This window comes from Staurois parvus, unplaced genomic scaffold, assembly GCF_062004578.1.
Source record: "Staurois parvus isolate SC_StPar_1 unplaced genomic scaffold, SC_StPar_1.0 ptg000155l, whole genome shotgun sequence".
In the NCBI taxonomy this organism is placed as follows: domain Eukaryota; kingdom Metazoa; phylum Chordata; class Amphibia; order Anura; family Ranidae; genus Staurois; species Staurois parvus.
In genome coordinates, this window is record NW_028317951.1 from 14,292,324 (window position 1) to 14,353,271 (window position 60,948).

General features: G+C 42.2%; 1 protein-coding gene and 1 non-coding gene across 2 annotated transcripts; both read left to right on the forward strand.

Annotated features, from left to right (window-relative positions):
- The first annotated feature begins 24,786 nt into the window (after positions 1-24,786).
- TRNAV-AAC (transfer RNA valine (anticodon AAC)) lies at positions 24,787-24,859 on the forward strand. Its single transcript has one exon. It is a non-coding gene; the product is annotated as a tRNA-Val (tRNA).
- Positions 24,860-25,043: 184 nt separating this feature from the next.
- MYNN (myoneurin) lies at positions 25,044-59,231 on the forward strand. The gene is made up of 8 exons (XM_089675473.1): positions 25,044-25,152; positions 29,474-29,764; positions 33,904-34,673; positions 41,880-42,039; positions 42,992-43,170; positions 45,643-45,726; positions 47,746-47,832; positions 55,955-59,231. The coding sequence occupies exons 1-8, from the start codon at positions 25,118-25,120 to the stop codon at positions 56,215-56,217; spliced, it is 1,869 nt and encodes a 622-aa protein (XP_089531599.1). The 5' UTR covers positions 25,044-25,117; the 3' UTR covers positions 56,218-59,231.
- Positions 59,232-60,948: the final 1,717 nt, after the last annotated feature.

A 60,948-nucleotide genomic window follows, 5' to 3' on the forward strand; every position in this document is an offset into this window, starting at 1 on the left:
TCATATTACTATCCTCTGTTCCCACATCTCATTTCTTTACCCCTCTGCTCCACCCCACAACCTGTACATCTCCCCCTCACTGCTATCATCTCCCTACTACTGCTCTCTTCACCTCCCCAAAATGTCTCTTCCACTCCTCCTTCTCATTTTCCTCTCCTCTGTTCCCAAAATCCATTCATTATATCCCTCTGCCCCTCCCAAACATTTGTATATCGTGTCCTCACTGCTTCCCTCACCCCTCTATGGCACCCACCACCTCCTCCTATTACTCCGCTCTCCCACTGACCCCAACACCTCCACTAGGAGTTTCTCACGCTCCTGCACATCCCGCTCCCATGCCACCTTTCTCACCCTTCTCCTCCTCCTAGCCGCAGGGGACATCTCCCCGAATCCTGGCCCTCCACCTCCCTCACCCGCTCAACACCTTCCCGCCTCCACATCCTACTGCAACCCCCACAACTTAGTATCTGTCCCCCTGCTCCCTAAAATCTCCCCCCCGTTTTCATGTGCACTCCTGAACGCCCGTTCGGTGTGCAACAAGCTTACCGCCATCCACGACCTCTTTGTTTCCCGCTCCCTCAACCTCCTAGCGATCACGGAAACCTGGATCCAGCCCACTGATTCTACCTCCCCTGCTGCACTCTCCTATGGAGGTCTCACCTGGACCCACTCACCCAGGCCTAACGGTCGTAAAGGTGGTGGGGTTGGTCTGCTCCTGTCACCGCAGAGCCCCTTCCGAGTCCTCCCAAACCCCCCCTCCCTATCCTTCTCCTCCTTCGAGGCCCACTGCCTCCGACTATTCTCCCCAACCCCCCTGAAGATTGCTGTGATATACCGGCCTCCTGGATCCATACCACGCTTCCTGGATGACTTCTCCTCCTGGCTACCCTTCTTCCTCTCCTCTGAGCTACCCACCATCATTCTTGGGGATTTCAACATCCCTGTCAACCTCGACAACCCGGACACAGCCCGTCTCCTCCACCTAACCTCCTCCTTTGCACTTGCACAGTGCATACAATCCACCACCCACTCCGACGGAAATATCCTGGACCTTGTCTTCTCCAACCGCTGCGCTCCCCACAACCTCACTAACACCCCCTTCCCTCTCTCTGACCACAACCTGATCACCTTCTCTATCTCCTCGTCCTCCAACGCCTACCCCTCCAAATGTCACACTACTACCAGCCGTAACCTCCGCAACCTTAACCCTGCCTCCCTCCACTCTGCAGCTGATCAACTCCACGACCGCATCCTCCCCCTGTCCTGCCCCGACTTGGCTTTGACCGCATACAACAATGCGCTCTCAACAGCCCTTGACTCACTAGCGCCTTTAACCACACGCAACATCAGACCCCGACCGCTCCAGCCCTGGCAGACTGATCACACCAAAACCCTCAAACGACACAGTCGTGCCCTGGAGCGACTATGGCGCAAAACCAAATCCCAACAAGCCTTCACCCGCTACAAATCTGCCTTCCGCACCTACACCTCCTCCCTCCATGCTGCCAAACAGGCCTACTTCTTGACCCTCATCAAGGCCCTCTCCTCCAATCCTCGCCGACTCTTCTCTGCCTTCAACTCTCTACTCTCTCCACCCCCACCTCCACCCAGCACCTCACTCACTGCCCTTGAGATTGCCAATCACTTCAAAAACAAAATTGACACAATTCGCAAGGACATTGCCGCAACTCACACGCCCTCTCAACCCGTCCCCTCTCACACAGCTACCCCCTTATCCCCCCTCCCCCTCGACATAACCCGCAGGGACTTCGTCGCTGCTCAAACTCTCTCCAACCCCCTTCACCCTCACTCAGCTACCCCCTCATCACCCCTCTCCCACGGCCCCACCACTGCTCTGACCTCCTCTTCCACCCCACCCTACATTCCTCATACTGAAGCTCCCCCAACACTCCACACCTTTGACCTTACTACCATCGAGGAAGTCTCCAAGATCCTCTCTGATGCCCGCCTCACCACCTGCCCCCTCGACCCTATCCCCTCACAACTCCTACGACCTTCCTCCTCCTCCATCCTACGCTCCCTCACCCACATCTTCAATCTCTCCCTCTCCTCAGGCACTTTCCCCTCCCCTCTGAAACATGCACACATCACCCCCATACTTAAAAAGCCCTCCCTGGATCCCAATGACCCGAACAACCTCAGACCCATCTCCCTGCTCCCATTTACATCTAAACTCCTCGAGCGCCTAGTCTACACCCGCCTATGCTCTCACCTCAACGACAACAACCTCCTCGATCCCCTACAGTCCGGCTTCCGTCCCCTACACTCCACCGAAACTGCCTTACTCAAACTCTCCAACGACCTGCTAACCGCCAAAGCTAATGGTCACTATTCAGTGCTCCTACTCCTTGACCTCTCTGCGGCCTTCGACACAGTCGACCACCCCCTTCTCCTCAAAAAACTACACTCCCTCGGCCTCAGAGATTCTGCTCTCTCCTGGCTCTCATCCTACCTGTCACAACGCTCCTTCAGCGTTACCTATAATGCTACCACCTCCCCCTCACTCCCCCTCTCTGTTGGGGTCCCTCAAGGCTCTGTCCTCGGGCCCCTTCTCTTCTCCATCTATACCTCCTCCCTTGGCCAACTCATACACTCTCACGGCTTCAACTACCACCTCTATGCCGACGACACACAAATGTATCTCTCAACCCCCCACCTCACCCCCTTGGTCTCAGCCCGAATCACACACCTACTGAGCGACATATCAGACTGGATGTCGCTCCACTTCCTTAAATTGAACCTCTCCAAAACCGAGTTTCTTGTCTTCCCCCCAGCCCGGACACCACCCCCCATTGATTTCTCCATCACATCCAACAAAGCTACCATCAAACCCGCCCTGCAGGCCAGAGTACTGGGTGTCATTCTGGACTCCAACCTATCCTTCCAGCCCCAAGTCCAATCTTTAACAAACTCGTGCAGACTCCACCTCCGCAACATCGCCAAAATCCGCACGTTCCTAACCCCAGAAACCACTAAACAGCTCATCCACTCCCTCATCATATCACGACTCGACTACTGCAACTCCCTCCTCACTGGCCTGCCTCGCCGCTGGCTATCCCCTCTTCAGTCCATCCTGAACACGGCTGCCAGACTCATTCACCTTTCCAACCGCACTGTCTCCGCCACCCCCCTCTGCCAATCCCTCCACTGGCTTCCGATTGCGCAACGGATCAAATTCAAAATCCTAACGCTGACGTACAAAGCTGTCCACCATACTGCCCCGAACTACATCACTGACCTAATATCCAAGTACCGCCCAGCACGCACACTCCGCTCCTCACAAGACCTCCTTCTCTCTAGTTCCCTGGTCTCCTCCTCCCATGCCCGCCTCCAGGACTTCTCCAGGTGTCACCCATCCTCTGGAACTCCCTGCCCCAACCCATCAGATTATCACCTACTCTCCTCTCCTTTAGGCGCACCCTGAAAACCCATCTCTTCAGGGAAGCCTACCCCACCCCCTGCTAACTTGCCGACCTCCTCCACTCTTCCTACCACTCCATCCCCCACAGCTATCTCCTCCTGTGCCACCACCCCCTCCCTCCTAGATTGTAAGCTCGAAAGAGCAGGGCCCTCGATCCCCTCATGTTTTGCATTGTATTGGTATTGTTCTGTCACATGTTCTGTCTCCCTTTTGTAATGTACAGCGCTGAGCGAACTATTGGCGCTTTATAAATACTGTATAATAATAATAATAAATAATAATTAGATTCCAAACTCTCCACCATGGCAAAGACCAAAGAGCTATCCAAGGATGTCAGGGACAAGATTATAGAGCTACACAAGGCTGGACTGGGCTACCAAACGATCGCCAAGCAGCTTGGTGAGAAGGTGACAACAGTTGGTGCAATCATTCGCAAATGGAAGAAGCACGCACCAACTGTCAGTCTCCCCAGGTCTGGTGCACCATGCAAGATCTCACCTCATGGAGTGTCAATGATCATGAGAACAGTGAGGAATCATCCCAGAACTAAACATGATTATCTTGTCAATGATCTCCAAGCAGCTGGGACCACAGTCACCAAGAAAGCAATTGGTAACACATTACGCCGACAAGGAAATCCTGCAGTGCCTGCAAGGTCCCTCTGCTTAAGAAAGCACATGTCCAGGCCCGTCTGAAGTTTGCCACTAAACATCTGAATGAGGCAGAGGAGGACTGGTTGAAAGTGTTGTGGTCAGATGAGACCAAAATCAAGCTCTTTAGCATCAACTCAACTCGCCGTGTTTGGAGGAGGAGGAATGCTGCCTATGACCCCAAGAACACCATCCCAACTGTCAAACATGGTGGTGGAAACATTCTGCTTTGGGGGTGTTTTTCTGCACCGCATCAAAGGGACAATGGACGGAGCAATGTACCGTAAAATCTTGGGTGATAACCTTCTTCCATCAGCCAGGGCATTGAAAATGGGTTCTTTCACTGTAATAAGTGTAAGGTATGTAGAACAGTGAAATCTGAATCCAGAATAAAGAGAAAATCTTTTAAATCCACTTCTTCTAACAAAGAATATAATATCAATTCTTTGATAACCTATAATTCTACACATGTTGTGTACGTTTTACAATGTCCGTGTCACCTTCAATATGTTGGTAGAACGAGCAGATGTTTAAAAACTAGAATAGGAGAACATATAGTAAATATAAAAAAGTGTTTTGAGAAACATAGTGTTTCTAGGAACTTTAAGCTTGTACATAATTGTGATCCTAGGTTGTTAACCTTTTATGGGATAGATATGGCAAAGCCCCATTGGAGAAGAACTGATTTGATTAAAGAGATTTCAAGAAAAGAAACATACTGGATTTATGAATTAAACTCTTTAAAACCTGATGGGTTAAATATTGATATAGATTTGAATTGTTTTCTCACAAATTTTTAATGTGTGAAATTTGTTTGTTGTATATTTTTCCTATTTTTTAAATGTTATCTTGGAGTTGGAGTATGCATATATATATATATATATATATATACACACACATACAGTATATATATATTTTTAAAAGATATATATTTTTGTATATTTGGTTTTTATATATTTTTGTATTATTATTTTGTGCAGAACCCTTCCTTATTGGAAGGGTATGGTCCTTTAAGGGGATTAAAGAGTACTGCTTTAGAGCAGCAGAATGGCACTATGTATTTGACATATTTTTTGGTTTTTATTTTGTGAGGAGCCCTTCTCTATTATTTATTATAGGGTATTATTCACTACTGCTATGTATATATATCTGATACTGTCCTTGCTTCCATTTGTTTTGCCATATGTTTAGAGTATGTCGAGTGTGGCGACCTGTCATTGGCGTTGGCATATACGCAATTGCGGATTACTGACAGCTGTTGCGACTCAAAGGTATTGCATATTTAATGAGGGTAGGACGTCTCACACTCATCCGCTCCGTGAGGACGTCGAATGATGAAACGCGTAGGGCGGGGCTTGAGTGGTGTGACGTCAGCACGTTCCTAGTATCGCTACAGCGCATATGTATTGGCATCTGACTTGGCTGATTATGTTGGTGTCGGTTGGACACCATTTTTTGTAAGTGTGTTTTAGTATTAATAAAGCAACATTTTTAAGAGGTACTGCACCATGAGCTTCTGTTTTTGTATATTCTGAGTGGCCATTCCAATACCCCTTGGATAGGATGGGATATGTATGAAGTGGATCTACAGAGTCACAGAGTCTCCTGCAGAGTATTGCTCCAGGATTAGAGGAAATAGTTTTGTCCAAGCTGTGGTTCAACTGTCTACAGATCGTTGCTACCAGAGCAAAAAAGCGCTTATGCTGGTTTATAATATAATCAGCATATTGCTCTGGTGAGTTTATTCAGTCTATTTTCACTTGGTGGATTTCGTTACATTTTGTTCATCTTCACTACAATAATTTTTTGGGCCTTTATATGATTGTTTTAACTTTGTTATGATATGTTTTGGGATTAATATGATTTAGTTATATTTTATATTTTTTTTTCACAGACATTTTTGTGTTTACATTTGTTACTAGCGCAGTCTGTTATTTTTATATCAACTACAGGAAACATCTGACCTCTGTGATTGCCAACAAGGGATTTGCCACCAATTACTAAGTCATGTTTTGTGAAGGGAATCAAATACTTATTTCCCTCATGAACATGCAAATCAGTGCATAATTTGTTAGACATGCATTTCTTTTTAATTTTGTGTTGTTATTCTGTCTCTCAATCTTACAATACACCTACCATTTGATTTTTAGACTGATCATTTCTTTGTGAGTGGGCAAACATTCAAAATCAGCAGGGGATCAAATACTTATTTCCTTCACTGCATACCAGCACTGCAGTATTACTTGGTGACGTGGTGAGTTCCATAAGTGCAGTACAAGCTGGTGTGGTGGCGAGCACAAATAGTGTCCCGCAGCCACCAAGAATTCGCACACAGAGCCATAGAGCCCCTAGTATCCTTCTGGATGTGCTTGCAAATCCCAATTAGCAGCCCACAAATTCTGCAGCACCCGTACTTCCCCCATTCACTGCTCAACTTGGATTTCAGGTGGAAATGACAAATTTAAATACTCCCCTTGATTTTTTGGAGCTGTTTTTCACCGAAGATCTGTATGCATTGATTGTGGATTAAAGCAATTTATATGAACAGTTTATCGCCACCAACCCAAATTCAAACCTTGCCAGACCATTCGCATGGAAACCCATTACGGGTTCCGAATTTAACTTTTTTTTGGGGGGGGCCTAACCCTCAACATGGGAATTACTAAAAAAATGAATTGCAGTTGTATTTGTCCACAGACCCGATTCATCATATGCCCCATGTTCTCTGCTGCCATGGCCAGGCATAGATATGAGAATATAATGCGTTTATGCATTTCAAATGACAATACACTGTCGTCCCCGAGGGTGACCCTGAATTTGACTGGCTCCACAAAATTCGCCCCCTCGTAAAATCACCTTAACCAAAAACCTGCAGATGTCTATACTCCCCAGCAAAACATCTGCATTGATGAGTCCCCCATTAATTTTTCTGACCACTTCGCATTCAAACAATTTCTCCCCTGCAAGCGTGCCAGATATGGGGTCAAAATGTACAAGTCCTGTGAGAGGGCAACAGGCTATACATACAAGTTTCATATTTACGAGGGAAAAGATAGTCATGTGGAGCCCCCTGGATGCCCAGACTACATGGGGAGCAGTGGCAAGATAGTTTGGTACTTGGTGTAATCCTTTTTCCATATGGGGTACCACTTATACATGGACAATTTTTATCCAAGCGTGCCACTATCTACAATCTTGGAATTGGCATGTGTGGCACCGTGCGACCTAATTGCCGGGGCTTCCCCCAATGGCTTTTAAATATCATCTTAGAAAGGGGGAAAAGCCTGCTTAAGAAATGAGGAAGTGGAAGGACAAACTGGATGTTTAAGTCCTGTCTTCCATTCACGCAGACACGACCATCCAAATTGCCACGGCAGCTGGTGTTGTTGAGAAGCCCCTCTGTGTCCACGACTATAACCTTAACATGGGAGGGGTGGACTGCAAGGACCAGATGAATGAAGCCGTACTTAGTTTCCCGAAAAGCCAGACTCTGGTACAAAAAAAAGTGTCTGTTTATTTTAGTTGGCTTTATATAATGCTTTTGTGCTTTACAAAACTGTGAATCCTTACTAAAATTCCAGGAAGAGATCATCACGGCCCTTTTGTATCTAGATGATGCTATGGCTCAAATTTCCAACCCAGATGCAGTTAGCCAGCTGCATGAAAGGCATTTTCCCGATGCCATTCCTGGTACCCAAACCCAAAGGAAACCCCAAAAAAGATGTAGTGTCTATAGCAGACATGGAATTAGGAATGACACCTGCATCTGATCACACTGATCTTTGTGAGATTAGATGATGTAAGGGCAGAGGCGATATCTAGAGCCTAATAGACCCCAGATTTCTAAAACAAATACCTGTCAATGCCCATTGCAGTCACATTCCCTGGGATAGCATTAAAAGTGAGTTTAAAAGAAAAATAAAACAACACCCTTGCCCCCCCCCCCCCGCCAGTATGTAGACAGCGGTTGCACCATTCATGTGAGGTATTGCCGTGAATGTCAGATCAAGGGCATGAATTCTAGCACTAGACCTCCTCTGTAAATATAAAATGGTAGCTTTTAAAGCATTGCCTATGGATATTAAAAATGTATGCAGTTTGTCACCATTGCATGAGGCATGTGCAGTTTTAAAGCATGTCATGTTTAGTAGCCATTTACTCGGCCTACCATCTTCTTTTATATGTTACCAAATAATTGGCCAATATATTGTGTTTTTGTGCATGAAAAGTGAAAAAAAAGTTGTTTTTTTTAATTTGCATTTGCAAAAATCACTGCACGAGTGCTATGTGACAAAAAATTGCAGCAGCCACCATTTTATTCACTAGAGTGTCTGCTTTAAAAAAATATATAATGTTTGGGGTTCAAAGTAATTTCCTAGCAAAAAAAATATTGATTTTGTCATGTGAACAAAAAGTGTCATAAATGGCTTGGTTTTAGGTGGTTAGAGTGAGAGATTTGTGGCATAAACTTCTAATGCTGGGCATAAAATGCCCCCCTCCAAATGACCCCCTTTTGGAAAGTAGACACCCCAAACAATTTGCCGAGAGGCATGTTGAGGCAATAGAAGTTTTTGCAAAATAAAAAAAAAAAAAAAGATGCTATAACTTTCACACAAAGCAATCAATATACACTTATCCACCTCCTAGGCCTAATTATTACTATAGACCTGAACCGAGATATGATGAGAGGAGTCCCAGAGTCCAGTATGCTACATGGGCACCTCCCAGGTTTGAAGGGAGAAGCCCCATTCCCATGTATAATAGGTATGAGCCCCTTTCGGAATGATTATGCCCCTTCATATGATCAGCCATCCAGGGTTTTTTTATATGGGGACTGGATAGAAAGGAGTCCAGGAAGGGAGGAATGGGGAAGAAGCCCAAACAGAGGAGGGGATGTAGAGCAGGCCGTAGAGTTTCAGACATATTTTAAGCCATTTAGTTATCACTTTGTTTATTTGTGATGTCACTTTTTCCCGTTTAAGGGATGCATGTACATTGTCTCACCATTTTCTCCAGTGTGTGATGTTTATTTCTCGTTTACACACACACATTTTTTTTTTTTTTTTGCACATTAATCACAATATTGTCCTTTTTTGATGTGTATATTTCTTTTTGTTAGAATTTATTTATATTTATGCACTAATTATGGTATTTAGGCACAACACCATTTTTTTTTTAGTGTTTGCAATTTATTCAGGTATATAGCCAGGTAATAGCAGCTTCCTGATCTTCATATTTATCTTTATTCTGATTAGTGCAGGTGGTTTACATACTACACTTATTTTTTTTTTTTCTTTTAACCAAAGACATGTAGCAGAATACATTTTGACCTAAATTTATGACTAACGCAGAGTTTACTATATATTTGTTATAGGCAAAAGTAAAAAAATATCTTTCAAAATTTTCAGTCTTTGTTTATAGTGCAAAAAATAAAAAACGCACAGATCAAATACCACCAAAGGACAGCTCTATTTGGGTGAAAAAGGATGTACATTTCATTTGGGTACAGCATTGCATGACCACGCAATTACCAGTAAATCCTCTGGAGGGCAAGTGGTTAATATTGCTCTTTAGCATTAAAATACCTGCTACCCACCAAACTGAAGTGTTTACAAATTATTTTATTTTTTTTGCTTTGGTAAATGCAAGTGCAGTGTCCAACCCCCTGTGGCATTTGTTTGACAATCTATTGCCTATTGGTCTACAAAAGGGCAATTACTGTTTTTAATATGCTTGGACTTCAAAAGGAGTTCAGATTTGGCAGCTGAACTTCTGGAATGTTCCACAAACAGAAAATGACCTTGTCCCTGTGAAGAACCAAAAGAGACAGGGCCATCAGCTCAGATACAGATCTAGCCATGGGGGTTATCATATTTCAGCTTGTGGGTCAGAGAAAAGAAGGGAATAATTATAACTTGAAAAAGTCCTTTGAAGAACTGACAGGGAAAAATCCTGTGAAAGCAATAGGAAGAGCCCAAAGTGACCACCTAGGCAAAGATCTTGATGATAGAGTGGGACACATTGATTTCTGAAATAGGATGGTCAACAGAAAGACCAGACTCTTGCTTGTACTAACGGCCAAACGCTAGTCCACACTGGCCTACAGAAAAAGAGCGTTCATCCCACGAAGAATCTCCTAGGATGAAAGCCTTTAATTTATACAACCTACAGAACACCTTCCAAGGCTTGTGTGACTTCAGCATTGTAGGAGTGACAGATTAAACAATCCCCCTGTACCTCAGAACCTAGTCTTCAACAGTCATGCACCAAACGCCAAGAATTTCAAGATGTTGATTGAGGTAGGAGTATTCCAAGGACCATGTCCTCTGTACTGAAGGGGTGCCCAGGATTCCTTCCTAGCTCTGAAGGCCGGCATCCATTGTGGTAATCTTCCAAAAGAGTGAAAGAAACAATTTGCCAATCTGTTGTTCAGTTTTTAGTTTCAGTTCATTGCAAAGACAAGGCTTAAGAACAGGGGTCTCCAAACTTTCTAAACAAAAAAAGGACCAGTTTACGATCCTTCAGACTAAAGGGCTAAACTATTGGGAGTAAAAAAAAAAGGTCACGACTTGTGTGGAATAAACAATGCCCCATCTTTGCCAGTGGGAGGAATAGAGCTCCATAATTAGTGTAATTGAGCCCCATTGTTGGTATCTGAAAGAAATTGTGCCCTATTTTTGGTGTCACTGGGAGGAATTGTGACCACCATTGGGACTTATTCTGCCCCTTTGTTGGTGTCAGAGGGGGGAATTATGCCCCACTGTTGCTATCAGTGGAGAAAAATAGTGCCCTAAGGGCCGAATAAAAGTAAGTAAAAGGGCCACATCTGGCCCCCAAGCTTGGAGACCACTGGCTTAGAAAATCATTAGAGTAATTTATTAAAAGGCAAAAACAGACAGTTCATTTGCAACTGAATTGTACTTTAGCTTAGTGAATGTGATGAAATTCACTTTGCAAATTACCCAACATGCAAGAAAAAATAAATTTATAGTCTCACGATTGTGCATAGCCTCTGCTGCCTTCCAACATCCATTCACTAAGCCAAGGGAAAAATTCCCTTGCAAAGTGAACAGTCTATTAAATTGCCTTCTTACACATCATAAGACTGGAAAAACATCCTCCGTACTGCATTTATCTGCTGTAAAATTGTGTTGGATCCAACTTCTGTACCTTAGTGAAGGATTAAGCTGCCTATAAATTATGCCAGGTAAGCAAGTAGCTGCACTTTCAACATAGATGGAGTCTAAAGAGGTATGTCTTTGCATTTGAAACAGGAGCACAGACAATGGGTCAGAACCAATGACAACTTCTGCAGCTTTAGGATTTATTCAAAGTACTGCAGTTTTCTGTTTAGCCAAACACCTTGCTAAACGCTCAAGGTGCAGAAGAGGCTGAAGGGAAGAGTCAAAAATGGAAAGAGCCAAAAATGGAAAGAAAAAAAGGTCTAACGGCAAAAAAAAATAAAAAAATTTTTGCAGGGAAGAACACAAATTCTACCTTGTAGCTCTGAGCTACCACCTCTTGTATCCAAGTACTGGAGATGCAAAGTGTCTGCAAAGCCATGATATCCCCTTCCACCTTGGAGAGGTGGGGTGCATCTTCATGTCTAGGAGGGCTTCTTTCAGAGTTTGTACCCTTTGGCAGAAACAATTGAGTACTGACGTTATACTTTTTTTATTTGCACTAACATACAATTTTGAGGACAAGCTTTGTCCCCTTCTTTAAGGTCCAAGCAGTACTATTACAAAGTTTTAGCAGAATGTTAGAAGAGATGTGGGGAATGAGGAAAAAAAAAAAAAAAGCAGAAAGAAACACAAGCCTAGGGTTAGCCTAGAGATAAGACACAGTAAAGCAAAAGCAAAGACTGGGAGGGGGAGTGGGAGAACAATCACAGAGGGAGTCATAAAAATGTTGGATAATGATTGAGGAATCCCATGTCCAAATTAAGGCCGTTATCTCGTGTCAAATAGAATTATCATTCTTAGTTCAAAAGTTTTTCTTTCCTGAATGGATTTGAAATTTCCTTTAAGAACTAAAACATTGACGTCTTCCATTGTGTGATCTGGTTGTGTGAAATGGTGTCCCACAGATGTGCAAAAGTCATCTTCTTTATGTTCCTTGATGGTATGTCTGTGCAAATTCATCCTTGTTTGCAACTTCTGTCCTGTTTCACCAACATAAGATCCTTTGCTACATTTTCTGCACTGGATAAGGTACACAACATTACTAGAAGTGCAGCTGTATGATCCGGAGATATTGAAGATCCCTTTTGAGTGTCTGACACTTTTTGATGGATTGATTTGGTTGCAGTTTGCAGCATTTTTTATTGTAGGGTTTGCTTCCATCATTTGTGACCTCATAATCAGAAGGAAGTTTCCTACCGATTAGTTTATTTCTGAGGTTGGGGAGTTGTTTGAAGGCCAGTATTGGGAGCTGTTGGAATATTTCTTTCAGAGTTCCATCCTCTTTTATGATGGGTTGTAAATCTTAAATTATTTTTTTTATTCCTTCTAGTGCTGGGTTGTATGTGGTTACTAGAGGTACATGGTTATTTGTTTTTTTCTCTTTGTACTAAAGCAGATTTCCCCTTTGGGTTCTCAAGGCTTTGGCATAGAGGCTTTAGAGGGCATCTACATGGAAGCAGACTTAGGGGTGTGAAAAACACTACCAGGATGAGAGAGAGGGCACTTATTATACAGGATTTATATAGCGCCAATAGTTTGCTAAGCGCTTTACAATATAATGGGAGACAATACAGCAACAATACAAGAAGGTTAGGAGGGCCCTGCTCCTTGGATCTTACAATCTAAGAGGGAGGGGCTAGTGGTACAAAAAAGGTAATAACTGTGGGGGATGGACTGGTAGGAGGAATAGAAGATTCCATTATTAGCTGAAGGCAGATTAGGCTTCTCTGAAGAGATCGGTTTTCAGAGATTGCTTAAAAGTGAGTAGAGTCGGCGATAGTCTAAGTTGGGGTAGAGGGTTCCAGAGGATGGGGGAGGCTCTGGAGACAAGCATGGGAGGAGGGGACAAGGGAGCTAGAGAGTAGGAGGTCGTGCAAGGAGCGGAGAGTATGGTTTGGGCAATATTTGGAGACAAGATGGTGATGTAATTTGGGACAGAGTTATAAATGGCTTTATAGGTTGTTTTGAACTTTATTCATTGGGTAATGGAAAGCCAGTGGACGGATTGGCAGAGAGGGATGGCAGATGTGGAAAGGTTAGTAAGGTGGATGAGTCTTACAGCAGCGTTCAAAATAGACTGAAGAGGGGATAGCCTGAAATTAGGTAGGCCAATAAGGAGGGAGTTACAATAATCAAGGCGAGAGATAACCAGGAAGTGAATAAGTTTCTTAGTAGTTTCAGAGGTTAAGAACAGGTGTATCTTGGAAATGTTGCGGAGGTGAAGTCTACAAGATTTGGACAGCAATTGGATTTGGGGCTGAAAGGACAGATGGAAGTCCAGGATTACACCTAGTACCCTGGCATGAGGGAAGGGACTGATGGTTGTATTATTGATCTTGATGGAGAAGTCAGGGGAGGGGGCACGGGCTGGAGGGAATAGTATGAGCTCCGTTTTGGAAAGATTGAGTTTGAGGAAGGAGTGACATCCATGCTGATATGTCACTTAGTAGGTTAGTAATGCGAGAAGACTCAAGGGGTGAGATGAGGAGTAGAAAGGTAGATTTGTGTTTCATCAGCATAGAGATGGTACTTAAAAGCCATGGGAGTTTATCAAGTGATCAAGGGAGGAGGTGTAGATGGAAAAGAGAAGGGGTCAAAAAGGACAGAAGCTTGAGAGACCCCTATAGAAAGAGGGAGTGAAGAGGAGGAGACAGTTATAGGTAACGCTGAAGGAGCGCTGTGATAGGTAGGAGAAGAACCAGCAGAGAGCAGTGTCTCAGAGGCCAAGAGAGGAGGTTTTTTTTTTTCAGGAGGGTATGGTCAACAGTATCAAGAGCTGCAGAGAGGTCAAGTAGTAAGAGTACAGAGCAGTGGCCATTGGTTTTAGCAGTTAGAAAATCATTAGTGAGTTTTAGTAGGGCAGTTTCAGAAGAGTGGAGTGAGCGAAAGTCAGACTGTAGAGGGTCCAAAAGGTTGTTGTCAGTGAGGTAGGAGCTCAGGCGATTGTAAACTAAGCGTTCTAAGAGTTTAGAGGTAAACAGGAGCAGGGAGATGGGTCTTAAGTTGTTCAGGTTGGTGGGTCCAGCGAGGGCTTTTTAAGAATAGGAGTGATGTGTACATGCTTTAGAGGGGAGGGGAAGGCACCGTTAGAGAGGGAGAGATTGAAGATGCGAGTGAGGGAGCATAGGATCCAAGAGAGTGACCGTAGTAGTTGAGGGGACAGGATTCAGGTGGCACGTTGCGAGAGGGGATTCTGAGAAAACTTTATTGGCCTCTTCAGTAGTAGCAAGGTCAAAAGAGGAAAGTGTTGAGGGAGGTTTAGTATAAGGTATGTTAAGTGGTATAGAGGTCTGTGCAGTGGAAATGCCCCTACGAATTGCTTCAATCTTTTTTGAAATGATTTGCAATCTTGTAAGCAGCGAGTGAGGTACTGGGTGGAGGTGGAGAAAGTAGGGATTAAAGTGGAGAAGAGATGAGGACTGGAAGACAAGCTATTGATGAGAGTGACAAAAAAAGGCTCGTTTGGCAGCATGGAGGGAGGAATTGTATGTTAAGATGGCAGATTTATATAGGGTGAATGTTTGTAGAGATTTGGTTTTACACCACAATCGTTCCAGCGCACGACTATGTCGCTTAAGATTTCTGGTGTCGTCAGTCTGCCACGGTTGTAACAGCTGGGGCCTGATATTTTGTGTAGTTAGAGGAGCAAGTGGGTCTAGTCTGGCCCTGTGAGAGAACAGTGCTTTTACCTTTGCTATTTGTTCTAACGAGTGTTTCTCAACCTTTTATCAGTCAGAGAACCCAGACACCCTTAAAAGTATTTTTGTTCTTGAGGCACCTCAGTCAAGAAGAAAAAAAAAAAAGCCCCACACACAAAACTTAGAAAAGCAGTTCTGATCGTAAAGCATAGGGGTCAGATGGCCTCATTCACATAGGTAAGCTTTAGCATATTGCCGTGTGAGGGCCATGTTTACCCGCACAGGGATACACAGGTACTACATGCATCCCCATGCAGGCAATCCCATTGATGTCAATTGGGACACAGCTACTGCCGACAAAAGGTGCTGCCCCATATTAACATTTGTTTAGGTATAGGTCCCTGACCTTGCACTGTCTGCATTAGGGGCCATGAACCCACATGGGAAAAAGGGAAAGAAAAAAAAAAGAAAAAAATTGCAAGCAGCAGCTGTGTCTCATTTGACATGAATAGGACTGCTTGCTTGAGGATGTATGGAACACATGTGCATCCCCATGTGGGTAAACATGGCCCTTACACAGGTGTATACTTAAACCAGAGCTCCACCCAAAAAGGTTAAGCTCCGCTTTAAGGACTCGCTGCTCGTTAAGTATTGTCAAAATTGGGTATCCACTCCCCAAAGCTGCCAAACACCTGCTTCCACTGCTTAGGCACTCAAATGAAAGTTCTCCTCCCCTGAGTCCTCTGGGATACATGTCAGGTCTCAGAAGACTGCAGGACCATTCACAATGTGCAGAGCTGCTCACGCATGCTTAGTGGGCACCCAGCTGTGAAGCTGCAAGCTGTCACAGCTGGGTACCCACAGTTAAGATGCCAACGCCAGGGACAGAGGACAGTCAGAGAACCCAGCTGCTGTAAGCACACCACTATATCAGTGAGTGTCTGGTATTTGTCAGTAAGTGTTTGGGTTTTTGGAAAACATACAGTTTATTCTGCCGTTAGACACACATGAGAAGGTATTCACATACTGACCAAAGGAAATGAGAAAAAAAAAAAACATTTGGTGCACTAGTAGTCTGATCATTATACATGTCTTGTAATAAGATTCTGGCATACAATGTAACATAGGTCAATTGAGAGTGAAAACACACAGTCTAAGTGGACCAGGGTTCCACAAGGAATCAAAGCCTGACACCCGGCCAATACACATTGCAAGAGTACATTCATAATAATTGTGGAGTTTAACAAGTGTAATTACTTCTGAAGGTTTGGGAGTGTCTTGGGCTAATATTTGGCTATCATGAGTCTGACAGCGACAGAAAATGCATGACCACCTCAGGAAAGGAGTAGGGTATGTTGTCAATTCCAAGGCTCTGGATACCCAAAGCCTGGTTGGGTGGAGTCACTAAGCCTAACACACCTGAGATTATTGTAAAAATTGTTCCAGAAGCTTACAATACTTTTGCAGGACCAACAGAGAGGACTGCAGATTTAGCCACATCTTCGCCAACATAGTGTGGGAGGGAGAGATCTGAACTAGTTGGTAGGGAGTGAGGTACCAACAGATAGATTTTTTTTTTGTGTGTCAACTCCCAATGCTGGACAATGCGAGGCTTTGTAAACTGACTTGAAGGCCTTACACCATTTGGAGGTGGTGAATGGGGAATTATTTATGGTACTTATATAGCGCCATCAATTTACGCAGTGTATATATATATATATATATATATATATATATATTACAACCACATCAGTCCCCAACCCTCAAGGGGCGTACAATTTAAGGTCCCTAATTCACATTCATACACATACTAGGGCCAATTTAGACAGGAGCCAATTAACCTACCAGCATGTCTTTGGAGTGTGGGAGGAAACTGGAGTACTCGGAGGAAACCGGCACAGGGAGAACATGCAACCTCCAGGCAGGTGGTGCCATGGTTTGGATTCAAACCAACGACCTTAGTACTGCCAGGTGGAAGTGCTAACCATTTAGCCACTGTGCTGCCCAATTCAAATTCAAATCTTCCTCCCACTGCAAGAAAGGCTTTGATTTGAGGAATGCTAGCTTACCCTGCATAAGGGAGTAGTGATTTTCTAATTCAGCAGCTACAGTTTTTGTAACTGCATTTATTTATTTTTTCCCCCACGGGAGATTGGAGTTCCACTTTAACCGCATGCCGACCAACCACAGTACTTATGCTGCAATAAGGCTGCGTAACATTACATACATACACACACACACGTGATTTTGCATTTCCAGGTAGGGGACGCACGCATACATTCATGTGAAAAAGGCCTTACAGTAATGTACAGACATACACACAAATACATAAACTCACATACATACACCCGCGCAGCCTTTTGAGAGACTGCAACATAAAAACCTGTCAGGGATATGGTATATTTTACTGCTATTGTAGAGCACAGAGTTAGGTTTATAAAACTTTTTTTATTGCCAGTTGCAATTCTACAAGTTTGTTTTAGCAAAAGTGTGCATTTGTGTTTTAAAGAAAATCTATACCATTTAACTACTTGCCCTCCTGAGGATTTACCCCCTCCCTGACCAGGACCTTTTTTGCTACTCGGCGCTGCACTAATTCAACTGATAATTGCGCAGTCATGCAATGCTGCACCCAAATGAAATTAACATCCTTTTTTCACACAAATAGAGCTTTCTTTTGGTGGTATTTGATCACCTGTGAGCTTTTTATTTTTCACACTATAAACAAAAAAAAGACCAAAAATTTTGAAGAAAAACAATATTTTTTTTTTTTATATTTCAAAACCTTGTGAGAAAAAATGAGATCTGCAAAATACTCACCATGCCTCTTTTTAAATTCCCTGGGGTGTCTACTTTCCAGAAAGGGGTCATTTGGGGGGGTTTGGTGCTATCCTGGCATGTCAGGGCCTTTGAAAATGTGATACAAAATAATATAAGTGGTGAAGCGCTCAACTTAAATACTGGTGACAATTCATACCTAAATACACTTGTAAATCAAAAAACTAGTGCAATATTCCCATATATCTTCGTGAAAATCTTGACGTGACTCCCCTCAATAATAGCCAAAATGCCCCCTCACCTTCCACATTCGACCCTTGCGGGTCACACCAGACTGCCAGATATTTTTCTCCTCCACTGCCTCCACCGACCAAGAGTGTAACTTACTGCCTGGAGGAGGATCTTGGTCGGTGGAGGCAGTGGAGGAGAAAAATATCTGGCAGTCTGGTGTGTGAGGGGAGTTATTGGAGTGTAACTTACTGCCTGGAGGAGGATCATGGTCAGTGGAGGCAGTGGAGGAGAATAATATCTGGCAGAGATACATTATATATATATATATATATATATATATAAAGCTCTGTGACCCGCAAGGGTCGAATGTGGAAGGTGAGGGGGCATTTTGGCTATTATTGAGGGGAGTCACGTCAAGATTTTCACGAAGAGCACTATTGCAGCATGGAGTGACATCATTTGAACACTTTTTCATGTTTTTTTGCACAGTGTGGCATCACTATTTAATTTATTGTAATTAATATTTTATTTAAATTGGTTTAATTGTATTCAAGTATCACTTTTGCACAGTTTAAGAGGTATTAGTTGTTCATCACTATACCACCAGGGATATACTATGTTTATATGAGGATATTGCACTAGTTTTTTATTTATTTGTATCTGCCTATTTGCATAGTTTAAGAGGTATTATTTGCTCATCACTATACCACCAGGGACGTAATATTTATATATGGGAATATTGCACTAGTTTTTTGATTTACAAGTGTATTTAGGTATGAATTGTCACCAGTATTTAAGTTGAGCGCTTCACCACTTATATTATTTTGTTTCACATATCTTGCGGTACAGAGAATAGGTGATAGCAGCTAACTCACTAGGTTCTGTGGAGCGCAGGGGGATTTCTGTATATTTATTTTTGAAAATGTGATAGTTGGTAAGGAAATTACACACCTTCAGGCTTTCAAAGTGGTCATTGGATTTCAGGCTCCTGTATGTGACTAGGCTCCCAAAAAGTCTCACATGTGGTATCCCCATACTCTGTAGAAGTAGCAGAATGTATTTTGGGGTGTAATTCCACATATACCCATGGCTTGTGTGAGAAATAAATCATTTAAATGACAACTTTGTGGGGGGAAAAAAAATGTTTTTGTCATCTTCCAGAAACTTGTGGAAAAAAAAAAAAAAAAATCTTCCATGGACTCAATATGCCTCTCAGCAGATGGCTTAGGGCATCTACTTTCCGAAAAGGGGCCATTTGAGGGTGTTTGTACTATCCTGGTATTTTAGCACCTCAAGAAATGTGATGGGCAGTCAGAAAGTAAAAGCTGTGTAATTTCCATTATCTATACCATAGTTTGTAGACGTTATAACTTTCACACAAAGCAATCAATATACACTTACTGGGATTTTTTTTTTAACCAAAAACATGTAGCAGAATACATTTTGGCCTGAATTTATGATGAAATTTTAGTTTTTTTGGATATTTTTTATGACCGAAATGAGAAGATATTGTGTGGTTTTTTTTTTTTGTTCAAATTTTTTTTTCTTCAAAATTTTTCTGGTTATAGCGCCAAAAATAAAAAGCGCACAGGTGATCAAATACACCCAAAAGAAAGCTCTATTTGTGTGAAAAAAAGGACATAAATTTCATTTATGTACTGTATTGCATGACCACGCAATTGTCTGTTAAACTAGCGCAGCTCTGTATAGCAAAAAATGGTGTAAATTGCAGTATCTATACCATAGTTTGTAGATGCTATAACTTTCACACAAAGCAATCAATATACACTTATTGGGATTTTTTTTTACCAAAAACATGTAGCAGAATACATGTCGGCCTAAATTTATAACTACCTTTGAGTTTACTATATATTTTTTTTTATAGCTGAAAGTAAAAAAAAAATGTTTTTGCTTTTCTTCATTTTCTAAAAACTTGTGGCAAATGAGATTTGCAAAATACCTACCATGCTTCTTATCAAATTCCTTGGGGAGTCTGCTTTCCAAAAAGGGGTCATGTGCTATCCTGGCATTTCAGGGCCTCTGAAACTGATAGTCTGGAAGTGTAATGAGAAAATAAAGCCCTTTAAAAGCCTGAAGGTGCTTACTGGATTTTGGGGTCCTGTACTTGGCTAGACTGCCAAAACGTCTCAAATGTGGTAGCTCCATACTCCGGAGAAGTAGCAGAATTTCTGTGCTCAAAGCGGTACATTTTTTTGCATGGAAATTTGTATTTTTTTTATTGTAGGCCTGTAATTTTTAGGAATAACTCACTTAAATATGTCCGAACAAGAGCCTAGTAAACATTTAAAAAAAAAAAAAAAAAAAAAAAAAAAAAAAAAAAAAACTATACCAGGATGATGCCTGCAGCTGTAGGCATCATCCTGGTATAACCAAAGTCCAGTGATGTACTAGTACATCGCTGATTCTTGTTGGTTATATATACTATGTTCTTTTTTTGTATACAGCCTGTGGACTGAATGAAAAAAAAAAAAAAAAAAAAAGAAGAAATCTCTGCCAGAAAAAGTGTGTGGTATGCCCACCATTAGAATATTGCTCCCGGCATCCACTCACTTCTAATGGTGGACACACATTAGGTCATTTTTCCGGGAGGGAGGAAGAAGAAAGAGGGAGAAGTATTGCGGTTGCAACAATGTATCTATTTGTATTTGAATAAAACCATCTGTATCCAAAATGGATACAAATAGATACATTGTTGCAACCACAATACTTTTCATGTCCAATATAACAGCAGAGCTCTCTGCAAGGGACAGAAGTAATTAAATGCTGGCCATAGACGGTACGAAAATGAGCCGATTTTTTTTACCGTTGGTGGTAACGTTGGCTGCCTGAACGATCAATTTTTCATTTTTTTTTAAACTGCTGGTTTTCGACCCGTCTATGGCCTGCATAACGCTGCATTTTTGGGAACGCTATACTAATGTGAACACTGGTATAGTGCTGATCTGATCAAAGATATTGATCCGTTCAGCCCCTATATTAGCAATGGAGATTTATTGTGCATGAGCATGTTCCCGGCAATCAAGGGGTTAAATGTGATGACTGGTGTACTGATGGGTAATTGACGCCATCTGGGAGGGGCGTGAAAACCACGGGAGCACGAATTACATGCATATATATGATTTTGTGCACCCATGCCACCCTGTAGCAGTATTTCTGCTATAGGGCAGTCAGGAAGCGGTTTGTGTTACATTGCTGCGTTAATTTAACTGACAATTGCACAGTCATGCAACACTGCACCCAAATTAAATTTACGTCCTTGTATGCATGCTTTAGGAGCAACCAGGTGGCATTAGATGTACCAAAACATGATAACCTAGAAGGCTTCTATTGGATTTAGATCAGACAAGCATGGGGGCCATTCAATGGTATCAATTCCATCATCCTCCAGGAACTGCCTGCATACTCTTGCCACATGAGGCCAGGCATTGTTGTGCACCAGGAGGAACCCAGAACCCACTGCACCAGCATATGGTCTGCCAATGGGCACAAGGATTTCATCCCGATACCTAAAGGCAGTCAGGGCGACATTGTCTTAGCCTGTAGAGGTCTGTGCTTCCATTCATTGATATGCCTCCCCAGACAATCACTGAACCACCACCAAAATGGTCATGCTGAATAATGTTACAGGCAGCACAAAGTTCTCCACGGCTTCTCTGGACCCTTTCATGTCTGTCACATGTACTCAGGGCAAACCTGCTCTCATCTGTAAAGAGCACAGGGCACCAGTGGTGCACCTGCCAATTCTGGTGTACAATGGCAAATGCAAATCGAGCACTATGGTACCAGGCAGTGCGCACATGGCCCACTAAAGGATGTCAGACTCTCAGACCACCCTCATGAAGTCTGTTTGATTGGTCAGACATTCACACCAGTGGGCTGCTGGAGGTCATTTTGTAGGGCTCTGCAATGCTCATCCTGTTCCTCCTTGCACAAAGGCAGATACCAGTCCTGTTGATGTATTATGGACCTTCTACAGCACTGCCCAGCTCTCCTAGAGTAACCGCTTGTCTCCTGAAATCTCCATGCTCTTGAGACTGTGCTGAGAAACACAGCAAACCTTCTGGCAATGGACACATATTGATGTGCCATCCTGCAGGAGTTGGACTGCCTGTGCAACCTCTGTAGGGTCCAGGTATCACCTCATACTACCAAATGCAAAACTAGTAAAAACCGTCAGAAAAGATGAGGGAAAGAAATGTCAATGGTCTCCACCTGTAAAATTCTGATTTTGGGGTGGTCTCATTGTTGCCCATCTAGTGCACCTGTTAAAAATGATTAACCCCCTCTGCTACTTAACTGACCAAATCAATATCCCAAGAGTTTGAGCTGATGGTTAAAAAGGGTTTAGCAGTGTTTTAAGTTGTGTTAAAATAAGTGGGTGTACTGATGGTCGCAGTGGGAGGGCTAGTAAGCGGGCCCTGGGGAATATTGGTAATTAGGTCAGGGGATCCCAGGCCTAAAGCTGTGTAAGGAACACCTGATGGCTGCCCTGGCCCAGATATACACTTCTTCCTGGCAGCCTTCCATTGGACTTCACCCTACAATTACCTTTAGCACAGTAACTGCCCAAAGACTTGACAAAGCAGTATTTCTACAGCTGAGAATCTAAGCCCACAGCCCCAGTCAAGTCTAGAGGTGGTTTTCTGCTCATGAGACATGCTAGTAGGAATTCAGGATGTAAATCTGCTGCCATAAGTGGGTGGGTAAAAATCTAGGTGGCAGAGAGGAGGATAAGCCACAGGTGTTTAAAGACCAAGTTCACCTTGGTAACAAGACAGAACCTGCCTTCAGTCCCCAATCTTCCCCCTCTGGCAGTAGGCTGGATCTTTTCCCTGCATCCACGGTCACCATTTAAAAACAGCACACGTGCAGGAGTCTGGAGACATCAGAGTTCTATAAATGAACTACAAGTACCATCGGTCACAAGGAAGAGGAGGAGCTTTGGTTTTAATAAAAAGTGAGCTTATCCTTTAACCACAGGTGATTCTATTTTAAAGAAATCTGAGGGTATATTAAAAAAAAAAAAAACACAACATACTCACCTCTACAATGCCACAGCCTTCTCACATCAGCTCTAAGGGCCAGTTCACCCTACATACGGTTTCAGTTGCTTTTTTTCTGCATTCACAATGCACAGAAAGTAGCTTATATGGTCGTCAATGTCATAGTTCACATCAAAGATTACAGTTCAATGCATTCCAGTTTCAGGAGAAAAAAAAAAAAAAAAAACCACCAAACACACTTGCATCAAACACACATCCCTATTTAAATTGAAGAAAAATAGGGTGAAATATGAACCAAACAGCATCAAAAACACATCAGAACACACAAGCAGAGATGCACCTGGACCACATTTCTATGGAGTGAACTGGCCCTAAATCCAAGAGCTAAGCAATTACACGACCGCTGATCACTCAGTTCTCAAAGCAGGGACTGTCAGTTACAAGCTCTTTACTCCAATGCTCACTGGAGAACCAGACTGGGAAAAGGGTGGGTGCAGCTGGCTTTGCTTCCCATCCACATTCTGAGAGGTGGAGCAAGCTGTCATCTGGGTGAAACTGAACATTGTGGTCAGTCTGTTCCCAGAGCCTGGAGTGGTTCTGTCACATCTGTGGACAGTGAGCAATGACCCAATACTGTCAGCAGAGTAAAGGCAAGTGCATTCCTAGGACTCAGAAAAATACAGTCAAGAAAAGATTCAGCCATACTAAACCAGCTGACACATCTAATGCTTTTAATGACCAACCTCCCCCTGCACCATTACAATGGGAAGGTGCTACCAAAGATCAGACCAGTAATCCATCCCAGACTGTGCACTGGGCACAGAACCACTAGGGATTCATAGAGAACCTTGTAACATTCATTGGATGCGCCTGCACAGAAGGGCACAATATTTTGGAGTTGCCCCTAGCGGTGGAGAAACTCAGTCCGCCGAGGTAGTACTCGGGTAAAGGTGTCGGAGCCATGCTGCAGTTCACACACCCCACAGCTCAGGGGCAGTAAAGCAGATAGGGGCAGCTCGGCTCGCTTTCCTCTCACCTACCACTCTCAGCCGCCTCTCCTCCTCCGCCACAGCTCCAAAGGCTGACAGAGACGAACTCTTCGCGGCTGCCCGGGGTGGTGGCAGACCGCGGCCTCATAGGTAGGAGCTGCGGACATTGCAAGCAGAGGCAGCGCACACGGCTGGGCAGGATGGCGGAGACAGGAGAGCCTACGGCTGACGTTTTTTAGTCCTCAACTTCCATGGCTCCTATGCCCGCTGAAAGTCAGCTACTAAAACAACGCGCAAGAGGAGCCGTGCCTTCCGCAACTTAGGGTTAGGTAGCTAGAACTCTCCGGTCACCGCTGATCGTAAACTGGCACGGCGCTGCTTATATACACTCCCTGGCGTCACCGCTCGGGCTGTGATTGGACGAACTGACTGGCGGGAAAGTGATGAAGTAGTGGAGTGTGTGGTGTGGGGCGCCCCCTGGCTTGTGTGTTACAACATGGGAGTAATAGGACTGAAGTCACCGCACACAGCAGTGTAACATTGTCACTGAGCATGAGCAGGGCATCCTCCATGGTCCGCCTATTAACCTGTACGGGGATTTACTACATATGTGTCCATGTAATGCTGAAGAATAATACTCCTCATAATACACAGGAATAGGGCCCTGGTAATAGACCCTTATCATCCAGGCATGTGCTATATAACCACTGTCAGTGTGCAGACTGCTCCATGGTACATCCCGGTCTGTGGACCCCCATGACTGGTATTCAGAATGACTCTCAAGCTGTGCAGCCTCATTGGGAAAGTGTAGAGACATCATGGTTCTCAGGCTCTCCTCCACCACCCAGCGGTTTCCGTAGTGTAGTGGTTATCACGTTCGCCTAACACGCGAAAGGTCCCCGGTTCGAAACCGGGCGGAAACATTTTTTCTCCTAGTAGTCCCATCTGTGACCGCCATGTGCTTTACAGAAATTCTCGGCGTTCTGTTTTTGTAATGCAGTTTATTTCTATATTATATTGCGATAGTACCTCATAAATCCATTTTCTATGGCAATTGTAAACCCACTCACATTACGGCTCATTCGTTCATACTCTAAAAGAAGTGGATTTATGGGCGACACAGAGTGTTGTGGAGGTGTCCAAAGAGTTAAAGGGCCGGTGACGTCACGGGGTACGTACGTATGACGCCCGGCTACAACAATGGCTGCATAGAGAGGTGAGTGCGGGTGATGTGTAGGCTGCTGGATGGAGGGTCCCCGTCTGTTATTGTGTTCATCAGTGCAGTGCTGTGTGTGCCCACACTGAGAGCTGTGTACAGTGTCATGTCTGTGTACAGTGTCATGTCTGTGTACGGGGTGATGTCTGTGTACAGTGTCATGTCTGTGTACGGGGTGATGTCTGTGTACAGTGTCATGTCTGCGTACAGTATCATGTCTGTGTACGGGGTGATGTCTGCGTACAGTGTGATGTCTGCCTACGGGGTCATGTCTGTGTACATTGTCATGTCTGTGTAGGGGGTGATGTCTGTGTACCTTGTCATCTTTGTGTAGCGGGTCATGTCTGTGTACGGGGTGATGTCTGCGTACAGTGTCATGTCTGTGTACGGGGTGATGTCTGCGTACATTGTCATGTCTGTGTACGGGGTGATGTCTGCGTACAGTGTCATGTCTGTGTACGGGGTGATGTCTGCGTACAGTGTCATGTCTGTGTACGGGGTGATGTCTGCGTACATTGTCATGTCTGTGTACGGGGTGATGTCTGCGTACATTGTCATGTCTGTGTACGGGGTGATGTCTGCGTACATTGTCATGTCTGTGTACGGGGTGATGTCTGCGTACATTGTCATGTCTGTGTACGGGGTGATGTCTGCGTACATTGTCATGTCTGTGTACGGGGTGATGTCTGCGTACATTGTCATGTCTGTGTACGGGGTGATGTCTGCGTACATTGTCATGTCTGTGTAGGGGGTGATGTCTGCGTACATTGTCATGTCTGTGTAGGGGGTGATGTCTGCGTACATTGTCATGTCTGTGTAGGGGGTGATGTCTGCGTACATTGTCATGTCTGTGTAGGGGGTGATGTCTGCGTACATTGTCATGTCTGTGTAGGGGGTGATGCCTGCATACAGTGTCATGACTGTGTACAGTATCATGTCTGTGTAGGGGGTGATGCCTGTGTACAGTGTCATGACTGTGTACAGTATCATGTCTGTGTACGGGGTTATGTCTGCGTACATTGTCATGTCTGTGTAGGGGGTGATGTCTGCGTACATTGTCATGTCTGTGTACGGGGTGATGTCTGCGTACAGTGTCATGTCTGTGTACGGGGTGATGTCTGCGTACATTGTCATGTCTGTGTAGGGGGTGATGTCTGCGTACATTGTCATGTCTGTGTAGGGGGTGATGTCTGCGCACAGTATCATATCTGCGTATGGGGTAATGTCTGTGTACATTGTCATGTCTGCGTACAGTATCATGTCTGCGTACGGGGTGATGTCTGCGTATGGGGTCATGTCTGCGTACATTGTCATATCTGCGTACAGGGTGATGTCTGTGTACGGGGTGCCTGCTGCTCCTTCACCATCACACTCCATGTACCTGAAATGCCCTTCCTGTCTGCCACCTCTCCCTCTTCTACCAGAATCTATGTGGTCCTCATCTCTGCTTTCCTTTTACCTCTGAGGGTCACTTTTTCCTAAACACATGGACAGCCTACCATAAGGGAGGAGTCACCTGTGAAGGTACTAGGGTTGCCAACTCACCCCTTAAAAACTGAACACATATTAATTACACAGGTTCTGGGGTTGATTAAGGTGCTACTTAAACTCACTTTATCAGCATTCAGTTAGTCTCAGACTCTGTGTAATTAATGTGTTCAGGTTTAAAGGGGTGAGGTGGCAACCCTAGAATGTGCCTGCACTCTGATTAGATGCGAGAACCCCAGCTGGGGTCCCACAATTAGCTGTGTAGGCACCCCTATCGCAAGCAATGGAAGGATGCCAATTCCCACAGCTAATCTCAGTCACTCGCTTGTAAGGCCCATTTCACACGGACGTTTTTTCATCAGTTCAGTCACATTTTTTCCAAGAAAAATTGGATCAGTTCACATCAGTTTTTCATCTGTTTTTGGATCGTTTACATCCATTTTTCATCCGTTCCGGGGTTTTTTTAATGGAAGAAAAATAGGGGTTTCTTCTGTTGAAAAAAAACGGCTGTTAACCACTTTAGCGCCACCCAGGGGCGGACTGACCATTTGGAAACTTGGGCACTGCCCGAGGGCCTGGGGTCAGTAGGGAGCCCCATGAGATGCCCCTGGTACCTTTTTCATAGGCTTTTTTGAGTTTGGGCAAGGACACAGGGGCTCCATGATCCCCTATTGCCCGGGGGCCCCATGAGTTGCCAGTCCTCCCCTGGTGCCACCCCATAGCAGGGGATCTGTTCGCTGATCCATGCTGAGTAGGCAGTTGATAGGTCCACTTCGCCTATGGGCGGCCGGATGTAAATGGACCGCTTGTTTACATCGAACTATCATCCGATCCACTAGACAAAAAGGGAACTAATCCCCCATCCATCTGTTTTTATCGGGTGCAGGTGGGTGTAAACAGACACGTGTTTGATCACCATCACCACTCCATAGAGGGCAGTGGGTGGTCCGATCAAGGCTGAACAGAAAAACAGACAGGCAGACCTTATTGGTCCACTTGTGTGAAAGAGGCCTAAGGCTGATGTCAGACAGATGACTGTGATGCTACTAATCCTGCTGCTGACAATTTGTCCACCAGCATCAGGATCAATGAAAGCTCATTCTTACCAGTTGCTGCATTGCAGTGTGGCTGGTAGAGATCAGCGCAATGATGATTCGCTGAGCTCTATGAATCATATTGCTCCTTTTTTTTTTAAGGAACTTTATTGAGAGGCCAAACGACGCGAGGCAGTGGATTTCCTCACGCTGCGCTGTTTAAAATAAAAAGTACCACGTGCAGTACTTTTTCTCAGCACACAATGCAGAATATATATGCTACATCTCTTCTGTAATTAAAAAAAAATGACCTACCTGCCTGCTTGCAGTCTTCTTTAAAATGTACACTGAGCTGCACATGAGCAGCTTAGTCTACATTCCAGCACATTGCTGTGTGCTAAGATGACTGAACTCCTGTGCTTGCACAAGAGTGTCTTCATCCCGCACTGGCCAATTGCTGTGCCCATCACAGTGACTGTATGCCAGGATAACTCCCATGGATGTGGGGGAGTGACTTCATCCCACACCAGCCAAACGAGGCTGAAGAGCAGTTTCTGGAAGAGAGACCGTTGCCTCCACACAGAGAGCAAAAAGAACGGCTTTCGGCAGAGAGACCACTGCTTCCACACAGAGAGCAAGAAGAACAGCTTTCGGCAGAGAGACCATTGCCTCCACACAGAGAGCAAAAAGAATGGCTTCCAGCAGAGAGACCACTGCTTCCACACAGAGAGCAAGAAGAACAGCTTTCGGCAGAGAGACCATTGCTTCCACACAGAGAGCAAGAAGAACGGCTTCCAGCAGAGAGACCAATGCTTCCACAAAGAGAGCAAAAAAACAGCTTTCGGCAGAGAGACCAATGCTTCCACACAGAGAGCAAAAAGAATGGCGTCTGGCAGAGAGACCACTGCTTCCACACAGAGAACAAGATTCTTTCTCTATGGCATGCTGGCAGGGGACAAGTTTTTTTTATACTGAGGCTGTGGCTACTTTCCAAAGAAAAGCATGTATATGTTGCAGCTCCATTCATTTTGAATGGTACCCCAACTCACTGCCACAACGCATACACTTCAACACACTGCAGCACACCACAACGCACAGTTAGAGTATGGGTGTGCTGTTCTGGAAAAAATGCAGTCTACAGTATTTTTCTGTGCATTGCAGCCCATACATTTTGAGTGGGCTCCCTAACACATCTCACCACAATACACCGCAGTGTGCTTGTTGCAGTACAGTTTGGTATGGAGTGACTTAAAGGATAAGTTTACCTTTCAGAGCGTGTTACACGTTACACCTTTAATTCAGGTGTAACATGTAATGTGCTCCAGATATGACCCTCCCAACACACACACCCTATTCCCCCCTCCCTCCTTGTGACAGCAGGTGGATGGTCTTCTCCACTCTCACAGCCGCAACATTCATTCACAGTGATCTGTGAATGAGAGAACTACAAGTACCATCAATCATTGTGGCTGACAGCTTGTAGTTCTCAATGAACTGCAGGGGCGCTGATGAGTGCTCTCATAGTTCATTCACAAGCCATGCAGGCTGTAAACAGCTAACCCATGTTGGATGTACGGCTGCATTTATTATTTTTCCCAAAAAAGGTGAACCTAGCCTTTAAGATCTTGCACACCTTTTATTTTGTTGCAGCTTGAATGTATTTGGCTGGCTTAAAGGAAACATTCAGTTGGGCTTTAACTGTGTGACTAGAGTAATTAGATTGTAAATAACCAATGCTGAAACTCTAGTGCACACCATACCCTTGGCTGTTTTATCTATTTTTTCTGTGTTCTTTCTAGGTATGGCATTGCACATCCTACCACCATGGCACAGGCCGATCACTGTCAGCAGTTGCTTGATAAATTAAACAAACAAAGAGAGGCTGGCTTCTTGTGTGACTGCACCATTCTGATTGATGACGTCCAATATAAAGCACACAGAAATGTGTTGGCTTCATTTAGTGAATATTTCAAGGCCATATTCCAGAACTCTTTGGACTCTACTGTACTTTTGGATCAGAAGCTAGTTACACCAGCCGGATTCCAGACAATGCTGGATTTCATTTATAGCGGTGACTTACAGTTCAATAGGTAAGATGGCATTTTTATTTGATAGCCAGTGTTTAGTGTAACAATCTGTTTTCAAAGTGCTGTAGAAAAAGAGCTAGCCACGTTAAGCCATACCAGACAATCAGATCCAAAGCCACCTGCATGTCATTGCTCAAGTTTCATGATGGTGGCAAAACATACCTATCCATTTAAGGCAGGCCTCCTTCCTCCCCTTCTCTTACTAAACAACCAGCGCAATTTAAAGGTATATAGGAAAACGTATTTGTACCTATATCAATGTGATTGTTCTGTAATATGTTGCATGTTATTCCCACAGCTCCTCCCTGCCTGTGGTCCCAAACCTGCAGGCTTCTTATTTCTGGTTGTCTATGTCAGCCCACCGATGATGTCTGTGCTAGATCTCACATGCTCAGAGCCAGCAGTCACTCTTAGTTTCCCCCAGAAGATCTCAGGAAAAAGGACACAAGAACACCCTGGAAGGAAATGGTGATGTAGCCCCCCTGTTTGGGCATCTGTAAGGCTAGGGCTACATCCCCAGTGCCTTGAGAAACCAGGAAGTGGAGCTGCAGAAAAGCTACATTTAAGCTTCATGTACGCTGGGTGTTTTAATAACGCTGGTAACGTTAGCTGTGTAAGGTCACCTTAAAAACGTTAGTTTTTCAGCGTTTTTGTATTAGCGTTTTACTCGTTTTTTCACATTTGCGTTTGTAGATTTAAAAACAAAAAACACTGGTTTGCCGCAGTTTACCACGTTTTACTGCGTTTTTCAGCGTTAGAGCATTTTTACAGCTAAAAAAACTTCTGTAGAAACCCACTAGTTCTGGGGGGTTTTTCCAGCCAAAAAACGTTGATTACAGTCTATGTGTGCATGGATACATAGAATACCATGCTGGGGACTTTACTGGCTGAAAAAAAAAAAAAACGTCAAAAGCCAAAAACAGCAGCTGTAAAAATGTCCAGTGTGTATGCGGACTTACCTATAGCAATACCTATCTGAACAGACCTTGGATTTGGGGATGTTTAATATATGCAAGCAAAGCTGTACACACAAGCTTTGCAGTTGGGAGTAGTCCACTCTAACGCTGGTCTGGCTGCTTATAGTCTCTACCAGAAGTGTATTGCAAAAAGAAACAAGATGTGCCTGTCACGATCGCGGCATCAGACCCCAGACCTTCTCACCAAACTCGTGACCGAAGGACTAGCCGATCTAAAACCGCGATGTCACGTGCGTAACAATGCCACACCCATCTGCACCCTGCACAACGATTTTCCAGCTAATTGGACCACAATCGGTGTACCGGCAGCCTGAGCGATTGTTACTGGGTCAGTCTCTGATGCGCACATTTGCGACAGTGCCAGGCGAGCATCTCTCTGCTTTCAGTGTTCTAGAATGGAAGTCGCTGCAGCAGCACCTGGAATAGGTGAGCACTGAGTGTATGTGGCAAGGGCTACTATACTGAATTTGAGAATCACCAATGGTCAATAGGGTGCCATGTCCATTGGACAACAATTGAAGTCCACTGGCAGGTAGTGTGAGACCCACAGATCCCAGATTTTTTTTTTTTATTTAAACAGTGTCTTATAACTTTTTTGTGGAAATATAAAATAAAGGCTAGATTTAAACTCAGCTAATAGAGGTTAAGTAATGCTTCACCTGGGTGCATAGAAATTGGGGTGCCCAACAACATAGCCAACATTTCATAGCCCCGGTCGCACAAAGATTAAACTGTTGGACAAGTCCACTGTGTATGTAGATTGGTCCTTGAGTCTATGCAGCCATAGAAACAGTTCGGTGTGCAACCAGGGGTCAAATGAGTAAGGTGGTTCGGAACTAAATACCATTGATATAAAACTTTATCATTAGTTTTTAGGGCTAGTTCACACTACAAAAATGCACTCCAGATACGTTCCGGATACTTTTTTGCTTACAGTTCACACCACGCGCAGTTCTGATGCAGTTTGCCATGTTCCAGTAAGGTTCTGTGCAAAACAAATGCAGCATGTTCTGCTCCTTTTTTTTCTGCACTTGAACTGTGTGCACTAGTGTGAACCAGGGCCATTGGAATACATGGAAAACACTGTGCATGCATATTTGATGCAGAACAAAAGTGCTCTGAACTGCATCTGGTGTGAACTAGCCTTTATGGTTAGGACATTCTGAGAACATGGTTGGTGGTTTCCCAGATTTGGGCCCTTGTTTTCCGGTCCTATTGTATTACTTAGATCTGCCGCCCACTTCCGGGATTTCAGCTGTGACATCTTTCTAAAAGAAAAAAAGACCGGCAGTACATTTAAATTTTTTTTTGCAAATAATACTTATAAATATTGTATTGTTTGTAGATTTTAAAAAACCGATATGGCATATATATAAGTGTAGGTAGCAGGGGCGGACTGACCATTTGGAAACTCGGGCACTGCCTGAGGGCCCGGGGTCAGTAGGGGGCCCCATGAGATGCCCCTGGTACCGTTTTCATAGGCTTTTTTGGGTTTGGGCGAGGACACATGGGCCCCATGATCCCCTATTGCCTGGGGGCCCCATGAGTTGTCAGTCTGCCCCTGGTAGGTAGACTGGTGGAGGTGGTAATTATTAGTGAAAATAAACAAAATACAAGTTAGTCATTGCTAGTGAGATAATGTTTACTAACAACCCAAAAAATAGGGACAGAAAAAGGGAAGATGCAAACGGGGTGTGGAGAGCTGTAAGATTTGAAAAACCTTGTTGTGTTCCTTTTGCTATGTCTGCATTTAAACTGTTAGTAGGGCTAAGTACAACTTTTCTGAAAAAATGTTCCTTCACCTATCCTGCATAGCCTGTATAAAGAAAGATTACATACCTTTTTTATATATGGTCCAAACACATGATTCAGCTGCTTTGGCTCCCCCTCGTAAGGGAGCACTTGATAACAGTTGTGAAATCCCAGAGACGTGATTTTGCCCACCGGTTCCCATGGCCTATTTGTATTTGATGCTTCCTCCTCTCCCCTGTGGCTAGGTTCACACTAATGCTGTGCGGTACATTGCATGCGATTCACACAGGAGCCGCACTGCATTTCTGTGCAAATCACATGCGATTTGTGTGCGATTGCAGCCATACATTTTGTATGGCTTAAATCGCACCACACCAAAAAGGTGCAGGACCTTTTCTGCACTAGAATCGGATCGCATGGGTATTCACACTTCTGCACATCGCACCGAGTTTTGCGGACTGATTTCTGGATGTTGTTAACATACACATCCACATTGGTTCGCATGAACAGTGTGCAATTCTGATGCGGTGCGAAATTCGCAAGGAAAACGCTGCAAATTCCACACCGCATTAGTTTGAACCCAGCCTAACACAGGAGATCCAAAATAACCCTTAAACAATAATTATTTTTAAATTACAAACCCCATTAAAAAAATTTATAAATACCTATTAAAAGTGATTTTGTGCCAACCAATCAAAAATTATTAGTATGAAATCAATTGCAAATTAATAATCCTCAATAAAATACAAAATTTGTGAGTGATTTTTTACCCTTAAATTAATTTAAAATCCCTGTAATTTATAAGATTAATAAATCTTTATTAATCTTATAAATTACAGGGATTTTAAATTAATTTAAGGGTAAAAAATCACTCCCTCACAAATTTTGTATTTTATTGAGGATTATTAATTTGCAATTGATTTCATACTAATAATTTTTGATTGGTTGGCACAAAATTACTTTTAATAGGTATTTATTAATTTTTTTAATGGTGTTTGTAATTTAAAATAATTATTGTTTAAGGGTTATTATGAAGTATTAAGGAGCGCAACATACATTGGTGAAATATTTTGATACACAGTGGTAGTTATGTGTTTTATGTTGGCGATCCATTAGAATTGAGAATATTTTGGCTTGCAGGTTATATAAATTTATACATATTAACAGGAGAGCCAAAGCTGCTGAATGATGTGACCAGGGTGACAAGGTATGCAGGATAGGTAGGAGGATGGGGAGGGATGTTTTTAAGAACAGTTAAAGTTCGTCTTATCTTCCACTTTAACAGGGTGGTGGTGGATGAATTACTAAGAGTATGTGTAATTTCATGGAAATCGTTGGGCTGTTCTTATATTTGTGTTTCAAGTGTGTATTCCGCTGTTTGTTGTAGTTACCTTTTCATTTTACTTCATACAGATGTAACATAGAAGAAGTATGTAAAGTTGCTGAATATCTGAGGGTGGATGAAGTTGTTTCAGTATGCTTACCTAAAATGGACTCTGCTTCGGTGGTGAAAACCTGTGTTACAGAGCTACCCCTAGCTAAGGACTTCCAAGGTACACATAAAGACTGTTCTGTTTATCACCCATGTAGCACAAGTAATACAGACAAAGGAGAAGCTATATGTTTTGCCAAAAAAGTTGCAAATAAGAAATCTCTTAGGAGCAATAAATGGAAACGGACAATGCTTTCTCATAAAAGGTGCCTGAAAAAGGTTCCTGAACAGCAGAATCCTGTCACCAACTCTGCTCTCAGTGTGGAGGCAGGTCAGATGGATGAAGCCTTGACTGAACATTTCTCCCAGGTTAAGGATCACTGCTTACTATCTTATACAACTGCACTGAACTGTGAAAACCTTCTAAAGGAAGATAGTGCGGCACAGCTGTCAGTTGGGAAGAAAAAATACATCAAGTCAAAGCTAAACTCCACTTTGAGAGAACACTGCATGAGTAACATTAGAGAAGAAGCTGATGCCTGCAAAATGGAAGGCATAGCAAAGGACATTGAACAGAAATACCACAAAAATAAGCCTACATGTAGTATATGTTGTAAAGTTTTCTCAGAAGGCAGCAGCCTCCGGCGCCACATGCGGATTCACAAAGGTGTGAAGCCATATGTATGCCATTTATGTGGAAAAGCTTTTACTCAGTGTAACCAGCTGAAAACACATGTACGGACTCATACAGGTAAGACTAAATTGCACATTAGGTGTGCGTGAATATATTCCTGACATGTCACAATGTATGCCATTACAGTAATGTTTAACCACTTCACGTCCGAACACTCACCCCCTTTCAGTCCAGGCCAATATTTAGCTTTCAGCGCTAGCACACTTTGAATGACAATTGCGCGGTCATGCAACACTGTACCCATATGAATTTTTTAGCCTTTTTTTGAGACAGATAAAACTTTATTTTGGTGGTATTTATTCACCACTGGGATTTAAATTTTTTGCTATATAAATTAAAAAGTCCAAAAACTTTTATTTGCAAATAAATAATCTTTCTTCATAAATCTTGGCCAAAATGTTTTCAGCTATCTTTTTAGTAAATAAAAAAAAAAAAACAACCCAAATTTAGTTTATAACCAAAAAATTATAATTAAAAAAAAAAATTTTAATTTTCTTTTTTTTTTTTTAATATTATTTGTTTTTTTTTTTAAATTACTATCACCCTAGCAGTACAATGTCACCATAGTGACACTGTACTACTTGTATGGGGTGATGAAGGATTTTTTTTCTTTTTTTACACTGATTGCTTTTACACCCATAAAGGCTGTAAAAGCAATCATTTCTCCTGTCTGGCTGCATTCCTGCAGCCATTGAGAAATGCTGTGAGAGCTGTGATTGGTCACAGCTTGTTACATGGTACAAGGCTGTTGTGAATAGCCTTGTACCATGTGACCTCTGATCCTTCACAGATTTCACAAGTAGTATACAATGATATCAGGAAGTGGCATCTTTATTTACTACTGTTCATGTGATCACTGATTGGCCAATCAGTGATCAAATGAATCGGGACCTCACACAGAGGTTCCGTACAGCGATCTGTGTTCCGCTGTGTCTTCCGGACACAACAGGCACCGATCGCGGTGCTGCGCGCTCCCAGGGAGCGTGCACAGGCAATGGATGCGGGGGCACATTGGCAGCACTCCCATCTGGCTGTTTATCATCATGGGCCGCACAGGAAGAGGTTGAAAAAAAAAATACCTTTTATAACTTAACCTCTTCACGCTGAGCGCACGCAAATGTGCAGCCTCTTGGCATCTGGGCCTTGATGCCGAGCGGCCGCATGTTTGTGTGCAATTAAAAAAAACGTATGTGCTGAGAGCATGACCCTAAAACCCTGCCCGCCTCCCGGCTTCTGAAACCCTTAAATGGCCGGGAGGCGCCGGCACCAAGGGGTTAAAGAAGTTCGTGGCCTATATTCAAGTGACTTTGCCTAAGATAGATGATGTCTTTTTTTTTTTTTTCAAGTGATCACTTAAATTACAGCACTGAAACATTGTAGCAAGTGACAAGGTGAGAGACCAAGGGCCCTTTCACACAAGCAAACTGATAGAGTCTGCCTGTTCGTTTTTCAGGTGGACCCAATCGGACCACGCAGTGGGAAGGTGGATGTCAATAGATGTGTCCGTGTACACCTGCCGGCATCCGATCCGCTAAGAACAGACGGATGGGGGATCCATTCCCCATCCATTTAGCGGGTCAGATTGGATGACAGACAGATGTAAACGGACAGTCAGTCCAAGAACAGCGGGCTCAGTCTGCCTGTGTGAAAGGACCCTAAGTTCCCATTGACGTGGCAAAAATGTGCAAGGTGTGGTAAAAATACAGTGGAGCTGCTTGCATCCAGGGGCGATCATCTATCCCTAACTGCCACTGATCATTCCATGTGTGATTACATCTAAACACCAGTGAACAACTGTGGCCACTGTCAGCCTGTGATTGCTTTATATAGACATAGAAGTTTAAACTGTCTTCATACACCTGTACATCCAGTTGCAGGAATCTGCTGGATCCTTTCCATACCTTGCACGTTTTTTGCCATGTGAATGAAGTCTAAAGCAGGCTGATATGTATTAGATATTTGTGAAAAAAGTACACAAACACAAGGATTAAGGGATCATTCACACTTGACTATTTTACCAACTCTTTCTAAACACCCCTATAGCGTTTGGCAAGCGTTGGTCCGGCGTTTGCTTTGCGGGGTTTTTTTTACTGCTCGGCAAACGCTCCGCAAATGCCGCATGCACGGTTCAGCGGCGGTTGCTAGGCGTCTTCCGAGTGTTAAAAACGCCCTACAAACGCCTATAATGAAGTTTGAATGGTGTTACCGCTCCGGAAACACCCTGCAACCGCGTGCACAGCAGCACCTAAGACTAGAATAGGAGGCTTCAACGCCTCCTGACTCGACCAGAGGCATCCATTTTGCCGCGACGCTAACGCTCCCGTTAGAACAGCACCATGTGCTGCAATGTGCAGAATTGTCGGAGGCGTTTTGGGAAGTGGTAAAAACGCTTCCCAAACGCCTTTCTGCCGCCTGCACACAACGCTAGTCTGAACGTAGCCTTACTTTAGCTTGTCATCTCTGAGCCAGCATCTCAGTCGACAAAGTAGAAGTTGACCCTCCAGAAGGGAGATGAGCCCCATAGAAGTCTATGGGACTAATGCACAGGTGTTGTCATGACAGAGAGAACTTGTGACACTGGTTGTAAACAATCCCGGGAGACCACTGCCCTCGGATCTTTGATCTTGGAAGGGAGGTTTAGATTGGTTAGGTCCGGGGCTAAATGAATATGTGCACTTTGTTTAAAAAGTGGATTTATCTTCTGATAAATGGGCCCCAGTAATATGGTTAGCACTCATCTCACAAACGTTGACTGTATAAGTATTTTTCAGTAGTAGTGCTAACAATATCCCTTCCTATATTTCTGAAGTTCCCCAGGTAAATTGCAATATACTGTATCTATGTTCATCATGATACCATCTTTCTATAGCCCTCTGTATGTTGCAAATTATTGTTTTACCACTTGCCCTCCAGAAGATTTACCCCCCTTTCAACTAATAATTATGCAGCCACGCAGTGCTGTACCCAAACAAAATGTATGTCCCTTCTTTTTTCTTTTTTTTTTTACACAAATAGAGATTTCTTTTGGTGGTATTTTTATTTTTTATTTCTTGCGCTATAAACAAAATAAGGCTGACAATTTTGAAAAAAAAAACTATATTTTTTACTTTTAGTTATAAAAGTTATATTTTTTATATATATATATTTATTTATTTTTTTACTTTTTTTTAACTGTAACAAGCAGATCTTAAGGTTTCTCTAAAATGTGATAGCCAGTTTCCTGACTACCTAACATCTTTTGAGACCCAGTGTATACATGAGGACAGGAGGGACAAAAAAAACAGGTATCACGCCTAATTCTATGTCTGCCACAGACACAACATCTTTTTTGGGGTGACTTTTGGGTTGGGGTACCAGGAATCACATCAGCAAAATGCCTCTCATGCAGCCTGCTCACTGCATCTGGGTTAGGGGTTTGGTCCACAGCACCTTCTGGATACAAAAGGGCCGCGATGATCTCTTCCTGGAATTTTAGGAAGGATGCACTTCTTGCAGTTGCTTTGTAAAGCACAAAAGCGTTGTACAGAGCTAACTGAATTATACAGACACTTTTTGTACTAGAGTCTGGCTTTGCGGAAAAGTAAGTATGGCTTTATCATCTGGCCATTGAAGTCCACCCCTCTCATGTTAAGGTCATAGTCGTGGACACAGAGGGGCTTCTCAACAACACCAGCTGCCGTGGAAATTTGGAGGGTCTTGTGTGCGTGAATGGAAGACAGGACAAAACATCCAGTTTCTCCTTCCACTTCACTGCCAGCAATTCATCATTTTTCAAGCAAGCTTTCTCCCCCTTTCTAAGATGGTTATGTACATGCCATTCGGAGAAATCCCGGCAATTAGGTCGCACGGTGCCACACGCGCCAATTCCAAGATTGTACAAATGTCTAAATAGTGGCACGCTTGTATAAAAATTGTCCATGGATAAGTGGGACCTTATATGGAAAAAGGGTGACACCAAGTCGCAAACTATCTTGCCACTGCTCCCCATGTAGGCTGGGTATCCAGGGGGCTCCACATGACTATCTTTTCCCTCGTAAATCCAAAAATTACATGTATAGCCTGTTGCCCTCTTCCAGGTCTTTAAACATTTTGACCCCATATCTGCAATGCTTGCTGGGGAGAAATTGTTTGAATGCAACTCAGCCAGAAAAATTAATGAGGGACTCATCAACACAGATGTTGCTGGGTAGTATACACATCTGCAGGGTGATTTACGAGGGGCTGACTTTTGTGGAGCCAGTCAAATTCAGGATCACCCCAAGGACAACAGAGTGTTCTGTCATTGAAATGCATAAATCACGTTATATTCTCATATCTATGCCTGGCCATGGCAGCAGAGAACACAGGCATATAATGAATCGGGTCTGTGGACCAATACAACCACAATTCATCCATTTAGCAATGTCCATGTTGAGTGTAAGGCCCAAAAAAAGTTAAATTCTGAAACCATAATTGGTTTCCATGCAAATGGTCTGGTAAGGTTTGAATTTGGGTCGGCGGCAATAAATTGTTGTGCGTATAAATTGCTTTGATCCAAAATCTATCATACAGATCTTCCGTGAAAAAGAGCTCCAAAAAATCAAGGGGAGTAGTTAAATTTTGTTTTCACCTGAATTCTGGGTTGGGCATTGAATGGGGGAAGTACGGGTGCTGCAGAATTTGTGGGAAGCACATCCAGAAGGACACTATGGGCTCTACGGGCCTGTGTTCAAATTCTTGGTGGCTGCATGACACTACTTGTGCTAGCCAATGCACCAGCTTTTGCTGCACTTAGGGGACTCGCCACATCACCAAGTGATACTGCAGTGCAGGTATGAAAAAAAAAACAGGATGTACTAGGAAGCTGGTGTTCGCCAGTTCACCAAAAGGTAGAGCGGCACTAGTACTGGCACTCTGCTGCATATGAGAATCATCATGCAATTGTAACACCTCAGCAACCTGGGAACGGGTATGCCTGATCTTAGCAGGGACCTCTTCTCCATCGTCTGACCTATCTGTCAGGGTCTACAGGTTCGTATTCTGAGCCTGATTCTGTCAGTGAGGCTTCCCCTTCGCTCTCATCTGACATGCTCAGAATCCTGTGGACCTCTTCACTAGAGTACCTTTCATTGGACATTTTGGCCACCTAATTTCTAGGTACCTAGCACAACTAACAAGGAAATAGGGCACCTGGCTGTCAGGCACTGCTTGAACTGCTACAAAAAAATGTACCTGCTAGCACTAGCAGAGATCAGTCCTGGTCTTGCTAACCCTGCAGTTTTGTGTGCAGTGTATCAAGTGACAGTGATCTACTGACACTGCACTTTCTAGGGGAGAAGGGGGGGTTAAATATAGGGACTAAATGCTGATCCTGCTAAGGCTGCATTTTTGGGGACACTGTACTATTGTGAACGCTGGTATAGTGCTGATCTGATCAAAGATATTGATCCGTTCAGACACTATACTAGCAATGGAGGTTTATTATGCAATCATAGGCATTTTAAAGACATTAACCATTAGCCGCCCGGCCAATGGCCGTTTGGCGGCTTCAAAAGTGTCTCTGCACTCCGGGTGCACGCCATTTGGAGTGCTCCCGCACATGCGCAGTTTACGCTAATGCAGAGAGGCGCAGCAGTGCGATCTGTCACCGGCCGTGCACCTCGGACACGGCCGATGACAGATCCGAGTACCGGCTCCCACTGCTGGTACCATGTGACCTGCTGTGACCAATCACAGCAGGTCACATGACAGTTGTATACAATGGATGGCTTCATTCATGATGCCATCCATTGTATACTAGTGCCTAGCTGTGAATGGTCACAGCTAATCACATGCACATGTCATGTGATTAGCTGTGACCAAATCACAGCTAAGCACAAAAAAAAAAAAAAAAAAGCTGAATGAATCGATTTCATTCAGGTAAATGCTTGCTTATAGCAAAGTAATTCTTTGCTATAAGCAAATTGTGTAAAAGAAAAAAAAAAAAAAAAAAAAAAAAATACTGATCACTTCCCCAAAGTAGTACAATGTTACTATGGTAACATTGTACTACTTTGGTCATAGTAAAATATGAAAAAAAAATCTTAAAAAAAAAAAATAATATAATAAAAAATTAAATATAATAAAAAAATTAAAAAATATATATATATATTTTTTTCATACTGTCACCAGTCAGTGTCCCTGTTCACCACCATGCCAGTTATATGATGATGCTGTACTGCACTGGTGACAGTATGTAAAAAAAAAATAGTGAAAATAATTTTTTTAATTTTTTCATTTTCCGAAAAATGATGACAAAAAAATACAACTTCAAAAAACTCGCCATGCCTCTTATGAAGTACGTTGGACTGTCTACTCTGCAAAAAAGGGTCATTTGGGGATATCTGTACTATTCTGACATTCTTGGACCTCAAGAAATTAGATTGCCTGTCAGTACTTCAGGATTGATCAATATTCAGATCTATACCATAGTTTGTGAACTCTATAACTTTCCTACAAACTAAAAAATACATCCTAATTTGGGTTATTTTCACCAAAGACATGTAGCAGAATACATCTCGGCCTAAATTTATGAAGAACAATTATTTATTTGTAAACTTTTATAACAGAAACAAAGAAAATGTGGGGTTTTTTTCAAAATTTTTGGTCTTTTTTTGTTAATTTAGCAAAAAATAACCCCAGCGGTGATTAAATACCACCAAAAGAAAGCTCTAGTTGTGTGAAGAAAATGATAAAATTTTAGTTTGGGTACAGTGTTGTATGACCGCGCAATTGTCATTCAAAGTGTGAGAGCGCTGAAACGTGAAAAATGGCCTGGGCAGGAAGGTGTAAAATTGCACGGTATTGAAACAGTTAAAAGGCTGAAAATAACCTTATCAAAAGCATGTTCAGGAAAGGAGCTTTTGGTCAGAAAAATAAAAGCTTGGAACGGGTAAATGCTCTTAAGCTTTAGACAAGTTTAGCACTTGAGCTTTCATTCCAGTGGCCAGAAAAAATCAATATGCTGGCCAATGGAATCCATAAGCTCTCAAAAGCTTGACATGCCTAAATACATGTGCAATATGTGGCTTTAAGCACTTATTTTTAAGCTGCTTTTTCCTGTGTACATGACCCATAAAAGTAATAAACATAGGCAAAGCGTATTTTAAGAAGGAGCCCAGCAGTGGCAGCCTATTTCTTACATGACAGGTTATACTATTAGAATGAGTGATATGTTTTTGGTTAAGCAGAATCCCTTCCATTCTAGTTGAACAAAATATTTCTCTTTTTTTTTTTTTGTCTTAGGAGAAAAGCCATATCAATGTAAACTCTGCGATAAAGGATTTGCCCAAAAATGCCAGTTGGTTTTTCATAGACGAATGCATCATGGAGAGGAAAAGCCATACAAATGTGATATGTGCAATCTACAGTTCGCAACTTCAAGCAATCTTAAAATTCATGCTAGGTCAGTGATGTGCACCCATACAACCTAGCATTAGGAATGAAAAATATATTACAAAATTTTCAGTTTAATATTTTATAATTTTGATCTATGTGCAGCAGTATTTTTATTATAAAAAATAAATAAAAGTTTGTAAAGGCCTACAATATTTCTTTACGTTTAAAATACACACAAATAGAGTGGCTACCCGCTATACCTGATAAGAAACAGTGTGCACCAAAGGGGGTAGAATGAGAGTGCCTCTGAGGACTGTAGCCTCTTGCTAGTCATTTTTTTTCCATGAAACTTTGATCCTTCAGTGCTAGAAAACATTGTGAAAAAATGAAAAAAAAAAAAATGGGACGCTATTGTGAAATTTCCTAAGGATTATGGACATTCCAAATTAGGGGTTCTTGGTTATGAATAATCAGTCATATGCTTTAGCTCAGCACCTGGGGGTTCACTGAGCTGTGGCTAAATGACCTCCCATTTGATTTCTGCATAGTTCTAGGGCCAGTGCCACTTGTCAAATTCAATGGCATGACATCAATGATCTTTTTTTTAGCCATCTGTAAGGTTGGCATTCTGACCACCATTGTAAAGGGGCATTCTTCTGACTGTCCACCAATATAAGTGCCACTTTTCCTACTGACCCCCAAAGAATAAGTTCTAGCAGGGTTTCCCCAAGACGTGAAAATTAATTCAAGGGTTCAAAGGTAAAAGGGTTGAGAAGGGCTGCTTTAACATGTTAAAGCTTATTTTAGATTTTAATGATTGGGTGTAGACCTATTTTAAGCAGTGTCGCAATGAGAAAAAAAGGCTATACCCCTGCATGCTTTTTTTTTTTTTTTTTTTTTTTTGGCAAAATTTTGCATTTGATCAAAGTACATCTTTAATTATTCTTCTCTACATAGTCTGTATAACAAAAACACTTTCTGAAATGACACTAACTGGTGCTCTGCTTGCTTTATGACAGAAAACACAGCGGAGAAAAGCCATATGTCTGTGACCGATGTGGTCAGAAGTTTGCACAGGCCAGTACCCTAACATACCATGTCCGCCGTCATACAGGAGAAAAGCCATATGTCTGTGACACATGTGGGAAAGCATTTGCTGTATCAAGTTCTCTAATTACTCATGCAAGAAAACACACAGGTAACAAAAATACAAGACTTATTAAGGACTTTGTTCAAAGTACATAAAACAGATACTTTGGTGTCGTGGGAGATTTGGCATTATAAAGCACAGTCAGGCTGCTTACCTAATTTAGCCATACACAGTTAGAATTTCAGCTGATCCTTACTGAAGCAGCTGAAATTTGAGCCGCGGTTGCCCCAGTCAACACCACCAGGCTCAACAAGCATTGAGTAAAAATTTAAGCAGCTGGGTGTAAAACTATCAGCTGAACTGTGAATGCATTGAGTCAGTTACTGTTTGGGTTTTCAGACAGCCGTGGGTGCTGTAGTTTTGTATATACAACAGCAGGTAGGGGAGATTTTTCTATCCACGCTGTTTAGTGAGGATGGTGGAATCTACCACGTCAATCAAGAGAAATACATGCTTGTATGGCTAGCTTTAGACTCCATTGCTCTGACAATGTTCTGCTGGGTAGCCTCAGGCTGTCTATTTGTGAGAACTTTTCATTGATCTTTTCCTAGTGATCTGCCTTGTTCACTCTTGGAGAGCTGAGATTGTGTTGACAATTATTCTTTTAATATGCGCAGTCTATAGGTGAGCATACATGAAAGAGTTTTTTAAATATTATGATCTTATCTTACAAAAGATAAGTGGGTGTTTTGATTTGATTTAATAAATCAAAATAATTGGAAATTCTTTTTAGTAAAATTGATGCGTATGTGTGTGATTAAACAGGAATATACAGTATATAGATTGATAATGACAATATCTAGCAAAAATCAAAGGAAACATTTTGTGTATGGACATGCAATGAGCAGTTTGGCTAGCTGCACTTTCTGTCCATGCCTTTGTAATGCCCACAATTTGGGACAGAGCTACAGCCAGAAAAAGAGAGGTTTTTAATCCCCTACAGGGCTAGTGATCCAAACAGTACCAAGTGTTATACGCACTTGGCCTCCTTTTGGGATTAAAGTGTTACTAAACCCAGGACTACCCATTCACTACATCTGGTCCCCCACAGTACACACAACATGGAAGTGCAATTATTTTAGTAAATATAAACTGCTAAATACCTTTTCTTATCAGCAGTATATAACAGTCTTGTGACTTCTATCAGTGTCTGGCTGAGCACTGGAAAACCTTGAAAGGGGAGTTTGAATTCTCCTTTGACAGTTCCATGAGGCTGCATTACCCCTGACCCTCTGTCTTGACAGGGCCGATTGTCCCTGTGCCAACCACATGCACCCTCCCCCCCAAAAAAATTCCTAGCAATGCACACCAAACTGAGCATGTGCAGAGTATTGTCTATGGCTCTGTAGTATCAGCAGATGGATTGAGGACTGGGAACAAAATTTTATGTAACTTTCACTACATAATTCATTATTATTTTTTTTTACAAATTGCACCCATGACAGTGGTTTCACAGAACATTTTGGGCCATTTCACACAGGTGGCAAAGGAGCAGCATTTGTACACATTGATTTAATATTCTCCTGTATAAACAGAGCTGGGAGGTGGAAGGAAATAAAATGAATCACTCTTCTTACTAATTCACGTGTGCATAAATCGAGCTTGAGCTATTGAATGCCATCAGACAGTGAAGACCGTTTTTTTTTAATTGGCCTGGTAAATGTGAACATTAACCTAATGGTACTTCTGCTGGCTGAAAATGTAAATATGAAATATGCTGATGCAATATTTTATATTGATTTGACAAAAAATATTTTTATAATTGTCATTTTAAAATCTTGAATATAAATAAATGAAGAAAATGTATACAAGAACAGTATGCGCTTCCTGTAATATGCACGGACAGGGAGTGTTCGATTTGGTGGGTTCCAATATGGATGACATGTAAAGACATCAGTCCACATCTTTAAATCTGCATGGCTAATGTTATTTGTGGTTCCTACATCATATAATATACCATATGTACCCCTGAAGAAGACAAGTGTTCAAAACATGTTGAGTCTCACCAAATTAACTAAATTGAAGCAAAAGACTCTGTCATCTGTATAATATGCAGAGAATGTAATGGTATATTGTATCATCACAAATTGTTAATTGTGGACTACAATAATACTATTATTGGTTATGACAGATGTTTTTATCATTTGTGTTTAATAAAGGCACCTGTGATTTTAATCTGATCTGGTTATTACATTATTATTACATTTGTCAGTAAAGTGCCTATAAAAGTCCCAGCTACATATAGGAATATTCTTTTGAGGTGTCATTGATTAGAAGTGTCTGCATTACCACCTGCTGTGGTTGGCTATAGCAACTCATCAATGTCTCAAACATTTTCTATGCTGATGCAGAGAGAGAAAGAGAAGAATTGGGTTGGTCGCAATGGTCAATAATAAACGTTCTTCATTTAGAAAATTAAATTATGAGGCTCACTGGTATTTATTTGGAATGTTCTTTGTAAATAATATACAGTTTGATGTTATGCTTGCCAGTGCATTGACTTCTACTTGCAATACATAGGGGAAAAACCTTACATCTGTGGAGTCTGTGGGAAGAGCTTCATTTCTTCAGGAGAACTTAATAAACATTTCCGGTCTCATACAGGTATGATATTCATTTTTGAAGATTTTTTTTTTCCTCTAAGGACAGCTGTAATTTGACTAACTTTAGGAACCCATTTCCCCCCAAACTAAATTGTACTGACTTTCCACATTTTTGCTGCTTGCTTATCTTAAATTGGCCATGCATAGCTTGAATTTCAACTGATTCATCCTGATGGCACCACCCAGCTCAACAAAAATCAATTTTTCAGTTGACTTTTGTCAAATGAGTCAAGCTGAAAATTGGCGGCCAAACAGTGAGAGCAGGATCCTGCCAACTACTGAATACAATAGCTAGCAGGGAAATGTCTTCCTTTTTAGCTTGGATGGAGGAATCAACTATATATCTCTTATTTGGACAAATATACATGTATGGCTAGCCTTGGTTCCGGAGCTGTGGCCTTTTCCTGTGTTCACATCCCCTGTGGAAAAATGAGTTTAGTGAAAGGTACACTTCAAACATGGACAAAGTAAACTGCGCATATGATGAAAACAAATGTGAAGACAATAAGGAGATCAGCTAATATAGAGTTGGTTTATTATATTTTTTGCTGATTGTGTCCCGTTGGGAAGCGTTCTCTTTCTCTGAAGGGAATTCTATTCTGAATCAGTCTTCACAGGTGCAAGTGTCACTACTGAAAGATTTATCTTTACCTCTTGTTCTGGTGACACCTGTAAAATTTTGATTTTCCCATTACTTGTTTGTATTGGTGACAAAGGTCATCAGCCCCAGCGTTGACACCACAGCGATAAAAACTATACAGGGCTTCTAATCCTTTATCACTGCATCCAACACTAAAAAAAAAAATGTTTCTACACTGGTATTCGGCATTCTATGCTAGGTGGACCATTTTAATAAAATGAAATGTCTCTCCGTCTTCTACTGTGGAGGAGTGGAAAATGGCTATTAATGCAGTTTTCCCGCTATATAAGTTTACATATGCAAGTCGTAACTGCCCACGCAAATTCAACAAAATTTGGTCCAACTGGATATATGCCAAAGTAATTACTGTCTGACAAACACCAATGCCTGCATACTACTGCTGTCCTGGGGCCATGGCTTGGACTATGATACATTTCTATAAGACAAGTAACCTGTATACCTGGCCTTTGCATCCCCTTTTATTTCCCTCCTGCCCCTTCTAGTTTTCTCTGCCCCCCTGCTCCTGCCTTTCCCCCCTGCCTCCCTCACCCTTGTCCTGTATACCCCATTTGTCTTGGATAGTAACATGTGGCGAAATGTAGATTGTATTTATAATCAAAATGTTAATACTGCAGTGCCTTTCCATGTTCGCCTAATGTTTACTATTGAGCTTGCCCTGTAATATCTGCAACAACAAAATTTAAAATATTTTTAATCGAAAAAAAAAGGTTTTTAGCTTTACATTCACTTTAAATTTATTTTTTTCAATGCAAGCAGTGTAAATTCCTGAATTTTACCTGGTTTTAGTCTCTGTGTGACTGATCTCAGAGTGGGAGAAGGACAAGCAGTACAGGAAGCCAATTCATTAAAGTCCTGAATGTGAGCTTGTTGACAGGAGGAGAAAGCAGAGTGACAAATAGATAATCTTATCACCGTGCTGCTTCTCCTTCACTGTTCAGTCACAGGGTGGGGATGGGTTCTTGACAGCCTGGGGATCAGAAAAAGCTGTCATTCAAACCAAAATTGGGACAATTAGTGATGGAAAAATTGATTCCTGCCCTGCGGTACACGTGGGTTGGAAATACCATCAGTGCAGAAGCTGATAAAAGTATTGGCTCTTCTGCGTTACCAGTATAAATCTTTTACATGCTAGCTTGGGGCAGAGCTTGCTACCTGAAGGACACAAGCACAAGAATCTTATGCTCCTCCTGGGTGACTACAAGACTGGTGTGAGTCCTGGGTCTGTCTGACACACTTGCCTAAACAACATCTGCAGAGCATGCTTAGAAATGTTGTCAATGTTGTTTAAACCTAGCATCACATAAAAATGTACAGTTCGCTGAAAAAAACCTGACTTTTGTAACATTGCTATGACTTCAGGAGAAAGGCCTTTCGTCTGTGAAGTTTGTGGAAATTCTTACACAGATGTGAAAAACTTGAAGAAACATAAGCTGAAAGCACACTGTGGTAAGTTAACGTACTTTGTGATCTTCGTGCTAAGAAATTATTGTTGAATAATTAAGACCACTCTAATTGTTAGAAGCTGCCATGTATAGTACATATAAATCGTATTTATCCTCTTGGAAGCTTTCATGTTTTATTGTCAGAGAACATTAAATTAAAATGGACTTTACCTCTTGCCAATGAGGTTATGCACTCATGCACAAAACTGTGATAGTTCTAATTTTTTTATGTTACAACCTATTATTGCAATGGTTTATCAAATGCATATTTTCAGTAAAAAGTACATGAAAGTTTTTATAAAGTATTGACCACTGAGGATTTACTCCCCTTCCTGACCAGGCCATCTTTTGCGTTACGGCGCTGCATTACCTTAACTGACAATTGCTCGGTTATGCCGCGCTGCACCCAAATGAAAATATGTCCTTTTTTTTCCCACGAATTGAGCTTTCTTTCAGTGGTATTTGATTACCTGTGCGTTATTTTTTGCGCTATAAAAAAAAAATGACCGACAATTTTGAGAGAAAAAAAATATATTTTTGATTTTTTGCTATTAAACATGTCCAGTAAAAAAAAATAAAATTTTGTCATATATTTATGCCAAAATGTATTCTGCTATATGTCTTTGCTAAAAAAAAAATCCCAATACGTGTAAATTAATTAGTTTACATGAAAGTTATAGCGTTTACAAATGGTGGTATATATACTGGGATTTTTTTTTTCTTTCTACTAGTAATGGCGGCGATCAGCGACTTATAGCGGGACTGCGGCGGACATTCTAACACTGGGGGGTAACTGACTTGGTGTCACTGAAATCCCCGTTAACGCCATTACAATGATCAGTGCTAAAAAAGCACTGACACTGTACTAATAGCACTGGGCAAGAAGGGATTTTTTTTTTTTTTTAATTTAAATATTTATTAAATTTTTCATGTTAATACAAAAACTCAAACAGGGAAGTAATTCTCATACAAGTATACATTTATAACATTTCTGTCTTTCCCTTACTTAAAACTCTTTTCTTTCCCATCCCACTACCCCTCCCTCCCACCCCTCTTCCCCCTCTGCAGACTCTATCCCATTCTATTCTCTTGAGGCTTTTTAGTGTTATGTTAACATCCTAGTTTATATTTTCTTATATTTCTCTTTCAATCCTGCTCTTTCCCACTTTTCCCATCTCCTGAGATACACTCCCATTCTGTCTTCCTGCATATGATATGATCTTTCCATTCTACCTATCTGGTTTACTCTGTTAATCCAGTCCACCTCCTTCGGTACCTCGACATTCCGCCAAAACTTGGGTATCAACCCTTTCGCTGCATTCAAGAAGTACCAAATACCTGAATCTTTATATTTATTTACAGATGTCTCCACAACGTGTAGGAGACACGTCGTTGGATCTAATCTTATGTCAATTTCCGTTATTTCTTTAATCAACTTGACTATTGTCTTCCAAAAAGCCTGGATTTTCGGACATTCCCACCATATGTGAAACACCGTGCCTATATCTCCACATCCTCTCCAACACATATTTGAACTTTCCCCATTCATCTTGTGTTCAACACTCGGTGTGATGTGCCATCGTGTCACAAACTTATAATTAACCTCCACCTCTCTCATACTAACATTATCGTGTATCAATCTAAACATCTTTCTCTGTCTATCCTCATCAAACTCAACTCCCATATCTCTTTCCCATTTTGTCATAAAATTTAACTTTGTGTTTGTGTCTAATTCTGTGAGAATTCTATACACTTTTGAAACACCGTGCTTCCCATCCCTTCGTGTCTCCAACAACCTTTCAAACATATTCCACTCCTGTTTTATTCTCAAAGGTTTCGGAAGTTTTCCAATAAAACTTTTCAATTGATGGTATTTCCACTCATCCATTCTAAAAAAAATGTCTCCCTTCTTCTCTATTAACTCTTTAAGTGATCTCAATTCCCCCTCCACCAATACATCTCTCAGTTGGGTATCTTCCTTTCTGAACCATCTCCCCGAAATCTTGTTCTTTCCCGGAGGAAAGTACTCAGAATTCGTGAGAGGCATTAATGTTGAATTAAATTCCCATTTCATATTTTTATGTAAATTGTCCCATACCCTAAAGACATTTAAAGTGTAAATACTTGTGCTTTCTTTGGTTCCCCTAAACTGTGGTGGGACCCATATCATCTGACTCAATCCAATTCCACTAAGCTCATTCTCTATTGTTACCCAACTTTTCCCCTTATGGTTAAATGTCCAGTCATATATTCTTGCCAAAACCACTGCTTTATAATATCTCTTGACATCTGGTAAACCCAATCCCCCTTTCTCTTTAGTCCTACTCAATGTTTCATATGCTATTCTAGGTTTTTTATTCTTCCATATGTATCTTGTTAACATTTTTTTCATTATCTTAAAGAAGGCTTCTGGAATTTTAATTGGTACCATTTGAAATCTATACAGTATTTTAGGCATAATTACCATTTTGACTAAGTTTATACGTCCTATCCAGGATGGATTTCCTCCTTCTAGTCTTTTTAAATCTTCCCTGATCTCATTAATCAAAGAGATATAATTTACTCTATACAAATGCTTGGATGAGGCAGTGATTTTTATTCCTAGGTATTTTATCTCTTTTTCTCTCCAAATAAAGGGGAATTCTTTTTGTAATTTTTCTTTTTCATTCTTTGATATATTAATATTCAGGATCTCTGTTTTCGTTGGGTTAATTTTTAAATTTGATAATTCACCGTACTCCTTCAGAATCTTCATTATATTTGGGAGAGTTATTCGGGGATTCCCCACATAGAACAATAAATCGTCCGCAAAGGCCGCTACTCTATGTTCTATGGATTCTATCTGAATTCCCTTTACCGATCCACTATTTCTTATTATTGACAGCAGAGGTTCGAGTGACAATACATATAGCAGGGGAGACAGAGGACAGCCCTGTCTTGTACCATTTGACATTCCAATGGGTTCTGATCTCTCCCCATTTACCGTGATGATTGCAGTAGGCTCCCTATATAGTTTACTTATCCACTCTCGCATTCTATCTCCTAACCCCAGCACTTTTAAGTTGTCCATCATAAAGCCCCAGTCCACTCTATCAAATGCCTTCTCCGCATCAATTGACAAGAGCACCACCGGGGCTTTCCCTCTTCTACTCTTCTGAATAAGCATCAGGGTTCTCAAGCCATTATCTCTACCTTCTCTCCCCGGTACAAAGCCCACCTGATCTCCGTGGATCCATTCAGGCATCAGATCTCTCAACCTGTTTGCTAACACCTTTGCATACAGTTTAGTGTCTGTGTTCAACAATGAGATAGGTCTATAGCTGGAGCACTGCGATGGGTCCTTTCCCTCCTTGTGAATAAGTACTACATGTGCCTGTAGGGATTCTCTCCTCATTTCCATCCCACCTCCCAGTGCATTCATATATTTCTCCAGTTTGGGTAACAATACTTCACTAAATTTCTTATAGTACCTAACTGTATAGCCATCCGGACCTGGACTTTTTCCCCCTCCTGTACTTCTTAATGCTATTTTAATTTCTTCCTGGGAGATTTCTACGTCTAGGGAGTTCAACTGTGCTTCACTTAGTTTTGGTAATCCCGCATTTTTTAAGTATGTCATCTTTTTTTCCTTAATTCCCTCTTGGATTTCCTTTAGAGGGTCTTGGGGGCTAATATTATATAACTTTTTATAATACTCCGTAAACACTTTAATAATCTCTTTATTTGAGTGGGCCAGCTCCCCCTTTGAACTTTTTATCTTTTCTATATAATTCCTATTTTTCTTTTTATTCAAAGCTCTCATTAAATATCTTCCTGGTCTGTCTCCCAATCTATACCTCTCGTTCAAAACCCTGTTGTATACTCTTCTCTTCTCCTCATCCATCAACCTCTCTAACTCCTCTTTTTTATCCAGTAAGTTCTGTCTCGTATCTTTTGTTATTTTCTTCTTATGGATCTGCTCCAAGTCTAATATTTCTTTTAAGAGCCCACTGACCTTCTCTCTTCTTTCCTTTTTCTTCCTTGCTCCAGCCGCAATCAAGATTCCTCTTATGAATACCTTATGACTTTCCCAGACTGTAGCTATCGATACTTCCTCTGTTTCGTTCTCCTTAAAGTATTCCTTAATCTCTTTCTCGATTTTCTGAACTACATCCTCATCCAGAAGAAGGGCCTCATTTAACCTCCACCCTAATCCTCCCGTCCACCTTCTTCCCCATCTCAACTTCATCACGACCGGAGCATGATCCGGGAACGTCCTTGTCTCTATGTCAATTTTTACCAGGTGATCTATTAGTTGATGGTCTATTAAGATGTAATCTAATCTCGAGTATATCTCATGTGCATTCGAGAAGAAGGTATAGTCTCTGTCTTTCATATGCCTTATTCTCCAAGTATCCACTAGTTGATATTCATGCATCACTTTTTTCATAGCTCTCAGAGCCCTACTCCCCTCTCTTTGCACAGGAGAGGTATTATCTTTTTGTGGGTCCATACAAAAGTTTAGGTCTCCAGCTACTATCAAACGCCCTTTTTTAAAGTCCATTAATTTTTTCAACAAGCCCTTCATATACTTCTCCGAGTTTTTATTGGGACAATATATATTGGCTAAAGTACACTCAATCCCCTGGAGTCTACCTTTTAAAAATAAGAACCTCCCCTCCGGGTCGGTTCTTCTATCCTCCAACTCAAATCTCATGTTCTTTGCCACACCTATTGCAACCCCTTTTGCTCTTTTAATTGGGGAATCTGCGTAGTACCATGTTGGATAGTATTTGGATTTCAATTTCACGTTTGCCTCTATCTCGAAATGCGTCTCTTGTAAAAATACCACTGACGTAGCCCTATGATGTAACTCTTTAAACAACCTAAATCTCTTCCCTGGACAACTCAGCCCGTTCACATTATAGGTTATAAACTGTAATTCTTCCATCTTTCCCAATTAAGTCCATCTCTCTTCCAGATTGCCTCTTCCTCTTCATCTCTTCTGTCCTGCAGAGTATTGACCCAATACCTCCTCTCCTCCCTTCCACCCACCCAACTCTCTTCCCCTCCCCCCTCCCTCCCTCCCCACCTCCCCCCACCCCTCCCATCCCCCCTTCTTTTTTCCTTACCCGTTTTTAGGCCTATAATCTGCCTACAAATCATTTGTGGATCTATTTCCACCATTGATTTAAAGTTTAGGGCGTCAGCTCCGCCTATGTACGGTTCACCTCTCCTCCAACCGCCCCGATTCCCTCTCTCTGTCAAAAAGTCTTTACTCTTTACCTCCCTGCCTTAATCGGAGCCTCCAAGCGGGTCTCGGCATCCGGAGGGGGAAGGCTAGGGGCGAGAGGGAGAAGTAAGAGAGAGAGAAGAAGAAAAAAAAAAAAAAAAAAATTCGTTTTCTACTTAATTCTCCCTCTCCTCCTCCTCCACCCCCGATGCCTCCCTCAGCCCGACCTGTTGCCAGTCCTCTTTTCTTTTAACATTTATGTTTCCTTTATCTTCTTCCTCTTCTTCCCAGCCAGCTATCTCCATTCTTTGCAAGTCCAGTCTATCACAAAAATCTCTTAAATCATCCGGAAATCTCAAATACGCTGTGACCCCATTTTTCCAGCCAATCAGAAATGCTGAGGTACCCCATCTATACTGCACATTCTGTTTTCTCATTTGCTCCAACAGGGGTTTCAGGGATCTCCTTCTCCTTAGGGTCTCTACTGTTAAGTCCGCATAGATTTGGATAGTCAAGTCTCCATACTTAACTAATGGTCTTCCCTTGGTCTTCTTCCAGATCTCATCTTTGGCCCCAAAATTTTGGAACTGGACAATTATGTCCCTCGATCTTTCCTTCTCAGTAGCCCGTTTGAACTTTCCTACCCTAAACACTCCATCCAGGTCGATCCCATCAGATTCCGGTTTATCTCTTATGGAGTTTAGGATTTTTTTAACTAGTTCATAAAGTATTTCCCCTTTAGCAGTCTCTGGGATTCCTCGTATTCTAAGATTACTCCTTCTTTCTTTATTTTCTTGAACTTCCATCCTATAGGTCATTTTTTTCTGGTTATTTTCTAATTGGCTTATTCTTTCCTTTAAATTATCTATTTTCTGGGCCTGGATTTTAACTTTCTTCTCCGTTTCTTCCATTCTCAATAGAAGGTGACCTAAATCATTTCGAATAGCTGTCATTTCATGTTTTATCGTTTTTTCCAGATTTTGAAACATTTCTGCCATCTCCTTCTTATTTGGTAGTTGTAGTTCACCTTCTGGTTCTTTTTTTCCCAAGCCCTCCACTATTTGTTGGCTACCGCTGCTATTTATGCCCAATGATAACCTAGGGCTATTTCCTGAACTAATGTCCATTTCCCCCTTTGCACCTTGGGCCCTTTCTGGTGTAGTATTTCCATAAGATGTAAATTTCTTTATTGTTCCTGTTTGGGCCCCTTTGGGCCCTGCTCCCTTGGAACCTTTGTTCTTCATATCCTCTATATATCTTGATAGCCTTGCAGTTTTTCCTATTTCCTTTACTCTCCTGGGACACCTGGACCTCCTTTCTTCTTCTTTTCTAACCCCTGGGAATCCTCCCCTCTTTAACCCCTTGGACGCCTGTATCACTCAGGGGTTCACCATGCAATAGGCCCCCAACAGTTTTCACTCACCCTTCCCCTCTCCGGACGGTGGTTCCAGGCTTATGTAGAGGGCCTTCACTGCTGCTCAGTCCTGGGGGGGATTCCTCGGGGTATCCGATATTCAGTTTCTTTCTTTCCACCTCCTTTCTCTCTCCTTGAGGATGGTCTTGGGGAAGAAGAATAGCTGTCCTAATATTTATGGGTCTCCCTGACCCAGGATTAAACAGCCGGCCAGGGGGATAAAGGCAACTATAAGGTGGCAACACTTTATTTCATTAGAGCACCGACCAGCCTCCTCTCTCCCACCGAGGTCTTCCTCAGCTGGTCCCTTTCTCCTGCTTCACTCCTCCTCTGGCCGCACAGCTTTCCAGTCCTGTAACACAGGGGGAGCCGACTTGTCACTGCCACTCTGACAGGGAGCCGGCCGGCGTCTCTGTCTCCCAGTGATGCCTTGCGGCGAGCAGCGTGCTCACACCGCCCTGCTTCGTCTCCCCGGCAACCCGACAGCCGCCCTGGAGTCTCCGCAGCGAGATCACCTTCCGGAGGTCTGTGTCCGCTCTCCTCTCTCCTCCACGCGCCAGTCTCTCTCCGCTTGGAGCCCTCCTCAAGCAGGCAGGGCTTCACTCCATGAGGGTCTCGAAAGGTTAGTTTGGAGGTTATCGGAGAGCACTCACATCGTGCTCTCCGACGCCGCCATGTTTAGGCTCCGCCCCTGGGCCTGGTATGTGGGCCGGCAAGAAGGGATTAACATGAGGGGCGATCAAAGGGTTAACTGTGTGCTGCGAGTGTTTTACTAGGGGGCGTTGTCAGTGTGCTTCACTGTAATCAAACTGCTTTGCATGGCTGTGCTGTGCACAGCCACCCAGAGCAGTGTGCCCGAACTGATACGGAGGAGAAATATTAGTAAACAAAACAGTACTCCGGAAATCCTCGGAATCACTGGGCGCCGACGAGTAATCACCAACCGGGACTTGGTGATTGACACCCGCGGCCGCGAATGGCAACATGGGTGGGGGGCGCGCACCCCCTACCTGTCAATGCAAAATCGCGTATATAGATGTGATTTTGCGCACCACTGGCGCCCTGTGGTGCTATTTCTGCTGTAGGGTGGTTGGGAAGCGGTTAAAGATGATGAGGTTGTAATGAGTAAATACATACCAAACATTTCAAGCTTAAAAATTGCATGCACAGGTAACACGCCAACTAACTTTGGTAAGCAAAAATTTCCAAAGGCAGCACTTTAAAAGCCCTACAGGTATCTGCTTTAGAGTTGAATGTAAATGATGGCTCTAGAATTATTGCTGTCCAGTGTGCAAGATGGAGTACCATGTCAATGGAAGCAAAAGGTTTAAAGAGAGTTTCCTTAACAGTGGCTGCATAGGAGTGAATTATGAAACAGATTTACTAATACTTTTACAGAAAACTATGGGACATACAGTGAATGTATGATCATCTCCCTTCCAGGCAGTATTGAGTTGCTTTTTGTTTCTCTCGTTATACTATGTTGTTTGCCTTTTGCAGGGAATGAAGATGGAGATGAATCAGAAACCGTTGATGGCACAGTCAGCAATGAAGACTTAGCCAAGAAAAGCCCGGTGCCAGACACACTTGACCTGAAGCCGTCTGAGCTGTTCTTACCACTCACACTACACATTGGTCCGGAAGACCATCAGATGCTGCTGCCCCTGACAGATAATCAGAGTCTTTCTTCTGAGTCTTTATTAAGGACATCTGTGACTAATTATACAGAGCCACAGTTTATATTTTTACAGCAAATGTACTGAGAATTGCATTACAATATTGTTTCCACACAGTGAGTAACATAGAAAAACAATATAACTTGGCAGGCATTTTTTAACTGCTGTTATCAGTAGCAATACAAAATTTTATTTCTGTGACCTGTGGTGTCAAGGAAAACTCAGTTTAAAGGAGAATGTCAGTCCTAAAGCCAATTTCTTTTAATTTTTAGATCCACCGCTTGGAAAAAAAAAATCATGCACGTAACATACATTTTGACGTCTGTAGCAGTAAAGGGCCCAATATCTATGCATTATAGTATCATGCGTCAATGCACCACAGACATGTTAGGGCAGTCTGGTGCCATTCATTTTCATTATCTACCCAATGCACTAAGGAAACACACTTGTGTTGCAATGCACCACAACTGGGTACAATACCATGTGTTGTGGTGCACAGTTACAAAACATAGTGCAGGTCAAATTTTGGCCCATTGTGGTGTGATGACAGTTCATTAAAATGAACAATGTACCACAAAGGACACTTTAGGTGTCAGTGGGCCCTAAGGAAACCTAAGGCAGTTTTCTGTTTCCATGGCTTTTAAACAATAAACTAGTCATAACAAACAAACACAGCTCCATTCAGCAATAAGTACTGCAAAAAATAACAAATGCACATTGCATGAAACTAAAATGATTTGCATATATCTGTAAATGTTCTCCTGAGTGCAGTAGAGTGTGTCTGATACATGGATTGCTGCTGAGGACTTGTGCAAAAGCAGTCGATCAGATCCTTTCTGTCATTTTCTGAACAGAACAGGCTTGCGGAGCCAGATTGGTTACTATGGGCAGTGTCTTCACTTTCCTTTTCCTTTCTTTTGGTTTGCATAAAATGGACCTATAACTGGTTTGCTGCTGTTTAAATTGTATCTAAAGCCACTTTGGATAAAGCAAAGAAGGATTAGAAATTTAGTTGGAGGCTCCATTGCAGGGATTCCAACACCTCCTGTCTGGTAAAAAGGTTGTTCCCAATACAGTAATGGGAAATCTAACAGCAACACAGACAGAACTAAAAATTGTATTTTCTCTTTTAAGGGATTTCTTGAATGTTTTTCAGGTTTTTTTTTATTGCTCTCTGTTTCACATTTTCACTCACTTCCAGTCTGGAGAAAGGTTGGCTCTGAAACAGAGTGAGGGGAAACCTCTATAATGGAGCTCTGGATAGCAGTAAAATCAAATAGGTTCTAATCCTTCCCCACTCTATCCAAAATATAAAAAAAAAATGTTTTGACTGTAGCTGCACTTTATTATTTGGCTTTAGGACTTGTCTGTATGTGTCTGTCATGAGTGTAATTTGCAGTTGATATCTGTGCTTCTTAAGCACATCCTGATCCAAATGCTCTTTTTCTTACACACCTGTCGCTGAGTACAGCATAGTCTATATATGAAGTGCTTCACCTTGCAAGTGTCTTATTTTCTCTAACCTCATTTACCATTCTGCAATTGTTTTGGGGCCCGTCATTTTTTTTTTGTGGGGCTTTTGCAAGTAAATATCTGTTCTGACAATCTAGAAGCTCCAGAAATTAATTGTAGGGTTCCATTTTGGGTTCTGAACCCTATTGGTTGTGCACCTAATATCTTTTGGTTTTACCAAGCTGTGCGCCACCAGTAATGTAATTATAGGGGCCAGAAGTAAGTAAATGCTTTGCATCAGTAGAGAGTACAATTGCCTTTATTTAGGAATATGGGCAAGAGGTCAGAGTAAAAATACACATTGTTATCAGGGGCTCATTTGCCCAAATGTCTGTATAAATGCAGTTTAAAGAGAGTACAATAGTGGTAATATCACTATAGTGATAAACATTTTTGCATATGTACAGCAAATAAGTAGGTTTACTTGAAGTTAAAATACTGTTGCACTAGGTGTATTGTGCTCTGTTCTCTTCATTTTTTTTTTTTGTAAGAATTTTTACCATGATATGATATGACACAATAGTACACTGATTTCTCTTAGATATACTAATAGCAACCTAGCACTTTTCACAGTCTATTTGCTCAAATATAAGGTGCCTTAAGTAATTTATTTCAGGTAGGTGCAGTGTTGTGTTTGTCTGTATTTATAAATGTTAATAGAACTGCTCTTTTAAAAAGTGCACAGCAGTCACATGCTATTACCTTGCCTATATAGTGTACCTGTCAAACATTAACAGTGCAGGTGCCTAGTTTGTGGGCTGAACCAGCATTTAGTCTGTTATTTATAAAAAAAAAATCAGTGACATTATTCTGACAGTGGCACAGATATCACATTGATATCATTAGATCTTGGTGAAGTGACAAGCAACTCTGGTTCAGTGTTCTCTAACTATAGGTTAAAGTGACACTAAAGCTTTGTTTTTGTTTTTTCTCAAATAACAAACATGTCTATACTTACCTGCTTTGTCCAGTGGTTTTGCACAGAGCAGCCCTGATCCTCTTCTTTTCAGGTTCCTGCTGGTGCTCCTGGCTCCTCTCCTTTGAGCAGTGCCCCCAGGGAAAGCTGCTCACTATGGGGGCACCGCTGCATGCTCATCCCTGAGCCACTGCTCTATGTGTCCTTAAGACACAGAGCCACAGCTCAGCCCCGCTCTCTCATAGTCTCACTGGCTGTGATTGACAATAGAGAGAGCCCATTGGCTCTCTCTGCTGTCTCGGCCAATGAGTAGGAAGAGTCCCCAGACAGCAGGGGCTGTCGAGAACGTTGTTGGATGGGAGGGGGCTCAGGTAAGAATTGGGGGGGCGCTGCAAACAGAAGGTTTTTTACCTTCATGCATAAAATACAAAAAAACCTTGAGTCTTTAGAACCACTTTAAAGCTATGTGTGAATTTAAAAAAAGCAATACTTGACATGGTTTCTGCCTTTTCTCTTTGAAATTGTGTGCAATAAATTGTGTTTGCTTAAGAGTAAGGCACCATTAAGAATTGATTTTACACTAGAATTTGATAAAATACAAGATTTATTGTTAGGGATTCAAAGCTAAACTCCAGGCAAAGTAAACCAATAAAAATTGTAAAGATAACGTGTATATGAGGATCCTGATATGGCTTATTAACTTGAGTTAAATTCCATAATTTATGATACCAATTATTATAACTACTACAGTTTTGACCCTGGATAGAAAAACAATTATCTTCTGCAGTTAGAATAAAAGGATAAGTGCACAATTTCTGCATTTAGCCTCCCTGCAGTATCTGACTCTCTCCTGCACCAGATGAATAGTTACCTAAATCTGACAGCTGCAGCTTGCCACAATGTATATATCCTATAGGTAAAATCTTCATTGCTATGAGCCACACCTGTGCAGTAGGTGCTCATTAAGCTTGTCACCTCCAATTTTGAACAGAACAGTCTTTTTTAAATATCCACAACCCCTTCGTCTGGTTTTGTGAGACTGCAGGGTCTATTTTCTCAAGCCTCTAGTGAGGCACCAGCAGTTTTCTGAAAGCTAACATCAAAACCAATGCCTTAAACCAGCACAAAACAACACTTGGGCAAATCTGAACATGAAGATGACCACTCTGAAAAAAACATGCAAAAACAGGAGTAGCTTTCACCCTAATGGATTAAAAGCTAAGTCGATTTCCAGAAGACTTCAGGGTCATTTGCTTGTGGCCTATAACCTTATTTGGACACTCCTAGGAAAATAGCACCCAGTCCTCGGCTAAACAGCGCCACCCTCACCCTAAATGAGGCTAGCAGGGTTAATGGCTCCCCACTTACCCATACCTCATTTACGGATGGGAGCAGAGTAAACCAAAATACCACTAATATTAGCAGCAATAACCATGGAGAAGCAGAAGGTCGATTTCCAGGAGGCTTTAGAGCTGTTTGCTCCAACCATCAACTCTTGCCTGACACAAAGTCTGAACATGAAGAGGGGTGCTCCGAAAAATAAAGTGCACAAATTGTAGCAGCTATCACCCTAGTGAATTAGAAGCTAAGTTGATTTCCAGAAGGTTTTAGGTCTGTTTGCTTCTACCATCAACACCTGCATTAAGCAATGTCTGAACAAAAAGAGAGACGCTCTGGAAACAAACTTGCACAATCATTAGTACAGTAGCTTTCACTCTAATAAGCTACACGCCAAGCTGATTTCAAGAAGGCTTCAGGATGGTTTGCTGCAGCCAATCAACTCCTACCTGAAGCAATGTCTGAACATGAAGAGGACCTCTCTGAAAAAAACATGCACAAACAGGAGTAGCTATCACCGTAACGGACTAAAAGCTTAGTCGATTTCCAGAAGACACCTACATAGGAAAATAACACCTAGTCCTCGGCTAAGCAGCTCCACCCCCACCCTAAATGAGGCTAGCAGGGTTAATGGCTCCCCACTTACCCATACCTCATTGACGGATGGGAGTAGAGTAAACCAAAAGGAAGAAACTAACACCCATGCTTAGGCTGGGTCTACAAATTTCCAAAGGAAAGACGCCAACACCTATGTTAAGGCTGGGTCAGTGGGTGGTTTTCAGAGCAGAACCACTACTTTTGAGGAAGATGACTTCGGCACATTGGTAAGAGAAATTCATGTTCCTATATTTTATGCTTGTTTATTTTATGCTTTTTTATCTTTGTTGCTCACATTCTTTTTCCTAACATACAGATTAATTGAACACTGCAGAAAAATGTAAAAAGTACAAATGGGCATATAAAATGGACTGAATGATACAAACCTCTGAAACTTCTGCTTTCCTTTGAGATCCTTTGCCTTGTGGTGAGCATAAACATTCTTAAAGTGAGGA

Coding starts and splice junctions, on each gene's coding strand:
- MYNN (XM_089675473.1), top strand. CDS start 25,118: ATGACGCCCGGCTACAACAATGGCTGCATAGAGAG. Junction 25,153..29,473: donor AACAATGGCTGCATAGAGAG/GTGAGTGCGGGT, acceptor TGTTCTTTCTAG/GTATGGCATTGCACATCCTA. Junction 42,040..42,991: donor AATCTTAAAATTCATGCTAG/GTCAGTGATGTG, acceptor GCTTTATGACAG/AAAACACAGCGGAGAAAAGC.